This window comes from Sarcophilus harrisii, chromosome 4 (genome assembly GCF_902635505.1).
Source record: "Sarcophilus harrisii chromosome 4, mSarHar1.11, whole genome shotgun sequence".
In the NCBI taxonomy this organism is placed as follows: domain Eukaryota; kingdom Metazoa; phylum Chordata; class Mammalia; order Dasyuromorphia; family Dasyuridae; genus Sarcophilus; species Sarcophilus harrisii.
This window is the reverse complement of record NC_045429.1, coordinates 205286745-205358833: the sequence shown is the minus strand read 5'-3', so window position 1 is coordinate 205358833 and position 72089 is coordinate 205286745. Positions and strand designations below refer to the sequence as shown.

At 33.6% G+C, this 72089-nt stretch overlaps 2 long non-coding RNA genes across 2 annotated transcripts in view; both read right to left on the bottom strand.

Moving 5' to 3' along the window:
* Positions 1-25700: 25700 nt before the first annotated feature.
* Positions 25701-35413, bottom strand: LOC116423163. Its single transcript, XR_004233643.1, has 2 exons — positions 34463-35413; positions 25701-25800 (listed from the first exon to the last, which is right to left on the bottom strand). It is a non-coding gene; the product is annotated as an uncharacterized LOC116423163 (long non-coding RNA).
* Positions 35414-63592: 28179 nt separating this feature from the next.
* Positions 63593-72089, bottom strand: part of LOC116423162 — a 154572-nt gene continuing 146075 nt past the window's right edge. The window contains exon 3 of the long non-coding RNA XR_004233642.1: positions 63593-68566. This is a non-coding gene — a long non-coding RNA (uncharacterized LOC116423162). The remainder of the gene's footprint in view (positions 68567-72089) is intronic.

Sequence of the window (72089 nt, the reverse complement as noted above, 5' to 3'; positions counted from 1 at the left end):
TAAACTAAAAAAAAAAGATATCTAAGCACTATACTTGTTTCTTCTTAATAATACTCACTTGGTTGGCTGTATTCTCTAATTTTTGGTTTAGCTAAAGTCCTTGTGTTATAGGACACTGCTGATCTCTCCAGTCTTTTTCATGGAGAACCATAATCTTTCTTCTAGAACAAGTTAGAAGTATCTCCAGGTTTAGCCTCTCAGAGATTCCATAGTATCACCACCATTTATAATCTCTCTAAAGGTTATGTAGCCAAGAATAAATTCATTGTTTCTGTCAATCTTTAGTCTTATTCTTTCACCTTTTAATATGAAAATGACATGTACATATGATATTTAAAGTCTTAGATTCCTATAGACAGACAGATATATAGAGCAATTTGTGCTAATTGCTGAGGATTCAAATACAAGTGAGACAGTTCATGACCTCAAAGAGCTTAAATTGTAATAGGAGAATTAGAGCTGGAAGGGGAGATGGCCAGGACATTTATGGAAAAATGCTGTAAAAATGTCTAGAAAGACTATTTTCTTTTTTAAAATTTTTAATAGCTTTTTATTTACAAGTTATATGCATGGGTAATTTTACAGCTTTGACAATTGCTAAACCTTTTATTCCAATTTTTCCCCTCCTTCCCCTCATCCCCTCCCCTAGATGGCAGGATGGCCAATACATGTTAAATATATTAAAGTATAAATTAAATACAAAATAAGTATACATGTTCAAACCATTATTTTGCGGTACAAAAAGAATCGGACTCTAAAATATTGTACAATTAGCCTGTGAAGGAAATCAAAAATGCAGACAGGAAAAAATATAGGGATTGAGAATTCAATGTAATGGTTCTTGTCATCTTCCAGAGTTCTTTTGCTGGGTGTAGCTGGTTCAGTTCATTACTGCTCTATTGGAACTGATTTGGTTCATCTCGTTGCTGAAGATGGCCAGGTCCATCAGAATTGATCATTATATAGTATTGTTGTTGAAGTATATAATGATCTCCTGGTGCTGCTCATTTCACTCAGCATCAGTTCATGTAAGTCTCTCCAGGCCTCAGAAAGACTATTTTCGATGTAGATTTTTAAAATTATTTATTTAACTGAGCCCAGCATCTCTGGGTCAGAATCCACAAGTCCAGTGGGTATGAGGAAGAAAATGGACAGAATGCAGGTGGCAAAGTATAGAAAGAGTAGGAACCACACATATAGGCATGCCTACGGTGTTATACAGTATATAAAACATGTCAAGCTTTCAAAATAGGTCAGAAGAAACTTAAAATAGAGATAGTGGTATTTCAACTAGGATTTGAAAGTTAGATGGAATTTTATTAGTTAGACATGTAGGAGAGAAGATATTACAGAGAAAGTAGAAAAGAGACACAGAAGTAAAAAATTCAAGATATTTAGAAATGATGAGGGAGTTGATTTTTAGTTAACTTACAGGTTACATGTAGATGAGTGGTATAATTTAAAAGAACTGGGATGGGGGAAGTTTTCCTAATTACCAGCAATTGTGAAAGATAGGCTGTACTGTTAGGCGCAAGAGACCCTCTAGCAAAGTCTAGATAACAAGTTGTCCAAAACATTCTTCAAATCAGAGTAACATTATATGAATTCTGGGTCCTGTACACATCTGGGATTTTCTATAGCTGCTTATAGAAGTTTCAGTAACTTTTTAGTCTCATTACTTTATGCTCACACTTAATATGTTCAGTTATTTCTTATCAAAGCTCTAGGAAATATTAAGGATATATTAAGATTCTGCTATGTAGCAGTAACTATGCTAATTACTGAAAAAATGAATAAAAATAAAACTATTTCTGCCTTCAAGGAGCTTATAACCTAATGGAAGAGATAACATGAACAAATCTTTACAAATAAGCTAGGTACAAATTAAACTGGAGATGATCTCATAAGGAAGGAACCGCCTTAAATAGGAGGCTTCCAAAAAGCTTTCTTCAGAAGAGCAAAATAAGGAAATATCTGTGCAAGTGAGCAGCTACAACAGCATTGAAAAGATTATGATGAATGCTCATACCCGTCTAACTGAGCAATCTGCTAGGACTTTGACAAGTTTTTCTAAATCAACAAATTTTAAAAAAGTATATAGTAAGCAACAGGCTTTGTGCTAGGCACTAAAGATATATAAAGACAATGAATCAAATAATATTTACTTGAATCTATGCTTTTAAAAATATTGCTGACAATATTGTTTAAGAATCTTTTTCTTGGTTTTCCCTTTAGAGGAAAGATGAATGTATAAAAAATAAAATATGGATTAATGAGAAAATCATTGATCAATCTACAATGTCGTATTCTTTTTTGTGGGGTTTGTGGACATTGATCAGCTCTTACAATTTCATTAAAAACATGTCCTCAATTTTTACCAAAAAAAGAAATAAATCATTAAGAGATTATTGCTTAATTAATCTTATAATAAAGTGAGATTGATATTAAACACTACTTTACAGAGTATAGAGAAGAAAAACACATAGAATAAAGACTGATTAACTCAAAGGTTGAAAGATATTTACCTTCAAATGAAACATTTCCTAGGTGTCTTCATGTTCTCTTTGAATAAAATTCACAAAATAGCCAAATATCTGAATTAGAAAAGACTTCAGAGATCAACTAGTGCTTATACAGGACTTTTCTTTATAACATCCCCATTAAGTGGTCATGTATCCTTTGAATGAAGACTCTAGTAAAGGAGAACCTAATATTTTCTATGGCAAACTATTTGACTATTATATAACTGATTATTTGAATGTGCATATAGTTGGCACTGTGGACAGAGAACTTGAAGTCTGGAAGACTTATTTTTCCTGGTTCAAATTTGACTGCAGACTCTTACTACTTATGTGACCAGGCAAGTCACTTAAAACTGTTTGTCTCAGTTTCCTCAGCTGTAAAATGAACTACAGAAGAAAATGGCAAACCATTACAGCACCTTTACCAATACAACTTCCAATGGAATCATGGAGAGTTAAATGCATTTGGAACAACGGCAGATATTATTTGGAATGTTTCTTTGTTTCTTCACTTGCTTGTTTATACATTTATTTGCCTACTAATGAACTGAAATCTGTCTCTCCTTAGCTTTCATCTATTCTGTGATCCAGTAGAACAAGTCCAATGTTGACAGATTCCTTATGACAATCCTTCAGACACATGAAGATATCTAATCTGGTACCCTTACTACCTTTCTTTTGATAGCTCTTATCTCCTGCATCTTCAACTGGTCCTCATATAGTTTTACTGTGAAGTCCTTTAGCTTTCTGGTTTTCCTCTTTTGCATGCTTTCCCGTCTAGATAAAGCACTATTTTACTACAGGCAGTTTAAACTGTTTCCAATTACATCACTCATTCATTAAGGTCAACACTTGGCAAATCCTCTCAGTTCTTAGCTTTTGACTCATTCTATTTCTGGATGAAAATATACTTTTAAATTTGCATACTGCCCAAAATTGTCAGTTTCCTCTCTGAAGTTCGTACTATTATATTGTAGTATACAATACTAGTATTGTCCCATTAATATATATGAGAAATTGAGACATATATATTTTAAACAACTTTCTTAAAATGCTATGGCTGGTCTATAGTACTTCAGGAAATATCATTCAAATTTAAAATACTAGCTGTAGTGGGGCAGCTACCTGATGTAATAGATGATTGGAGTCAGAAAGATCACAGTTAAAATTGAGTCTCAGCCATGTGACCATTAGCAAGTCACATAACCATGTCTGCCTCAATTTCCTCAATTGTAAAATGAGCTGAAGAAGAAAATGGCAAAACACTCTAGTATGCCAAGAAAATCCCAAGTGGGGTTACAGAGAGTTGATCGACATTGAAATAACCACACAATTAGCTAAAGTCTCACTATACCTTCAAATCATTCTAATCCCACTCAGGTTGCTGTTACTAAGTGAGTAGGAAATGGCAACACATCAGAAACTATTTGGTTCCCATTGGAATTCACACAAAGGAGAGATTTAATGTTAATGTCTAAGAGACCACTATCCAAGGCATAAGATCAGAAATTTAGAGGTGGAAGGGACCTTTGAATTCAGCATGAACAGATCTCTCATTTTATTATTGAGGATATTTAGTCTCACAAAGATTAAGCTGCTTGCCGACATAGTTAATGCCCAAATTAGGATTTGATCTTATGTCCTCTAACTCCAAATGCAATGAAAACATTGTGTTTGTCATGCTATTTTTCATGTACAAGAAAACATAGATATGGGCTTTAACACTTTCCTCTATGAGGAAGCAAATGACTCAGGTTTCTTAGCCCTAATAGTGCCCCCCAAAATAAAAAGACATGTAGAATTATGTTAGTGTCATGTATTTTGGAATCTTAGTACATTTACTTGTATAAGACATGTTGGATCTGCTGTGAGAAAGTGTAAGATCCAGCACCACTGGTGCTACTGGAGGATCCAGACTTAAATATATGTGAAAAATTGAGAGAAGAAAGAGTTCCCTCAGTTATACAAGATTCCATAAACTAGTGTTGTCCCTATCTTGTAGAGCAGATCAAAGAAAAATGTTTTTGTTTTTGTTTTTTTTTTAATTGTGGACTGGGGTGAATTAAGAAACCATAATACTAAAGATAAGATTTTGTCATATTCAGATGATCAAGGAGAAGGTACCAAAAAAAATATCATAGTGATAGATCTGTGAACGACTCTAGCTTTCAATTTCTATTGAAATTATATGCAAATATTTACTAAATAGTGAATGCTATATAGTATTGCATATACTATATACTATATAGTATAGGCCAATTATACTTTGGGGTTTCTACTCCAAAGAAATTAAAGGAAAATGGCATTGGAGATAGATAAAGAGATTGATGATAATTAGAGATATATGAATATAGATTATAGATGTGTATATGTATTTACATCTATACAAAAAAAATATATATACATGTATATGGGTATGTACATCTATATACCTCCAAAGTTATTACATATACTTATATGTACACATACATATATGCATGTATAAGCATACAAATATATGCATGTATATATACTTATACATGCATATATATAAGTGTATATACAAATATAAACATTTATGTATATATGCACAATATAAACTAAGCTAAGGGCATTTCCATGGATTGAGGGAATGACTCAACATGTTTTGGTATATTAACATAATAGAATATTATTGTACTATAAGAAATGAGGGGGGGGGGAAAATTCTTTCAAAAAGACAAGGAAGAACTTGTATGAACTGATGCAGTATGAAATGAGTAGACCTATAAAAATAATTCAGAACTCAATTATATAATAATGCATTATTCTCAATGATTGATGCAGAATACTTCCAGCTCATGAAAGCTAGTTGATGGAAATGCAGAATATGTAGAATTAAAAAATTATATATTTTGGACATGAATAATGTGGGAATTTGATTTGCTTTATTGTAATTATGTGATAGAAGTTCTGTATTTGTTTCTACTTTTTTTTTTCCTTTTGTGGGTGGAGTTATGTGCGAAGGAGAAAATAACGAATTCTTGACAATAATTGATTAGTATTGCTCTGTTGCTTTTGTTATTTTTGAAAATATGGCAAAGCATGAGTAAAGGAGGAGAGATTTAAGTTAAAACCTGAAAATGGTATTAAAATGAAGTGTATCAATTAAAAGATAGTTTAAAAAATACTTGAATGAAGATAGAAACACATGCTTGCAGATTAGGAATCAAGAAAACTAAGTTTACCACCAAAATTTTGACAAAAATGATATATTCATGTTCTTGAAAATATGATTTGGTTATCCAGCAAAATGAATTCTCCATATGAAAAAAATTCTGTTTTATTAACTGAATTGGGAAAAAACAATTTTTCATATTTTTACATTAAGAATTCTATATAATATCCCTAGAATACATATTTTCGAGGAAGAGAAATTTACTGGTAACTGTTTTTGATGATTTAAATAGGCTTTTTATTCCTTTTTTTAAAGGGGAGGGGAAGAAGAATAGATTACAATAATACAACTGAATGTAGTTCTTTCTTCTTATATAATGCTTTTAACATGAAAATACGTAAAATCCTATTAGAAAACATCTTTTTTCTTCTGTATTTGGTTATAATACAGTCAAATAATGTTCCTTCACACATAACACTATAGAGTTTATATTTCCAACTATAATTCAAAGACCCTGTAACCTAGATGTTATCCTTGTCCCTTGACACTAGCATTATGAAAGATTTCTACTTTATTATCATATAATGAAATTAAATCCAATGATATACCACCAGTGAAGTCAAGGTTTGATCTTTAATAGCTCTGATCTTCTTCACGGCCAGTGAACACATTCCTGACCCTGACCAGCTGTTCACAAATATGCATTATTGGGAGTAAGAGGCATAGAGTGGGTGAATAGGCAGACACATATCACCACCACTGAGAAATAATTCACACGGTTTGTCTCATGGGGACTAGGTCAGTAGCACATTCATACATTTTACTTTCCTTACTCTGGTTTCTGTATGCCTCACAACCATTGGTTGGTTTTCCTCTCTCTGTCTCTCTGTCTCTTTGTTTCTCTCTCTTTCTCTATCAATGTCTCTGTCTCTCTCTTCCTCTGCCCCCCCCTTTCTTGTCTCCCTTTCTGCCCCCCTCCCTATGTCCTTTCCCCGCCTCTTCTCTCTCTCTCTCTGTCTCTCTCTCTCTCTCTCTTCCTCTCTCTCTCTCTCTCAAGCAAGAGAAACATTGTTTCATTCTCAGAGACCAAAATTAAAGGAAAAAAAAATAATTTGTACAAGCTCATGACACAGTGCTCTGTGGCAATTCATTGTTCTGTTTTCCTTCTGAAAACACTACTCATTAATTCATTTCCCAAGTCCTCAAAAATAATATATACTTTTTAAATATCATGTTCTTAATCACTTTGGAAATACACATAATTCTCCAGTTAGTGAAAGATTGACTGGTTTCCAGGTAGTAAAGGACTTGTTTTTGAATATAGAACTGAACTGTTCAGCTAAAATATTCGAGAACTACACAGCTTGAGCCAAGGTATTCCACATGAATAACTTCTTATAAGGAGTAAGTTCCTATATCTTTCAGGCTGAATACAAGATATGTCTGAGGTAATTGAGCATGCTTAGTTCCAACAGGTTTTCCAAACACCAGAAGAAGAAATTGAGTAAGGCAAAAACAACAAAAAAGCAAAGGTCTTTACAAAACAGATGGCTGAGTGTAGCCTGAGAGCAAATACATTCTGCTTTCCCACTTTTCATGGTAGTCTCTAAATATAACTCAATGAGATTTTTAGTAAATTTTAGTGTGATTAATTACATTCTCTGATTAGGAATCAGTCCTAAACCAACTTTGTATGAACTGTCTGACCACCAATTTGTTAAAATAGTAATAAAAATTAATCCCAAAAATAGAATAAGAAGAATTAAATAGTATCCAGTCAAAACAACTAAAACCTGACCTATTCAAAAAATAAAAAGGATATAGACACAGACTATAATAATTTGATAAAAATTTAAGTTATTGTTAATCAATGCCCTTAATTAACAAAAAATGACTAATTTTCCCAAAGAAGAAATATGGTAGCCAAAGGTAACACTGCTTAAAATATAAGCTCATTTGTAAAATATTATGGGAAAGGATGGTAAATTGTTATGAACAATATTGACTCATTAAACAGAAAAAAGTAATGAAGAATAAAATCAGTTTCAAAAAAATCTTGGCAAAACACCCAACTAAACACAATCATTTTTGGTATATTTGAAGATAAAATTTTGGAGGGCAACAACTGAAAAGCTTTATGTTTTTATTAATGAGATCTTCATCATCAAGGACAATAGAATCATTATACTTTCACTCTCACATCTCTACACATAGAGGCTTATAGAAAAGGCATCAGTGTCACTAAAGAGAATGAAGATTAGAAAAAAGTGCTAGTTTAGACTTAGTGTAATTTGAAGAAGATCCATGCTAGAGCTATCCTAGCATGAGGTTGTGAGGACATTGAGGGGAAAAATCACAAGATAATGAAAGAGATTATACCAACAACATCAATAATGAGGACAGAATTCTGGAGCATCTTTCCTAGATGCCCCACTCTTATTATTAACCATTCTTTGGTATAGTCATTTAATTAGCTCTGAATTCTCCTAATTATGCTATTACCTAGCTCATATATCTCCATCTTATCCATAAGGATAGCATTGGAGATTTTATCAAAAAACTTTGTGGAAATCTAGTGATATTGTCTCTAGAGAATCCCACTGTTAACTAGGCAAACAACCTTATTCAAAAAAGAAATTGTCATCCTAACAAGTTCTGTTCTTGATGAAATTGGGTTTTAGTTATAAATAGGTTATTTTTTGTAAATGCTCATAAATTATTATTTTATCAATATGTTCTAGACCTTTCCTAAGTACTATAGCCAAGTCAATAGTTTACAAACTCTGTTCTCCTGTTTTTTGAAAACCAGGATGATATTAGCATTCCTCTTCCTCCTCCAATACTATGTCGCTCTTATTTTATATCCAACTTAGTAGAAGTAAATTCTTTTTTATGAAAGTGCTGAAACTGAAGGGAAAACTAATGTCAGTGATGCAAATTTAAATTCAGGTTCTGTAGGCACTTTTACAAAATAGACTCAACAATTCCTCAAAAATATGTTTGTTCCACACCCATATTCTCATCGACTTCACCAAAAATAATTAATAATTAGCTGTAACTGTGCTTTTGAATGAATAAATTTGGTTTAATAGGTGTTTTCATTGTTTTATGTCTCTTAAAAAATCTATACTTTTCATTATCTTATAAGATGTAGTCCATCACTGTTATTAACAAACAGTTGGGCAAATATTGTCATTGTTGTCATTTGTCCTTTATTCTCAAAGAGAATCATGACATCAAAGAAGCAACGCCCTGATATACAAGTGATTTGGAGTTAAGTTGGGGAGGGCTGGGCAAGATCATCTGCCTCACTTTCCCCTCCAAAGCCACTAGGGTCCAGTGGCCAGATATAGATTTGGACAACTGGAGATGGTCCTGGAGGCAGTGGTAGAATGTGGCCCTATTAGACTAAAGTCTTCAACAGGTCTTATTTGGACTGAGGCCATGCCCATCCATTCAATGATGAAGGCTAGGTAGAAATTGAGGCAAAGAATGGCCTCTCTCACCTAGTCAAAAAAAAAAAAAAAAAAAGGAAAAACTAAAAATGGGAATTTCATCTATTTCTTATGAAAATACCAGAACTGAACAAAAAAATTGATCTCCAAACACAGAACTCAAGAGAAGCATAAAAAGGAAAGAACTCTTGAGATCTATATTTCATAAGATGGCAGGAAATACAGAACTAGTTATTTTAACTGTGAATGTGAATGGGATGAACTCTCACATAAAATGGAAGCAGATAGACTGGTTTAAGAGCCAGAATCCTATAATATATTGTTTACAGGAAACACATTTAAAGCCAAGTGATACATACAAAGTGAAGGTAAAAGGACAACTAGCGGTGCATTTATTATGCTTCAGATGAAGTAAAAGAAGCAGGGACAGCACTCCTGATCTTGGATAAAATTAAAACAAAGATATAGCCAATTAAAAGAGATAATAAAGGAAACTGTATTTTACTAAAGGATACCATAAATAAGAAGCAATATCAATGCTAAACATATATGCACTAAATGATATAGTATCCAAATTCTTAGAGGAGAAGTTAAAAGATATGCAAGAAATAGACAGCAAAACTATACTAGTGGAAGATCTCAACCTTGCTCTCTCAGAACTAAATAAATCGAACCACAAAATAAATAAGAAAGAAGTTAAGGAGGTAAACAAAATATAAGGAAAGTTAAGTATGATAGATTTTTAGAGAAAATTGAATAGAGGTACAAAGAAAAAAAAGACATAATCTAAATAAAATGAAGCAATATCTACAAAAATATAGATTGTTCAGAATAACAGAGGGGGAAATAAATTATTTAAATAGTCCCATTTTAGAAAAAGAAATAGAACAAGCTGTTAATCAATTCCCTAAGGAAAAATCTCTAGGGACAGATGGATTTACATGTGAATTCAACTAAAATTCAAAGAGCAATTAATTCTAATACTATATAAACTATTTGAAAAAATAGGAAAGGAGTTCTACCAAAATTGCTTTTATGACACAGATATGGTGTTGTTAGCTAAACTGGAGAGGGTGAAAACAGGAAGAGAAAATTATAGACCAATTTCCCTAATAAATATCGATGCAAAAATCTTAAATAAAATATTAGCAATAAGCCTAAAGAAAGTCATCCCCAGAATAATACATTATGACAAAGTAGGATTTATACCAGGAATGCAGGGCTGGTTCAATAGTAGGAAAACATCATTATAGATTATATCAATAACCAAAGTAACAAAAATCATATGATTATCTCAATATCTTCAGAAAAAGCATATGATAAAATCCAACACCCATTCCTATTAAAAACACTAGAGAATATAGGAATAAATGGTCTTTTCCTTAAAATGATCAGTAGCATCTATTTAAAACCATCAGCAAGCATCATATGTAATGGGGACAAACTAGAACCATTCCCAATAAGATCAGGAATGAAACAAGGCTGCCCACTATCATCATTACTATTCAATATCATCATTACTAACCAATATTAGCTTTGGTAATAAGAGAAGAAAAAGAAATTAAAGGAATTAGAGTAGGTCATGAGGAAATCAAATTAGCACTCTTTGCAGATGATATGATGATATACTTAGAGAACTATAGAGAATCAACTAAAAAACTACTAGAAAAATCCACAACTTTAGCAAAGTTGCAGGATACAAAACAAATCCACATAAATCATCAGCATTTTTATATATTACCAACAAAGTACAGCAGCAAGAGATACAAAAAGAAATTCTATTCAAAATAACTGTCAATAGTATAAAATATTTGAGAATCTATCTGCCAAGGGGAAGCTCAGGAGGGAGCTATATGAACACAGCTAAAAACACTTTTCACACAAATAAAGTCTGATCTAATCAGTTGGAAAAATATCAAGTGCTTATGGGTAGGCCGAGCAAATATAATAAAAATGACAATACTACTTAAATGAATCTACTTGTTTAATGCCATACCAATCAAACTCCCAAGAAATTATTTTACAGACCTAGAAAAAAAATAAAACAACAAAGTTCATTTGAAAGTACAGTCAAGAATTTCAAGGGAATTAATGAAAAAAAAATGGCAATGAAGGTGGCCTAGCTGTGCCAGACCTAAAACTATATTATAAAGCAGTGGTCATCAAAACCATTTGGTACTGGCTTAAAAATAGAGTAGTCAATTTAGTGGAATGCGTAAGGATCACAGCATAAATAGTCAATAACTATAGCAATGTAGTGTTTGACAAACCCAAAGACAACAGCTTTTGGGATGAGAACTCACTATTTGGCAAAAACTGCTGGGAAAATTGGAAACTAGTATGGAAGAAATTAGGTCTTAACCCACACCTAACACCACATACCAAGATAAGGTTGAAATGGATTCATGATTTAGACATAGTCATATTATAAGCTGATATAAGCAAATTAGAAATGCATAGGATAGTTTAACTCTCAGGTCTGTGAAGGAAGGAATTTGTGTCCAAAGAAGAACTGGAATCTATAACTGTTCATGAAAAAGAAAATTTTGATTATATTGAGTTAAAATTTTTGTACAAACAAAACTAATGCAGACAAGATCAGAAGGAAATTAGTAAACTGGGAAATCATTTTTATATTCAAGGTTTCTGATAAAGGCCTCATTGCTAAAATATAGAAAATTGACTCAAATTTATAAGAATTCAAGTAATTCTCCAGTTGATAAATGGTCAAAAGATATGAACAGACAATTTTCAGATGAAGAAATTAAAAACATTTCTAATCATATGAAAAGGTACTCTACATCACTATTGATCAGAGAAATGCAAATTAAGACTACTCTGAGATACCACTACACACCTGTCAGATTGGCTAAGATGACAGGAAAAGATAATGATAAATCTTGGAGAGATGTGGGAAAACTGGGACACTAATACATTGTTGGTGGAACTGTGGAGAGATCTAGCCATTGTAAAGAGAAATTTGGAACTATTCCCAAAGAGTTATCAAACTGTGCACACACTTTGATCCATCAGATCCAGATCTCTATTGGGTCTATATCCCAAAGAGATCTTAAAAGAAGGAAAGGAACCCACATGTGCAAAAATGTTTGTAGTAGACCTTTTCGTAGTGACAAGAACCTGGAAACTGAGTGAAGCCCATCAGTTGGAGAATGGCTGAATAAGTTATGGTATATGAATGTTATGGAATATTTATTGCTCTATAAGAAACAATCAGGAGGATGATTTTAGAGAAGCCTGGAGAGACTTATATGAACTGATGCTAAGAGAAATGAGCAGAACCGAGATCATTATCAATCAATCTTATTTTCAATCAATATTATGTGTCAATCAATTGTGATGAATATGATTCTTTCTAAGAATAAGATAATTGATACCAATTCCAATGATCTTGGGATGAAGAGAGCCATTTACACCCAGAAAGAGACTGTGGGCATTGAATATTGATCACAATATGACATTCTCACTCTTTTGTTGTTGTTGTTGTTTGCTTGCATTCTGTTTTCTTACTCATTTGCTTTCCTTTTTGATATGATTTTTCTTGTGCAGCAAAACAATTGTATAAATATGTTTACACATATTGTATTTAACATATATTTTAACATGTTTAACATATATTGGATTGCTTGACATCTAGGGGAGGGGGTAGAGTGAAGGAGGAGAAAATCTGAACCACAAGTTATGCAAGGATCAATGTTGACAAATTATCCATGCATATGTTTTGAAAATAATAATCTTTAAAAATTAAAAAAAGAAGAGAAGGAGGTTCATGCTTTTCAGGCCCAAGCTTTGTCATTATAAAGCACAGCTTTCAATGTCAATTGTTGCTCTTCTTAATTATTTATAGATATAGATATGGTACTCTTGGTTCTGATTACTTAAAGATTAATTTATGTAAGCTATCCCACATGTCTTTGTATTTATCAGTCATTTCAAAAATCAAAGTAATATCTCACTATATTCACGCACTATGATGCTTAAAAACTCATCAAATGACTGTATGCTCCTTTCTTTCTAAGTCTTTGATACTACAAATAAGACTATTTTAAATATTTTTGTACATATGTGACTTTTCAATTCCATTCAACAAGTACTTGTTAAGAGCATGCTGAACACCAAATACATTGCTACTCACTGGAGATAGAAAGAGAAAAGATGGGAACAATTGGGGAATGTAATGTAAATGATAAGCTCTGTCCTTAATGAGTTTACATTCTATGGAAGCAGGAAAGATTATGCACAAACAAGGGAGTTGGGAGAAAAAATAAAAAGAAACAATTTCAATGGGCAACACTAAGACATAGGAAAAACTAGAATAGCATCCCATAGGAAGTAGCACTTGAACAGAAAGATGAAAGTAGTTAGATATGATAAGGGATAAAAAACAGAAAGAGAAAGCAATCCAGATGTAAGAGATACTTTGCAAAAGAAGAGGAATTAATTGTGGACAGAGAGTCAGAGTAGGTCAATTTTGCTGGAATGTTGGATATTTCAATAGGACTAAGATGAAATTAGCCTGAAAAAATATGAGAACAGTGTTTGGAAGCATGAGGCCAAGCATGGGAAACATGAGAAATTCACTGCAGAGTGTTCTGAACCTGGAGTTAGGAAGACCTGAGTTCAAATCCCACCCCACACCTTGGGATCATAACAGTACCTAACCCCCAACCCCAATGTTGTTAAGAGAATCAAATGAGATAAAAATTTTAATACAATGCCTGACATAGAATAGGCTCTTGATCAGTCCTAGCTATCACCACCACCACCACCATCATCATCATCACCATCATCATCACATGGCAAACTAGAGATTGCATTTTAGAGGCAATAGGGAGACTCTGAAACTTCTTGAGAAGGGAAGTGATGTAAATTAGGAAACTAATTCCAATAACCTTTAAGAGCCCATAGAGCTCTCAGCTGACAAACCTTTCGAAACACCTTTATACTATAAGTCCTAGATTAGGTTTATCTATAAGAAGTACTGTAAAGTTCTGTGATTTTTGTCAGAATAGCTCAGATTCTTTCTACTTACAGAATGTAATTCTTCAAGTTAGTAAGTGGTTTTACCTGAGTCTCATAGAGATTAAATGACTTGCCCATAGTCACAACAGCTATCAGGAATGAGATCCAGTATTCTATCCATTTTGCTGGTTAATTACTCAAAAAGCTCTTAAGTGTCTACTAAGTGCCAGGCACTGTACTAGCTGCTATGCCATTCTACTATATTAGCATTCAACTATGTTTCAATTTTTATAGAATACTATATGACACACTATATTATATGCTAATATTGTCTGCAAACAAATTTGATACTGTTCTCAGAGCTTATGCCTCAAAACTGTTGTGTGTTTTCCCAAATGAGCTTATATCACCATTCCAAAAAAGGAGGCCTCCTTTATAGACACTAAGAAGACCCCTTCATAATATAAGTTCCTACATTAAAGCAAATCACAAGATGTAGCAAAGGCAGCAGTGCACTCTTTTCATATGGGGCAGGAGTGGGCGGAAGCTTAGTGTTTCAATTTGTTTTATGGAAAGACAAAGAATCATAGCTTTTTTTTTTTTTTTCCTTTAAGGCTCAGACACTGGTTGACTATGTAATCTTAGTAAAGGCAGTTAGCTTCTTGTGTCTAAGTTTCTTTATCCAGAGTTAATAACACTGACTTCATTATTTATACCAACCTTTGAATTTATGATTCAAACACAGTACCTTGTATGGCATAGGTGCTGATTTTTTTATTTTAATAGCTTTTTATTTACAAATTATATGCATGGGTAATTTTACAGCATTGACAATTGCCAAATCTTTTGTTCGAATTTTTCCCCTCCTTCCCCCCACCCCCTCCCCAATATGGCAGCATGATCAATACATGTTAAATATGTTAAAGTATAAATTAAATACAAAATAATTATACATATCCAAACCGCTATTTTGCTGTACAAAAAGAATTGGACTCTGAAATATTGTACAATTAGCCTGTGAAGGAAATCCAAAGTGCAGGCACACAAAAATATAGGGATTGGGAATTCAATGTAATGGTTCTTAGTTATCTCCCAGAGTTCTTTCACTGGGTGTAGCTGGTTCCATTCATTACTGCTACATTGGAACTGATCTGGTTCATCTCATTGCTGAAGATGACCAGGTCCATCAGAATTGATCATCATATAATATTGTTGTTGAAATATATAATGATCTCCTGGTGCTGCTCATTTCACTCAGCATCAGTTCATGTAAGTCTCTCCAGGCCTTTCTGAAATCATCCTGTTGGTCATTTCTTACCAAACAATAATATTCCATAATATTTATATACCACAATTTATTCAGCCATTCCCCAACTGATGGGCATCCGCTCAGTTTCCAGTTTCTGGCCACTACAAAGAGGGCTGCCACAAACATTCTTGAGGTGCTTATTTTTTAAAGAAATGTTTCTTTTAAAATTTGAATTGAATTAATTTTGAGTTAATAGTTACTAGACATTTCAAAAGTATAAGATATAGAGTATAAATGTGTCTTTACACATATGCTATGTTCTGGCACATAGAATGTTTCCTCCTTTGTGATAATTTTTTTTTCATGAGAAAAGGTATTCTTAGCTGTTGCTATTCTGGAAGAAAAAAAGATGTTCTCAATATAATAACTGAATATTAGAAGAAACTTTAATGATGCTTTAACCTCAGAACATTCAACAGATTTAAAGATTGTTTTGTAGTTGAAATAATAAATGCACCGATGCATTGATACTGTAAATTAGATAAAGGGTATGGATGGCATTATTTTGGCACTGAAATCCATATTACTTTCTCCATAAACTTGCTTGTGAAACATGAAAAATAAGGAGAGAATGCTCAAAGGGCAAGACTGTTGCTCAGGTCCAGACTGGTTAGAAATTATTTCTGGGCTTTGGAACTTTTAAGTCACTGACATAATGGGTAGTTTTGAACTCTTCCCTTTTCTTTTTTTCTTTTCTCTTTTTTAATTTTTAGTGATAGCTGCCAAATTTATCAAAGTCCTATAATGTTCTGCTCCCTAATTAGTTTGGAAGTTTCTAATTGTTTAGGTTTAAGCCAGACTATAAAGGCTGCCAAACCACTTGGGCAGAAAAGTTGAGCCAATGTTGGGTTGTGTTTTTAATGACTGTGAGCTGATTTATTTCATCTCCTTTGATCAAATCATGGATCTTACTCTCAAAAAGAAAAAAAAAGGAAGGGAAAATTCTTCAGCACAGAAGGGACTTGCTTTCAAATAAGAGCATGTCTGAAAAGTGCTTAACAAAGTTTTAATGCTTAGTATCATATTAATATTGCTATGATTATTAACATCAATATTTATTTCAAAAAGTAATTTGAGTTCTTAGGAAGCAAAGCTTCATGATTGACTATTCTCATGAATATTTAGAAGTCAAGTACATGCTTCCTAAAATGACCCAGAGGGGTCAGACCTGCTTAAGATAAAATCTGGAAGGTCAAAGCTGAAAACCACATTATAAGAAAGCTACATTACTAATGGCATTTGGCAGCTATAGATGTTATATACATTGTTTGAGGGCATTTGGGAGGTGTGTTTAACGCAAATCTGGAAAGGAATGAAACGTGTGTTTTCCAGGACCCTTAGGTGTGCATTTTGTATTTGTCAGCAAGCTCAAGTTTATTAGGTAATAAGATCCTACGCACGTTTTTATTTGCAATATGAAAAATGTCTAGACAGATCACGTTTCATTAATTGTCTCACTGCATTGTCCATATAATGTGGCTGTTGGAATGTTGTTTCCTCTACCTTAATCAGTTGATTTTACTATAAGTACAAAGAAGCATTGATGTATTTAAGACAGCTAAGGAATGCTATAGGAAGTAGTTTGCATTGACTAGAGAGGACTACTGCTTCCCAAAGGAATTGTGATGGGGTTTATTTCAAAACCTTTCCCTTTTTCACATAATATGCCTGAATACATTTATTAAGAGACTTTAAATTATATTTAGAGTAAAAGTGCTAGAATTTTCATAATCGAACCCCAGTTTATTACTATTCTTGTACAACTTGTCCTTCATAGGAATGAGGCAGGGCCTGTTTGCTAAGGCATAGTTTTATCTTGGAGGGGAATGATAATAGAATTTTTTGACAGTTGTATTTATTTTATGAAAAAACATTAGTTATAAATCCAAGGACTATTTTTTTAACTATAAGAATTGTATAGAATTTCACCTTTACAAGTTATTATTGTATATGCATATGCAATCAGAGCTTTAAAATGTGTTTTTGTAACCAAAAAAGCAAGGAAGATTTTATGACATAATCGATAGAGTTTTTTAGGTACAAAGCTATAAAAGACTTTAGGAATCACCTAAGAGAGTCCAGTCATTTTATAGATGTGGAAACTCAGGCCCCAAAGGTGAAATCACTTGCTTATAAGATTATAGGATCTTCAATTAAGTGCCAAGAGGGACTTTAGAAAACATCTAATCTTAACTCTTCTATCTTCATAGATGAGAAAACTAAGACTAGGGAGGTTAAGTGACTGGCCAAAAGTCATACCATATATAAATAGCAGAGGTAAGAAATGAACCACATTTCTCCTGACTTCAAATTCAGCACTACAATTTTCACACAAAAAGAGCTAAACAACTAGCCACACACACACACACACACACACACACACACACAAAATCAACAAAACAAACATAATGAAAATATAGGTCTTTTTTTTAACCTAAATACAAAATAGGCAAACATATTTAGATCATTCTGGGTTATCCATGCTTCCTATAGACATTATTTAATCTACATTTATATAATTATTAATTTGTTCTTCCAAGCAGTGTCAAATGAACTCTTTGTCCCATTGGGGGATCAAATAATTATAAACATTGACAATGGGAGGGGTCCACTACTAGGTCACCAAATATTGCTCTTTGCCAAATTGGCCTGTTCTTCACTGAATATACTCTCTGCTCCCTTGTCCCCCCTATTTTTAAATGTTTCAAGTCTTTCCTTTACCATTACCCTGGGGACTGTGTTCCACTTTCTAATAGATTTGTCTGTCAAAAAGTATTTTTTTGGTATTTAACTTAAATTTTCATTTTCTCAATTTTATCCCATTACTCCTAGTTTTATACTGGTCCTATTCTAAATCATTTTTCCTCTTCAGAGTTTACACCCTTCAGATATTTGTAGACAGTTATCATGCCCCTCTCTCCCTTCACTTAGTCAAGCTATACATAATTAATTCTTTTAATCTTTCCTCACAAGTCAGTCCCTCCAGCCTCTTAATCATTCTCCTTACTCTTCCCTGAACTCCCTCCAGCTTATCTCTATCTTCCTGGTAATGAGATGCTCAAAAAATGTAACACCACATTTCAGGTGTGATCTCAACCAGAGTTGTGTAAACTGTCTCCCCTACTCTCTTTCCTATCTTTTACTTCCCTTGTTTAGGAGTAAATTCTCAGAGATTGCAATACCAACACAAAATTAAATTATTATTATTATGTATGGGCAGAAGCCTAGATTGAGGACCAAATTGGGTTAATCTTAGTTTTCATATTTTCTTTCACTTGCTAAGTGATTATCATTAGCCACTTAACCACTCTGGGCTTCAGAGTGTTAAAGTATCTGGCCTTTTCCTTCCATATCCCTGGCCTTTCATGGGAAAAGATTATTGTGAATAACTACAATGACAGTCATCCTAGTACAATTTCAAGATGACAATGCAATGTGAAGAATTGCTGGGCCCTCATCTTCTTGTAAAGTGTTCTTCCCTTGACATTGTCTTTGGCTGCATCCCCTGCTGCTACCATTGGGGCCAATCTAAACAAAAAGTGACTTCATTCGATATATTCACAACAAGTGCTTTGAAATCACTTAAGACAGTTGTTTCACAAATACCAGGCATCATTATTATGCTCCCAACAATATATCTCTCTCTCTGCCTTTCTCTTTCTGTCTCTGTCTTTCTCTCTCTGTCTCTGTCTCTGTTTGTCTCTCTTTTTTTCTCTGTTTCTGAATCTAACTCTGTCTTTCTCTCTCTTTCTCTTTGTCTCTCTCTGCCTTTGTTTCTCTCTGTCTGCCTCTGTCTGTCTCTCTCTCAACATTGTTGACTTTTCAGGTTGAACATCTGCAGTTTCAATTCATGCTCACAAATATATTTTTATTTTTCAAGCTGTTGCCCACTTAACTACTTGCTAATATTTCTTATTTTACCAGATATCTTTATTTAAACACTCAGTTATTATTGGCACTTGCCATTCTTCTGTCATTGCAGATGTCACTTAGCATGTTTTGCAAATGAGCAAATAACCTAATTAAGCAAATAATCCTGCAAGTTTTTGCTCTCCTTTGTGCCATCTCAAATGCCATTCCAAGATATTTGTCCCTTAAAAATAAATTCATAGGCTCCAAGGATTAAGATCTCAAAGGAACCTTAAAGATAATTTAACTTAACTCTCTCATTCCAGGGATGAGGAAAAGAAAGCCCAAAGATCAGAAATGACCTCATAGGTTATAATTTGCAGAATTACAATTTGAACAATGTTTTGCAAAGCCAAATTCACTAGTGTTTCTACTTTCCTTTTCCTTAATCCTTTTAACAGAGTCGCACCCAGATCCTAGGACATTTTGATTGGTTTTTAAAGTAAATGTAAATGCTTAATATTTGTTAAAATCAAGATTTGGAGAACCTGTATTTATGACCTGTGATTTCATCAGTGCAAGGAACTTCTGGAATGTAAAGTGCTTTCACAATTGTAAATCAGTAACTTTCCTATACTTCATAGTGTTCAGTATTGCCTGCAGTGCTGAGAAATAAACTTGTTCATGGTCACCCGGCTAATATGTATGTCCTAGGCAAAACTTGAACTCGTCTTCCTGACTTCGATTTAACTAGCCCTTTATCCACTATGCAATACTGTCTCAATGAATATAGTAATTGTACTCCTATTAAAAATGATACCAATAGCTTACATTTAAATAGGATTGAAATGTTTTCTGAACATTTTACATACATTGTCTAATTTGGCTCTCCTGATAATCATTTTGGATATCAAATATTATCCCCTCCCTTCATGTCCCCATCACAATGTTATACATCAAAGGATATTTTGAAAGGTGAAATAATTTACACCTAATCACATAGCTAATGAGTGATAGACCTGGAAGTGAAATCCAGGTTTATGATCCCTGAATTCTATTGCTAAACCTGTATTTTTGCTTCCCCTATTATGAATTTTTAGATAATTTAATTTCAGATTGCCTTTGAACTTATTGTGTTTATTATTAGTGATTTTTTTCACATTGGTGAGATTTGGAGATGATTCCATATTAAATTTATCCTCTTCTTGCAAGATAATTGGTTAGATTTTAAGATAAGGGCCTGATTACCATAGAATAAATCTGACTCATTAAAACAGTAAGCTTTTAGATTGTTCAGACTCTTGTTTTGGGGATGTTAAATGTAAGCTTAAGATCATTCAAATTAAGCCTTTTTTTTTAACAGAAGGTTAGAGACAATGACAAGAATTCTTTTTTTGTTTATTTTAGTTCTGTTTTGAATTCTGAATTTAATATACAGTTCTGAGAACTGTAATCACCTTACTTGGTGATTTTAATCTCTCTTTTCCATTGTGATCCTTCAAGTATCACAGAGTTAAAATTCTTGAGCCATCAGCATCATTGTCACACTAATTACAACATCAAAACTTTCCCTTTTTTTCTCTCCTAATAATCATTAAGATTATAAAAGCTGTTCTATTCCATTATTCTGATGCTTCCCAATAGTTAAATGCCTTAAGATTCCACTGGCTCCAATATTTTGGTCATCGGCAATAGAAATCTGTGTTTCCCATATGTTACAGAACCAGATGGTTCAGGTTGGTCTTTTATTTGTCAGACTCACTATAAAACACTGCTCTCTCTGGGTTTTAACAAAGGCTGCCCCCTCCGCCCCCTCCCCCCACTGGGGGGGTTTGACAACAGGCTGAACCAAAAGATGAGCAACTTCTCAGCTGCTCAACTCCAAAGGCAGTCTCAGCATGGCCAGCCCCCACTTCTCCTCCTGCTGGCTTTTTATGCAGCCCTTGATTGAGAGCTGGCTCCAGCTGGACAGCCATGCTCACTCCTTTAACCCATTCTTGACTAGCATTCTTGTTCACAAATCAAGCGAAAAGGAAGAAAGAAAGAAAGAAAGAAAGAAAGAAAGAAAGAAAGAAAGAAAGAAAGAAAGAAAGAAAGAAAAGAAAGAAAGAAAGAAAGAAAGAAAGAAAGGAAGAAAGAAAGAAAGAAAGGAAGGAAGGAAGGAAGGAAGGAAGGAAGGAAGGAAGGAAGGAAGGAAGAAAGGAAGGAAGAAAGGAAGAAAGGAAGAAAGGAAAGAAAGAAAGAAAGAAAGAAAGAAAGAAAGAAAGAAAGAAAGAAAGAAAGAAAGAAAGAAAGAAAGAAAGAAAGAAAGAAAGGAGGGAGGGAAGGAAGGAAGGGAGGAGGGAAGGAGGGAAGGAGAGAAAGAAAGAAAAAGAAAGAAAGAAAGAAAGAAAGAAAGAAAGAAAGAAAGAAAGAAAGAAAGAAAGAAAGAAAGAAAGAAAGAAAGAAAGAAAGAAAGAAAGAAAGAAAGGAAGAAAGGGAGGGAGGGAAGGAGGGAAGGAGAGAAAGAAAGAAAGAAAGAAAGAAAAAAGGAAGGAAGGAAGGAAAAAGGAAAGAAAGAGAAAAAAGAAGGAAGGAACAAAGAAAGGAAGGAAGGAAGAAAGGAAGGAAAGAAGGAAGGAAGGATGGGGGAAAGGGAAAAGAAAAAAGGAAAGGGAAGAGAGAAAGGAAGGGGAAAAAGAAGTAAGGATGGAGGGTAAGAATGAAAGAAGGGAAGGAAGAAAGGAAAAGAAAGAGAAAACAATTCATTGTCTTCTCTCCCACTCTCATTTAAACTTTCCTATTGCTTGTTAAAAACACCATCATTTTTTTTGGCTCCTAGTTTCCTCTCCTCATTCTTGTGCATCCCATATAGTCAATTAGTTTTAAATATCATTTCTATCTCAATAGAATCTTCCAGTTTCACTCAATTTTCTGTTCCCAGGGCCACCATTCTAGGTCAGGGTCATAGTCTCTCCTACTGCAATCATTTCCTAATTAATCTTTTGCCTCATCCCATGTCTCTGTTATACCTCCATTTTGTATCTTTTAAAGTGATTTTCCTAAATCACTGGTCTGACAATGGCATTGCCACACTCAATAAACTTCTTGATATGAGGAATATACAAGTTGACTTCATTGTTATTTAGAGATATTTCCCAGTGCCAAGTTTTATTTTTAAGTATCATCTTTTCATTTGTTCATTAGAAACATTAAATGAATTAGTGAACATGTGCAAACAAGATTATTCCATTTGTAATTATGTCTGTGTGAGAATTAGTCATTTTAGTTGAACAATTAAAGCATCTCCATATGATACTCTTCCTAGCATTGATTTTTAGGCACATTCTGGGCTAAGTAATTTGGCAAACAAATTATAGTTAAAGATTTATAAGGAATCTGTCCCTTCCTTTCCATTTTTTATTCCGATAACTCTAAAATATCAGGCCCTTATCGCCCATCAATCAACTGGATTATTACAATAGCACTGTTTCATCTTCTGGCCCCAACCCACCTTCAACCTAACTTATACATCATTAACATGATGAACAAGATGAAAGAGCATTACATTTAGATTCGAAGATCTAGATCTGAATCTCAATTCTATTACCTGTGTGACATTGGGTTTTATTTTGGGGCCTCAGTTTGCTTATGTTTAAGATGAAAAAGGTAGACCTCTAAAGGCCCTACTTATTTTAAGTCTATAACCCTATTATTTGCTTTTGCTTTAACTGCTTAAAAGCCTTCACTGAGTCAGAACTGAATATTGAATAAAATTCCTTAAGCTATTATTCAAAGTTGTCCCTAAAGTATTTTTACATCCCTAGTTCCTGCTACTTACCTACATAAACTCCATGAACCAAGTAATTCAAAACGAGAATTGGCAAACTATGCCTGACTGAACAAATATATCTTGCCATCTCACTTTGTATGATTCTTAAGCCAAGGATGCTTCAGTTTGCAAGTCATACAAAAATAGGGAACAAGTCAGATTTGACCAATTAGTTTTTTTTTTTCTGCCTTTGCTCACTATTTGCTCTACTTGAATGTTTTCCCCTCCATTTCTTAGCTTTTCGAATTCTATCCATTTTTTGAGACTCCAGTTCATGAGTCATATCATCAATACAGTTTTTTCTTATCTCATCCTCTCAACTAGAAACATATTCTTATAGTGCTTGACTTGTATCACTCCTAGGAAAATTACCAATTGCCTTGCATTATAGATATTCACATGTGACTAATCTTTCCTAGTAGATTGTGAGGTATTAGTAGCCAACAGCACATCTTAAAAAACTTTTTACTTCTCCACAGTACTTTATACATATAGCAGGTATTTATTTACCTATGAACACATGTTATACTTTGAGTGGAATGAATGCTTTCTTAAGACAGGGACCATCTTACTCTTTGCCTTTATGTCTCTACCACCTAGCAAAGTTACTGATATACTACAGGTACTTAGTAAATGCTTGTTGAATTCTTGACTGAAGATAAATCAATTCTCAATAAAATCCCCCAAAACTATATTTTCTTGGTCAATATAGGAAGATTTATGTCAAGTTAAAAGAACAAACAAAATAAGCAATTAGAAATTACACACTACAAACATAATCTGAGGGAAAATTGAATGATAACAATGAGATCATAGCTATTCAAATACTAATTCTCCTAAATACTCTTAGGTTTTAAATTTCTACCTCACTGGTGTTAGGATCTCTGTGAGTTATAATTAAGACAGCCAAAAAAAAATTAATCCTCTGAAAATATTGTAAAATAATATAACATATATACATACATCTGTATGTATATATAAATACATATGTAGAGAAAGTTTAAATCATTATTTTATACCATATATAATGATAAATTTAAAATAGTTACATTAAAAATAAAAGTTTATATCAGAAAAAATAGAAGGAAGTGGATAATGATATAGACAAGTATATATGTTCATATATATGCACATATATAAACATAAACCACAGGCTTCTATGTGTGTGTGTATATATACATAAATATATATATTTGTGGATACATATGTGTGTATATTTTTATCAGGAGAAACTAGATAATCATGACTATATGAAGATGTTTGCAAAAACTAATCAATGTAGCTATAATATGGAACAAAACCATCAATTGGGGGAAAATAATGATATCAAGTAACTCTGATAATAGTGTTATCATATGACCAAATAAGCATTTCTCAAAGAACAAAAATGCCTATTTTTTCACACCCAAAGTTATTCATGTTAGTCATATAGTTAACTAGGCCAAACAAATGATTTCCTTGGCCAAGATCAAGTCATGAAAAATATGGACACATCCCTAAGTAAAAAAAAAGTCAAGTGCTTAATATGACAAATTTGTTAATAGAAATACAAAATGATCTTTCATCAATATTAAACCTCCAGTAGTAATCCAGTAGTATTAAAAACAACTTCAGAATAATATGATAGACACTAGTAATAAATATGAATTTAGGACTTTTCAAGTGTTGCTTGAAATGAAACCCTGAAAATAGAATAGGAAGAGTGATTTTAGAGTTCCTTTTTTCAAGACTTCTTTGGGTCTCATCAGATATTGTCATTTGTTTTTAACAATACAACAAAGATTTAACACGTCATTGAGTCAAAAAGACCCAAATTAATATTTTAAAAAATAACACTTAAACACCTCATTTTTCCTAAATTCCTAAAGAAATAGACTGAGTCAAAGTTTTTACTTTTGCTTGAATAACAGAAGTTCTTTCACCATTTTCTAAGAAAAGAGCCTGACAAAGAAAGAATGTAACGTCTTGAGATGTCTAATCAATACTAACCTTGATGTTTGATCATTTGTTTGAAACCAGAAGAAAGGGACCATTTTAAAAACATATAAATCATCCTCTGAATGAGGAAGATTGTTGTTTGGAAGCCTCAGTAATTCTGAGATGGATCATGGACCTAAGTTAGTCCCTAATAACTTTCACTAATTTTCCATTTGCAAGCACATTGACCTATGTTTTGTTTCCCTTCAAATGGAAAATAACTCATAAAAATAAGAAGGTGAAAGGCTTTTTGTTTGTATAAGTGGAATTTTCATTGCTGTCTTTGTGGAGGGGAAAACTATATCTGTGCACATATTATTACCCTGATAGGATCTAATAATGAAAAGCATTGCCATTTAGTCCTTGTTAGCTCAGAGCTTGAGATGTCTTGGTATATATAGAGAAATTTATCTATAGAATAACAACTGAACAGTCATGGACTGACTTTAGATCTTTAATTCCTCCTCTCTTTTGGAAATTGAACATGTTATAAAACAGCAGTGTAACAGATTTATAGCCCAGTGTAATAATAGATGATTCACCAATACTTTTGCTCATACCGGGCCAAGACACTAGACCTTAAATCAGTAGATCAGTGTCAGGTTTTGGATATTGTATAATTTAACTAAAAAAAATAAAAATTTAACTCTCACCACTTTACCTTATGAGGCATTCACAGGAAAGCTTTGATATGTAACACTGGCTGGAGCTCAGCATGCAAGACATTAATCTCCACATTCATGTAAAATGCCACTGGTGCTCTAGGAAAATAAAGAGATAAGGCTTCCATATTATCTCAGCCTGATTTGAAATGAACCAAAAGTAAATATACTTTCAAATCTCCAAGTTCATTTTGATAGAGAGAAAGCAGAGAAAGGAAAGGGGGAAAGAGAGGTGCTGAACAAACCCTTAGTTGTAAAAATGACAAAGAAAATTATTTTAGTGCACAAATTTTAAAAAATCAAAATTGTGCTTAGGTTGTGCCTGTAACATGTTTAGAATTCTTTCGGATTATGTTGAGAGACACATGGTGCATGTATGTATGTGTGTGCATGCACATTGTCATAACCTATCTGCCCAAGCGTGGACTGTCTCTCAAGATTAAGTGCACCTATTTTGAACTGGAGGCTGCATGCCATAATTTTTAGCTAACCCGTTTCCTTCTTAGTGAAAACAGAAATAAAAATATATTGTGCACACTTCATTGCTAGAGCCTTTGACCTCAGCTGCCTGTCTAGCTAAGACTGTGATGAATGCTTTGTGTCCCTTCATTTTTAATTGCTCATAAATTGTTATCCCACAAAACACAAAACTAGCCTTGTCCTCATTTTCGTTGGGGTTGGAGGTCAGCCTAACAGTAATACAATTAAGGAGTTTCTTTGTGTGGGGGTGTGGGAGTAAGGAGGGCAATAGGGTTACAGAAGAGTGTGGCAAATGCAGTACTCTTTTCTAGAGAAAAATACAAAGGAATCCCAACTTGTGAACAAAAATGTCATATGCATTATAAATCTCATGTATTTGACATGTGGGGATAAAGAGCATTTCTGTGGAGGAAAAAAAAGTTCTATTTATACCTGGTTGGGGCAAACATATATAGTTGTGTGTTTATGAATGTTTGATGCAAATGAATACAGGACACCAAAATACCCTTATTTTCAGGTATGCCTGCATATACACAAGTCAATGGCCATCAAAAGAATTTGTGTATCCAATGACAGAAATTGGTCTCAAGTTTTTGACTTAACTCCCACATTCCCTTGATAGGAGCTAATCGTTATTTCAGCAATCTATGTATGGTTCTTCATATGAATTCTGCAGATTCAGTGATTGTTTTCCATTATCTTTCCTCTATTGCTCACCTACCAACAGAGATATGACCTTGTACAGTCAATCCCAAATATCAAAGAACTGAAGGTTTGAATTTCTTTTCTCATTTATGAAGATCTGTCAAAAGTACAGAGAAAGACTATAACACAGAGATGGTTTTATATACCTTCTTAACTCTGCTTTAAAAAGTGTTTAAGGCCTTGCTAGTGGTTTATTGATTGATTTCAGTTTTTTTGATTAAACTAACCCAGAAGCTGCATGTTTTAATAGAATATGAACTGGACATGCGGATAGGAGACGGAGCCTGTTCTATTCTCAGTCCTTACTCAGAAAGTCTAGAATACATTGAGCTGTAGCTATTCTCATCAGTGTTGTCTTGTTTATTTATTTCCTTCTTTTCTTCATATTTCATTGCATCATTTTGTTTTTTGACTATACTGAGATAAACTTGTTTCACAACAGTGCTATGCTTCTTCAAATGGCATTTCTGACTTCTAATGATGCTTCTACTTCTACTTTTAATTCTTCTTCAAATGTTTCTTCTTTTCTAATACTTCTTTCTTCTTTTTCTTCTTCTTTCTTCTTCTCCTCCTTCTCTTCCTCCTCCTCCTCCTTTTCTCTCTCCCTTCCTTACTACCTTTCTCTCTCTCTGTCTCTCTCTCTCTCTCTGTGTCTCTCTCTGTCTGTCTCTCTGTCTCTGTGTGTCTCTCTGTCTTTCTGTTTCTGTCTGTCTGTCTGTCTCTTTCTCACACACACACACACAAACATGCATACACACACTTCAATAGATGCATTTTTCCCCACAAGTAAATACCTTGAATAATACCCTATTTTCAAAACAGCTTAGCTGTAATAGTATTCATTATCATATGTTTCAGGATGGGGTGACTACATGAAAATCTGTGTAATTTCTTTAGTTTGCAGACCTTCCAATAAGGGAAATTTCCCCACAATTGTAGATTTTATCATTTCTTTGACACGTAGAGGTAAATGATCTGCCCAAAGTCATATAGTTAATGAGGCACAGAACTTGAACCCAAGTTATTTTTACTTTAAGTACAACATTCTATCAGTTATTCCAGGCTGTCCTCTGATATCTGATCTATGATGTGTCAAGTAATATCTCCCAAAGCATTACTATACATAAATTGAAAGTGTGATATAACCCTATCACATTTTAAAGTCAGTGTTCATTCTGTATTTCATTGATAGCTCTGTCAGAAAGGAAAATTCCTTTGTACTTCAAGGCAAATGGAAACACTACTCCTGCAATTAAGGCCTAGACTGCAAAAACCCCAAGTGAGAATTATTCTTTTGTGACATATTGCATAGATTATCTTACTTCATTATAAAATTTTTTTCTTACCAATCAGTTTTTAGGAAGAACTTCACACACACACACACACACACACACACACACACACACACACACACACACCCCTGTAATTTAAAAGTAAGAAAATAGATAGCTACAAATGTATTTGGTGCTCAGTTCGCTGAATCTTGACAGTGCTGGCACTTAGTCATAAGAAGGAGGGCAGAACTAACTGGTTCATAAGGTTCCCAGTGGTCTGAATAGCAGAAAAATCTGTTAGAGTCATGATGAGTGAGCTGTTGGCTGGATTCAGCAGCGCAGAAGTCTGAAGCTGATCATCTGTGTCCTCACCAGTGACTGTTACCTGACTGAACTCAGAATCACTGTGGCTTTGCCATCTATGATAAACAATCAGAAGAGAAGCCAGTATTTTCTGAAGTATTTGATAGATTTCAAGGACAATTTATGAATTAAAAAATAATGAAATTGGAAGTTATAAAAATAATGATAAAATGTTGCTGAATATTTGGCCCACAGAAAGAAAAATCCAAATATCATTAAATATTCTAGAAATACTAAATATTAATTAGACAATATACTTTTTGTGACACTTGGTTTACAAACATATAGCTCAAAGTAACGTATCAAATCACCTTAAAATAACAGGGGGTGGGATTTCTATAAATATATTTTACTATGTTTCCTATTTTGGAGTGTCAGGAATTCTGAGATTGCTGATGATGTAACTTTTCTTTTCAACACAAAGACCAAAGAACTTGGATCTTTAAATCAGGACCTCTGGTATTTTAAAATGTGTATAAAAGTCGTTACTAAGAAATGCATGTTCTTATAGGCCCACAAACATATATATTGCTCCTAGGATTTTTTTCTCTGTTTTGATGTGTCTCATATCAACTCCTCATGCTAACCAAGGGAGAAAATCACCTTTGGAAGGTTCATTAAAACTCTTTCTTGACTTTTTTAGTATTATTTAGTAAGTGAATCTTTCAGTATTTTATCTTGTAAACATATCTCTATTACCTAAAAAAAAAATGTGTTTTATGGAAGAATCTCAACTATTTTAGATCATGTTTTCATGTATTTTGAAAGTAATATTTATATTACATATATAATGTGTAATATATATTGTGTGTATGTGTGAGTGCATGTGTGTATGTGTGTATGTGTATAATGTGCATATTATATAAGTATTAAAAAAAAAAAAACTCCTAATTTTCACTTGTCTGAAAAAATTCCCCATGGAACTTTTTCACATTTGTTAATATCTTCCTTATCTTCAATATAATTGTCCACCACTCTAATTATCCCAATTTTACTATAATTTTGAAAATTTCTTATACAAACACTACCAGAACCCTAGCCTATGCTGGCATATATATATATGTAAAGTCATATACATCTAAAGTTTATAAACACAAATCTAATAGATATATGTTTTAGTAAATATTTAACTACAGACCAAAGAAATTCTTCATCATTCAAATGAAGATAGTGATACTAATATAACAGGTAGAGTACCATAATGTCCAGGTGCCCTGTCTTTAAGTAAAAAGACCTAATTTGAATTCTGTCTCTGCTTCACACTGACTTTGTAATTGGTCAAGTCATTGTCTTCTTAGTACCTTAGGTCATTCCTGAAGATCATAAATTATCAAAATATATATCATTTTGCATAGATAGAATTTCTTCAAGTGGAATTCCATATACTAGCAAAATAATCAGAGGTCTATATCAATATATAAAAATAATATGGATGTTTATATGTGTGTACATATATATACATTCATCTACATGTAGTGTTTATGTGTGTATATATATATATATATATATATATATATATATATAGTATGGGTATATGTATTATAGATATTTATATATAGATACAAATACACACATATTATATAGGTTTGTGTATATATATATATATGTAAATTAATCAATAAACATTTATTAAATTCCTAATATGTGCAAGACATTGTGCTAAGCGCTAGGAATACAGAGGCAAAAGATAGTTCTTGTCCTCAAGGATCTTGCAATATAATAAGAGAGACAACTTGCCAACAAATATACACAAAGTAAACTATATATAGGATAAACAGGAAATGCTTAATAGAGGAAAGACATTAGATTTAAGAGAAGTTGGGAAATTTAGCTTGGAATTTAAAGGAAACTAGGGAGGTCAGTAAGCAGAACAGAGAAGAGAAAGTATCCCTTGTGTTGTTATGTATATGACTATATGTATATATAGTTATATATATAAAATGTCATAATTCAATGAATTATTACTTTCATTCAAGATATTATTCAAAAAGGACTCCATCAAATTGCCTAAGGGATGTGTGACGTAAAACTAGAACAGATGTCCCAAAAATCATTAACCCAAAATCACACCCTGATAATGTGTGTTGAATCAGAAAAAGCTTTCTAAACTTTACATCAGGGACTTTTGGTCCTATGATGTGAATATCTCACATAAGTTCAAAACATTTATAATAAGACTAGCAGAACACATATTGACTGACAACTTTGGGATGACATAGACATGTTAAAGTTTTATTGACAACTCTGAGATGATGTAGATATGTTAATGAACTAATTCCAACATGACATAGACAAAATATAGTATATTCCCTGAAAAAAAAACTATTAAAATTCTATTTCGGATTTCTACCCCAAGCCCTCTTCCAGTTTTGTGGGTTCCATGTTGCCAAGTATTCCTCAATCTAATCCATGGTTGTGTAAGTGATTCCCTATGTCTTCTCCCCTTCCCATCATCTTCCCCACTACTTCCCCTTCCCATACTGTTTGATCTCTGTCCCCATGCTCTGTCCCAGTGACTATTGTACAGAATCACTCCCACCTATTCAGTCCCAGCATAATCCAGAAACATAAGGTGGGCTTACACCTCTAAGGTAAGACTCAGGAAAGACTGACGGGTTTGTAGGAGTGTGAATGTAGGGAGACCTAAGGATGATGATAGTAATAAACCTACCTAAGCATTTACAGAGACAAAATTATCAAAGAAATCAATAATTTGAGTATGAGATTGAAGCAATGGATAGGAGAGATCTATGCTTCCCATATACCCACAGGTCAGACCTCTACTTTTCTTCTCTATAGATGAAGACTTTTCAGTTATCTTCTTTATATCATCTGCATTTTAATTTCTAGAGTTATGCTTTATTCTAATCAATCTTAATATGCAAGAAACAGTGTATCCCAAACAAAAACAAGTTCCCTTTATAGTTCTAGCTACAGAGGGAATTCTTTGTTTCCAGCCTCTCCTATCTTCCTTGCTCCTGTACAACTGGTATCATCAGTGTCACTTTTCAGCAAGATGGCCATGACCAGCCGTAGACCTAGAAATGCCAATTGTAATTAACTTTCTCTTCAAATATGTTTGACAGTTTCATGCTGAGAAGTGCTTCTTACCTTTTGAACTTTCAGATTGCTTGGCTGAGCAAAATGTGTATCATTTTCTTTTAAAAATCACCTTACAAAGAGCTATGTACTATGATATTCTTGCACACGTCAGCCATTTACAAGAGATTTAGATTTTTAAGTAGATAACCCTTGTTCCAAATAAGAGGGACCTTGCTTTTGTCTGAGTATGTGTCCGAGTGCACAGAGTTACTGGTAGGGCAAGGGCCATAGTTATTCAGGGAAAGAGATATATGGAATGCCAAACTTTTCATCCAAATGGAAATTTTCATCCAGACATCTTTCTATTGTAATATTGACAAAACTAGTGATAGCCAAAACTGTGTTCTTTGGCAGTAGCAAAAGACAAGAAAGAAATACTTCTTTGGTCCAGTTTCTTATACTGTGGTTATTCATCACTTTTTAAAATGACATTGAAAATCAATAAAAATGGAAGAACTTTATAAATGCATCCTTTCCTAATTGAGAGGCTTAACATGACTTTTCCAGTAAGAATAATATACCGTAGTGTGACCTACTTAAAAATTGTAAGAAGTCACTTTATGGCTGCTTGTTTTAGTCTTTCATTTGGCCTTCCTATTTTTTCTTCTTATTTGTGTATGTATATATGTATATGTACATGCAATATGTGCATTTATGTATGAATATGTTTATCTATACATGCAAATGTTTATGTATGCATTGTGTATATATGCATAATATATGTGTGTATACATACATATATGTGTTTATAGTATACATGTGTATATATAAATAAATATATGTATATATCCTTAGCAGCATTTTGATCAAGTAGAAAGGTTTCATACTTCAATAGTGCACGTAATGGAATTGGTCAGATTTGAAGGCTGAGAGCACATTTTTATCTTAGATCTTTAATATTTTACAGTTCAGCCAGCAGAATTTAACTAAAAAGTTTGTTATATGACCACTAAGCTTACTATCCAAATAACATCATTGCCTTCATTTTGTATCTTGGCTACCATGAAAGATAATAAATAAGTAGACTCAAACCCATGATTTTATGGGTTCTTTGGCTAATTAAACCTAATGTTGATTCAGAAAGCTCAAGTTACAATATTACATTTCCCTAAGACTGTAACAGCATTTGTTTCCTGTGATCTACCTGACTTGTATATTTGGTTTTAGGATACAGGGTATTACTAAGCAAATATATGCTATTCTTTACTATAAAGTCACTTTTCTCTAAAAAGAAAAAGACCAGTGTAGGTCATGGTGCTTTTTATGGATGATGGCTGTTAATCATTTGAACTTTTTCTCAGACTAACATGGCCAATATACATGACCAACTTATAGCATAACTTGGAATCCTGTGATACTAGAGATATGTAATCAGGTTGTCCTGCATCCAATTCCAAGTGAAATTACAGTATAGTCTCCTATAAAATACAGTATGAGTCAATGTACTGATTTCTGATACTTCTAGCATATTAGTTCTGACATTTGATAAAGAAAGTTACTCATAATGAATTCAATTAATTTTTAAAAACTATGCTGTAATGATCACCTCTCTTTAAAACAAATAAACAAATAAATAACTACAACAAAAGCCTGGCCTACTGAATTTCTCAGATCTTTAGGAAAGCATTCTAGTCATCATGATTTTTTTGTTACATGCTCAGGAAAGGTACTGTGTTACCTGCGTCATCCTTGTGTACTTTTTCTTATTAGGAACAGTGACCCTCTGAACCAAATTTTCAGAGACCACACTGACTAATTAATACAATCAACTATTGTACTCTATCCTGTGACTGAGACTTGTAGATTGGTGGGTGAGTGGATGAAAACTCCCTAACCTACTGTATCTATTATACTTCATGTCCCATGCAGGGCGGGAGGGTCTAATCAGCACAAATAATTTGCATCATACTTTACTGCATGTAGTAGTCTTTCCTAGTCTTGCTCTGTGAGCAATATACAAATAAATTCTATTACCTTTACTGAAAAGGTTGTTGATGATCTCTATTGTTTTATCCACTCACAATCCTTGTGCCTGCAGAGATAAAAGTGCCTTTCTCTTTTCTTAGCCACCAGTCCTGTATTTGTTTAATCTTCCAATTAGAAGGTAAGCCCATTGTGGGCAGAAAAATGTTTTATTTTTGTCTTTTTATCTCAGGATTTAACACTGTCAAAAAGAGATTTTAAAATTTTTATGAGTCCAAATTTTATTTATCAGGTTTAAAAAATGAAGTTAACATTTATGTATTGTACTTTATAAATATCTCATTTTTTTCTTCACAACAATTGAAAGACTAGTGTCACTATACCAATTTTACAGATGAAAAACCAAGATAAGTGACTTATCCAGGGTCACACAGCTAGTAAGTGTCTGAGATCAGATTTGAACTCACATCTTCATGATTCTGGGTTTATTGCTCTATCTACTGCATCATCTAACTGCCTAAATAAAATCTAAATCACTGTCTTTAGGGAGCCTGAATCTTCTGACAGGAGAAGTTCAACAAATCTATGACATTCATGAATGAAATAATGTCATACATATCCTTCAATAGTAATATTACCTCTGTCCTCTTTCCCAAGTTTCCTTTCTGTCTCTATTGCTAATTTCTTTTGTCTACATCTCGAAATATAAGGAGTATGTGCCCTTCTTAAGGACCTCAAAATAGTACGCAGATTGTTTATTGTCTCTCAGTCTTGCTATATGACTGACCTCATCCTTTTCTGTGCACAGATATCTTCAGTATTTTATTATATGCCATTTATTTTTCAGAAGTTAAAATCAGTAACTATATGTATCCCCCTTCTCCATCCACTTTTTTCTTTGCTCTTTTGATTACCTGTAATTTAGATTCTTTGAAGATTGTGGGTGTTCCATGACTTGGAATCATGTAGCATCAAAAGGTGACTACTTTTTAACAGAAAGACCATCTTTCATAGCCCCTACAAAAATCCAAGAAAATTTCACCACTTTATTTGATCACTGCAGATTTCAGACACATATATCTCTTTCAAATTTTTACATTTCTGAAAGTCACATAGCTTAAATCTAGTTACCTAAAACAACTACCTCCTTTCTCTAATACCCAGAGTGTGGAAACACCCACAGATCCAGACTATGTCCATTTATTTCTTAGTTTACTTCTCCAAATATTTATCCTACATAGATACTTCACATATCTCCCAATTCAGTATAAAGCAACCTGAGCAGTCTGTCTGCTAAAGGTAACCAGTGACTTTAGGTGCTCATGTAAGGTGATTGCCTATGTCTGATGTCTTTAATTCTAGAGGGGAGAGAAACCATAGAAGCTACAAGTTTTCTAATATATCTTCTTTTAGAAAGTGCTTTAAATATAAAAGACTACAATGAAGAAGTGGCCAAAGAATCTGAATGAAGAGTTCTCGATGTAATCATATATTGTTAACAATCACATGAAAGAAAGCTCTTACTACTATTATGGAAAATACAAGTCTAAGCAATTCTGATGTTTCACCTCACACAGCAAATTGGTAAAAATGACAAAATATGGAAATACTGCAGGAGAGGCTATGGTAAGATATACATACTAATACACTGTTGGTTGAGTTGTGAGTTTGGATCAACAATTCTATAATATAATTTGGAATTATATTGAAAATGTGATGATCAAAACATTCATACTCTTTGATCCATGAATGGCACAACTAATAATATACTCCAAATAAATCAAAGACAGGGATAGCTAAAATGGCACAATAGAAAGAGCACCAGTCCTGGAGTCAGGAGGACCTGAATTCAAATTCAGCTTCAGATAATTAACACTTACTAGCTATGTGATCCTGGACAACTCACTTAACTCAAATTGCCTCTCAGAAAAGCAACAATGACAATACACACACTCACAGAGAAAAATAAAAGAAGTCAAAGACAGAAAAAATTAATTCCATGATATTCATAGCAGTATTTTTTGTGGTAGTAAAAACTAGAAATAAAATTTGTACCCATCATTTAGCAATGGCTAAATACATTATAGTTCACACATTTAATGGTATTTGGCCTTAAGAAATAGCACATATGAACAATTGAGGCTAGCATGAGAAATCATATAGAAAAATACAATACAAATTAGAAAAAGCAAAAAAGCCAGAATATTATAAACCAGTGACTGCAGCATTGTAAATGGAAAGAAACAACCAAGTAATCAACCAACAAATTGAATTCTGCTTAATTACAAATACCTAGCTTTGTCTTGGAAACAAGTTGAGAAAATGAACCTCCTTACCTTCATTGCAGACCTGAGGGACTGTGACTCCAGAATACTACATATTTTGTCAGACTTAATTGATGTTTTGGTCATTTTTGCTAAAACTACTTTTTTTCTTTTTTTAAAATTTGTGTGAAAGGGAAGATTCAATAAGTAGGAAAGGGAAGAGGGATATATATTTGGTAATGACCATGATGTCACAATATTCAATGCCTTTCCCACCCCTTCCCCCCAAAGAATTAGGGAATATATGTCAACAAAATCATCCTCATATGTTGGATGAGCAATGGATTTGGAGTTAGAAGATTTGCATTTGAATCCTAAGTCTGCTACTACCTATTTATCCAATGTACTCCCAAAAGCCTATTAGAGCTTAAGACTGCACTAACTTCACTCAACTATTAAACCTTAAAACTTCCCTAAATTTTTGGGACATCACATATAACTTTAGGCAAATACATTGACTTTCTGAGAGTCAGTTTCTACAAAATGTGAGGACTGATGGTTGTAGTAACTATTACCTAGATTGGTTGTGAGAAAAGCATTTTATAAACTTTAATGCATTATGTAAATGTGAGTTGTTATATAACCTGATGAATTCAAATTCACCAAAGCCTTTGGGATCACTGTAAGCAATGGAGAAGGGAATCTGAATGTTGAGAAGTAATTTGTCTTTGACATATAGCCCTTTCTTTTCCTCCAAATCTTTGGTCAGATTGTACCCAATGCCATAAAAAGATTTTGTGCTGAGCATTATACACACACACACACACACACACACACAGAGGAGAGAGAGAGAGAGAGAGAGAGAGAGAGAGAGAGAGAGAGAGAGAGAGAGAGTCTCTGTATACTTTAGGTCTTCCTCAGCTCCTGTTTGCTTTATCATAATGAATGAAGACATGAGCTTGCCTGACAGATATATTTCCCAGTATTATGGGAAAAAACAAACAAACCCTGAACCTATCTTCTACTCAACTTTTCAAAGCAACCTTAGAGTACAGGCCCCTAGGAAATCTTTCTTTGTTTCTATTTTATCTGGGAAGAACCACTTCCAATAAGGCTTCAGACACATATAAGGTCAGAATAAGTCCTAGACAAATGATAATTTTTAAAAATAGTATCTTTTTTATATCACCTACATTTTCTAATGTATTCTTCTCTCCTCTTCAGCCTACTCCAAATCCCTTGCAACAAAAGAATTTTTTTTAAAAAAGGGAAAAACAGTTCAAACTAACCAATATAACAAGGTTATAGGCAATATGTACACTTATAGTGATTATCTTCTGCAATGAAATAGGAGAGGAGACTTCTCATATCTCTTCTTTGGGACCATCATTAGTCATCATAGTTCCTCAGGATTCAGTTTTGATTGCTTTGGGTTTGTTATTCTTACCATTCCCATTCTTATAGTTACTTTGTACATTGCTTTCCATATTCTGTTTACTTTGCTTTTCTTGAACTCAAATACCTTTCCCTGTTTCTCAATATTCTTCACACTCATCACTTCATACAGCACAGGAATATACCATTATATTCATTTGCTAAAATTTTTAGTCACTTCCTTAATGATGGGCATCTCATAATTTCCATATTTTTGCTACAACAAAAAGTAATATAGTCATTATATTGCTATACATGAGACCTTATTGTTTGCCCTTCTTGTGCCACATGCCTAGCAATTAAATTGGGTCAAAGGATATGTACATTTAATTCCTTTCTTTGAATAATGTAAATTGTTTGCCAGAATTGTTGGCCCAATTCACAACTCCACCAACAAGGCATTAATAAAATTATCTTATCTATAATTTATAATTTCCACTTTTGTCATCTTTGTCAATTTACTAGGTATGAAATTAAACCTAAAATTAATTTTTACTTTCATTTTTCTTATTGATTTGCATCACTTTCCTGTAGTTGTTAATACATTATATTATTCTTTGTAAACTATTTATTCATATCCAGTGACTATCTTTTCAAGGCTTATTTTTTACCATGTGCCTTTAATCAAATAGCAATCTCTCTTTCACATGCAAACTTTCCAAAGTTTATCCATTCTATAGTACTGGGTTTTCTCCCTCTAAAGTGTGCAACATGCTCTAAAATTGCTTTATTCAACATCAAAAACTTTATTCCAATAAAACTTCTAATTCTTTTAAGTGTTTAAAATAAAGCAAACTGATTGAAATAATCTTCACTAAGTTGTGAATGTCATATTTCCCTACATTATGAATGAGTATATATATTTAAAAAAAAAGTTTTTAGCTTCTCTGGTTTCTCCTTATGTAAATGTATCTGGTCAGCAAGACAGTGTACATTCACTTAAATGTTTTATTTTTTTTTCCAAAAATCCACCAAGCGAGTCCTAACAGATCTGTAGCCTGAAGTGTCTACTTCCCAAAATCATGATGAGTTAGCAATACTGACTCCTACTTATCTTTTGTGAACCAAGAAAGGATCAGAGAGATGGGCTACAGCATAGCTGCCCAGTCTCCAAACCACTTACTGAGTTGCTGTGCTTTATGCATTTGAGTCTTAATTATTTCAATGTAATAACACAAGTATTTGCTTATGCTGCATGACTAAATATGCATGTATGTAAGTATGTATGTATGAACAGGAAAGGTCACTGTTTGTTTTTCCCCAAGGTCATTAATTCTGCCCTCACACCACAGTTCCATTCAGAGTTTTTTTTTTAAGATCCCTTTACTAGGTGACAAGTAATTCTGGAGAAGAGATAGAACAAGGAATATGGAGAGAGACCCTATAGAGGCAGACAGCTTTCTCTTAGTCCTGAACCCCAGGGACATTGAGGAACATCATAAGTAGAAAATTGTATCTTGTACAAGGCCATAACTATGGCTTCCCTTGTACTGATTATCCCTATGTCCCCAAGTGTGAATCACAGTCTATGTCCTACATGGGATGTTTATTATTAATGTAGGAGCATTTATCACCCAACTAAGTCCTGAAAACCTTATTTTGTTTTATGTACATATGTATGTATTTATTCACATATTCATCCTTTTTTTTATTTGATTTCTAGCACAGAAATAACTGTGTTGTACAGAATTTATCCTATAGACAGTGGAAGATCTCTGGAGGTTTCTGAGTAAGGAATAATGTGTCAAAACATCAGGTTTTAGGAGGATTTAACTGGCAATCGTGTACAGCACAGATGTAGGAGAAAGAGAAAGCCTAAAGCTAGAGATCTTAGCTAGGTGAATACAACAATGATTTAGGCAGTAGACTCAGACTATTATCTCTGTTTCCTCACTAGCCACTGATTCCACAGCCCAATGAAATCTGGCTTTCCTCCCTGGTACTCTCCTGAAAATGCTATTCTTAAAGTCACTGATAACCTTCCAGTTTCTAAACCCAATGATCCTTATTCAATATTCATTCTTTCTGACCTATCAATAAGATCACATACTATTGACTCACCCCCACCTTCTTGATATTCACTAATTTCATCAAATTCCACATTGCTGCTCTCTTCTGGTTCTCTGACTATTCTCTGAGAACCCCTCTTCCTCTCCTTCACCCCTGTCACCACATGACCTATAAAAGCAAAGATACAGAGGAAGGAACGCTCATATTTAAGAAGATGCAAATCTCTCTCCTTAGTCCTCTTGCCTTCTCTCAAAACTGTCTTCTCATAAAAAGATGCTATGCCCTTGAAATGAAGTCAGTTATCTTATATAGATAGTATTTAGAATGCAAAAAGTAGAATTCTGCTTCCACTGTGTTCAGGAGATTCTCCTCCTCAATCTATTTTGCACAAAACCAAATTAATCTTATTCACATACTGCTTTTCTTACACTTTCTCTTGCTTGAGGAAAAAAATCCAAAAACCTTTTGATGGTTCCTCAGTGCTTATGACAAAAAGTGCAGAATCCTTAACTGGGCACTTAATGCCTACCAAAATCTAGTACCAGTTTTTTTTTTCAGGTTTAGGTCCCAGTATTCCCCTGATCAAAATATACATATATGTATAATTTCTAAAATTTATATTTAATATATAATTAAATTTCTCTGTATAATAAAACTACAAAGACTGTGACATGAATATTTTTAATACTTCACAGAATCTAGCATAAAATATTGGACACAGTCGTTCTTAGTAAGTGCTTTCTTGAATGAATAGTAATGGCACTCCTGACAACTACAGGGAAATTGGGAGGGTAATCTATTGAGATAAAGTGACAGGAAATATCTAAATAGGAAAGGTCTACAGGTAATCCAAGCCAACAAGCTTCAACCAAGGATATTGTATTTAAAATACTGCCCTAGGTTCTGGGGATTCAAAGACATAATTAAAGGTCCTGGTCTTAATAAACTTACAGTCTATCAGTGATATGGAAAATGTTTACAAGATAGTTTGAGGAGGGAAAGAATGCTAACAAATAGAGGATAAGTAATGTTTTCTTATAAGGGATGGCTCTTAAACTCAGTCTTAATGGAAGAAAAAAATTCTGAAAAACATAGACAAGGAAGAAATGCATTCCTATATGGAAAATAGTGTGGGCAAAGTCAAGGAGGTGGAGATGGAATATTGTGTTCAGGGAATAAAGGGGGGTAAAATGAATACAGTCTAGAAAAGAAAACTAGAGTAAGACTTTCAAGAATTTTTACTTGGCATACTGAGCATATGTTTTATCCTTGAGGCTATAGAGCCACTTAAGTTATATAAGAAGGAGCTGAAACAAGTATTGTTGGTTGGGAAGTTTATTTATAAGCTATAGAATGGATAGAATGCAGAGAAGACAGATTAGAAGACAAGATTCTATTTTAGAAGGCTATTTCAATTGTTAAAGTAGAAGGTAAAGAAGGGCAAAATTAGGATATTGACCATCTGAGTAAAGAAAAGGAAATGCTATGAAAAGAATATTAGGGTAGATTTTATTAGACAACTGATTTGTTATGTGTCCAAATAAACTTAAGACTTAAACATAAGGCTGCGTCTGTGAATAGAGGATAGAAAATGATGTTACTCTCAAAAGAAATGGCAAATTTTAGATTTAAGGCATTTGATATAAGTTTAAAGGGGAAATGATTATTTCTACTTAGGATATGTTTCAAAAGTCTATGGGACAACAGGCAGTTAGTGATATAGGGAAACTAGAACTCAAAAGAGTGAACAGGACCATATAGTTTGCCATATGATCTGCAAAATTGAAATTAAATGAAAATCATTTATTAAATTACTACTATCAATCAATATTATTCTCCTATTGTGTGCAAAGCACTGTGTTAAGTGCTAGAGACACAACTACAAGACAGGATAAAACTTATCTTATACTTGCATTCTTAATAGGAAGAACTGTGTCCAGGATTGGAGATTTGGCTCTGACAAAATATGAGTGATGATGACTGATAAATATGTTAATTGAGTTCATGAGTGCCAGTGAGATCACTAAGAAAGAATTTATGTTGAGAGAAGAAAAGAAAGCTCAGAAGGTCACTGGGAAACATGGGTGGTTAGGTGGAGGACACATTGATGATCCAAGAGAGAAGAGTAGTCAGATATGCAGACAGAGAACTAAGAGAGAACATTGCCAGGAAAATCCAAGAAGAGATTATCTCAGAGGAGAGGATAGTTAACAGTGTCAGGTGCATTTGAGAGATCAAAAAGGTTGAAGACTGTGAAAAACCAATTGGATTTAGCAATTAAGCAATTGTTGTTACCCTTGGAGAGAGCAGTTTCACTTGAGCGGTAAAGCCAGATTACAATGGGGTTAACAAGTGAATGAGAGGAGGAAACAAAGGCAGTGAAACTAGATGGCTTCTTTCTACCAGTTTGACTAAGAAATTACATCTCTGAGTTCTTTTAATACTTGAACTATTATTAACCTGGGCCAGATGACTTGAACACACCAAGCATAAGTTACAGCTCACTTATATTCTAGGGAAACAACTCCAATTTATTATGGTGAAGGGGAAAAAAAGGACAAATAATATTTAGAAACTTTACCCTCTCTTTACTATCAGTTATTATCCTTTCTACCCTGGCAGGAGACATATCATTTTTTTGATCTGCCCATTATTCTCAGTATAGTTTAAAAAGATCAATACCCGACTTGTGATTTTACTGATATCTAGTACTCTTTAACTCTCTCTACCAATACAAGTCAATACTTCTCTGAAACTTAAAGTCTTAGAAAGTTGTGTAGAGCACTGAGAAATTAAATAACTTGATGTGACTTGAGTCACATATTTTGATAAACAACAACACACCCTGCAGTTGCCCTTAACTATTCTTAACAACCTTTGTTCATTCAGACTTTTACCTTTCTTCTCAGTATTCTTAAAGAATCTCTTTTACCTTCCTTTGCTTTCATCTTCTGTAGTTTTCTGAGTCATTAGATGAGGTCCCTATGGATCCATATTATGTTCTTTAGATAATTCCATTTTTGCTCTTCAGCAAAACTGTTCCTCTTTGTGCTTCAAAATTTCCTTCTCAAGAGTAGTCAATTTCTCCAAGGCTGACATCTTCATGAAATATTGCTTATCTTTTCCAAATTTTTAAAAATCTATTCACCCCAAATCTAAGTGCTTATGAGACTATGCCCTGACTCTCCTTCATTGTCACAAATTCTAGTATAAACTGGTCACTTCTTTAAAAGGTTCACTTCATTTTTACTTTAACAAATAATTTAAACCTATTGGTGAGAATCAAAGCCAAAATAAAATTCTTCCTTATTAGTTTTCTTTCTAAGTGTTGTTATTGTTAATGAAATTGAAAAAAAAAAAACAATAGTTGCCCTATCTTTGGCAGAGACTGAATAACAGCAGATGTCTGGATAACTTAAGCTCTACATCATTAATATATATATATATATATATATATATATATATATATATATATATATATATATATATATATATATATACTATGTCTCTCTGTCAGGCTTATGATCTGTTTCTTAAACTCTTTATTTTCTTTCTTTTTTTTTCTGTATGGGTCACCTGTCTTGTACTACAATGAAAAAACACTTATTTGTCCCTTGATCCATCTTTACCCAAAAGCAATCTATCCTTATTACTCCTTTTTATTTCTGGATTTCTTCCCATAAATATATATTTTTTAATATATAAAGTTGTTCCACTTTATATAATCCATATTTTTTGAATAAAATAGACTCTTTCCATAGCACATTCTAATCATAAATCTCATCATATTAAGTTTCAGTGATACCTATGAGGTTAAATTTACCCTTTCCCCATGCATCTAACCTCTAGTTCATCTTGCCTGGTCTATATACCTTGTTCATGTCTTAATACATATGTGAAGCCACAGATTTTACTCTTTTTTGGATTTTGTCACTTGAGAACATCTGATTATCTGGACAACTATTCTTTCTGCACTGTACATTCGCGATATCACAGGAGTCCTGTGTATGTCTGTGTATGTCTAAATGAGTATGTGAGGGATCCCTTTGACAATCTAATGCATCCTGTAGGCCCCTTCTATGGATTATTTTTTCTGCTTTTCTTTTCCTTTTTTTTTTTTTTGGGGGGGGGGAGGTGGACAATATTGTATCATTCCTGAACACCTGTAGGATAGAAAAGCATTTCTTAAACCTCTTCACCTCCTTAAAGTGATCAATAACTTTGGACTTTCTTTCTCAGTAAAACATAGACTTATTTCAGAAGCCACCCCCTATGTACTATTGCCATGGTATCTTTTTTCCAGGTCCTATCTTTACTTGCAACTGCCCTGAATGCAAGGATCAGAGTCTCTCTCAGAGAATAGCTATTTCTTCCCAATAATTGCATATATTATTTGATTGTCTCCCATTCATATAACTTCACAATTAAATTTTTCTGAAGAAAAAGTTATGATTATCTGTGGTTCTGGGCAAAGGAGATACCCCCAATCATAAAGTCACAGAAGCACCAAAGTAAATCAAATTTTAAAGATCATTGTATGCTTTAATTTTCAATTTTATAGAATTGATTTTAAATACTTCCACTTTTATCTCTATTCAAAATGTATTATGTTTAAAGACACTTAATAATACATACATAAATGCATACATGTATATATGTATTGCATGATGCACTGGGAGAAAATATGTTCCTAGAAATGCCTATGTTTGCAAAATATGGAGGACAACAAATTCTGAAAAATTAGACTTGTAGGCAATGGAGAGAAATTCAGTGGATGCAGTAAGGTCACACCATATGTCTCAATCAATTTTGTTTTTAAAAAAAATGCTAATTACAATAGACTTATGATGGAAAAAGCCATCCACATCCAGAGAGAGAACTATGGAGAATGAAAGTGGATCAAAGCATAATATTTTCATTTTTCATTTTGTTGTTGTTTGTGTTTTTTTCTTTCACCTTTTGATCCAATTTTTTTCTTGTACAGCATGACAAATATGGAAATATGTTTAGAAGAGTTGTATATGTTTAGCCTATGTTGGATTGCTTGTGTCTATGGGAGGAGGTGGGTGGGAGAAGATGGGTGAGAGGAAGAAAGAAAAATTTGAAACACAGGATTTTTCAGGGGTTAATGATGAAAACTCTCTTTGCATGTATTTGGAAAAATTAAAAGCTATTTTAAAAAAAGAAAAAAATGCTAGATCATCAAGAAAATAAGTGTCCAGAGAAATCAGTGAGCCAATTACATAGTGTGAAGGAGAAATGACCCATAGCTCACTCAAGAGCTTCACTGATATCCATGAACAATAAAAAGATTTAAAAAAACTTAGAGGAAGGCCTCATCATTATGTTGATTATATCTTCTTTGAAGTTTTGATAGGAGAATTTCCATAAATCTTTTGTACCATAGATAGAGAAATCTTAAATGACCTCAGCCTCTTTCTCTACTCCTATCTTCCACATGATCCTTAATATCAGATGTTACTATGTCATTTCCCTATTCAATAAACTCTAATGATTCCCTGTTGCCTCTAGGACCAAATGCAAATTTGCATAAATTTTAAAGACCTTTATAATCTGGTTCCAGCCCATCTTTCTTAAAGCTTCATATGCATTTATCCTCTTTTTGTACTGTATGATTCCAATATACAGAGCTTCTCTCTGTTCTTTATACATCTCCATTTTTCTATACTGATCATTTCCTGTAATACTTCTTCCTTATTTCTACTTCATAGAATACATCCCTTCCTTCAACACAGAACTCAGGCACTAACTTTGACCTGAAACTTTTCTTGTTCTTCCCTCCAACTGCTAGTACCATCTTTCTCAAACTACCTTCTTTGTTTGTGTGTTTATATGTATTCCTATTTATTCTGTATATAATTGTATATATATTTATTATCTACTCATCCTATAAATTATAATGTCTTTTTCATGGGGATTTTTTTTTTGGTCTTTGAATCTCCAGGACCTACCATAGATTCATACTTATAGGGCTTGAGGTATGGTTAAGGATAGGAATAGAAACTGGGCCTGGGATAGAGATTAGAATCAGTATTAAAATCAGGATACATATAAAGATAGGAAATATGAACTGGATTTGTGATTTCAATGGTTTCAAAAACTCCTATGTGAAGAAACTTTTAATAATATAGGTCAATTCATTTTCTAAAATTTATAGTTTTAGAAAGTCAACTTGAGGACTAAGAAGTGAAGTGACTCACTTAGAGTCATAATGCTAGAATGTGTCAGAAGTGAGAATTAACCTCAGATCTTTCTGGTTTCAAGGCCTGCTCTATAACTACTATATCACTCTACTCCCTTGCTAGTTCAATAACCCTGTCAAAAAGGAGAAGCTTACAGACATTTGCTTTCTAAATGTATTTTGTTTAATGTATAAAATACAGTTTGAAAATCTACTATGAATAAAAATAGCTTACATTTATATAATATTTAATCATTAATGTCACTTTATGTGATGATCAGTTGTGTTGGACTTCTTTTCAACCATGCAGTCATTCAAGGCAATTCCAAAAGACTTGGGACAGAAAATTCCATCCACATCCAGAAAGAGAATTATGGAGACTGAATGCGGATGGAAATATAGTATTTTCACTTTTTTGTTGTGCTCCTTGTTTGTTTTTCTTCCTAATGTTTTTCCCCCCAAGATCTGATTTTTCTTGTACAACATGACAAATATGGAAATATGTTTAAAAGAATTGCACATATTTAACCTATAGCAAACTGTTTGCTGTCTTGGGAAAGGAAAAGGAGAAGATAATCAAGGGAGGGAGAAAAATTTGGAATGCAAAATTTTACAAAAATGAATGTTGAAAACTATATACATGTATTTAGAAAAAATAAAATACTATCAAAATGTAAAATAAAATAACATTATATTTTATTCTCACAATAGTCCTAGGAGGTAGATAGTATGATTATCCTCATTTTACAGATAAGGAAACTTAATGAGAGGTTAAATGACTTGCCTGGTATCACACAGCTGGTAAATGTCTAAAGTCAGATTTGAACTCACTTCATCCTAAGTGACTATCTACTGCACTATTTACTAGTTTTAAAATATAACCTATTATCAAGAAAAGTGTGATGGCTTTTCAAGGTAATTGGAAATCCTAATATTTCATGATGAACAAAGTTTATAAACACCACAGCCAATATTAATTCAGAGTTAAGGAAAAGAAAATTACAAGATCAGCTCAGAAAGTTAAGAAGGTAGGGGAGATAGCAGGGAATTAAGCTGAGGAGGCATTTTTTAAATACCCCTATTTACAATAAGTATCTAGAAAAAGAAGATTAAATTCTCTTCAGAAATCTACAAAAAGTCCCTGTTGTTTCTGAACAGGTAGAAGCACTTTAAGAAAAGAGGCAGAAGAAGTGTTGTTGGAAAAGCATCACTATAGCATGTTTGGAGAGGGCTCTGAATGGCCCTTTATGGTAACCCAGGCTTCAGGCAAGAGCACACAGAAATTATCCACCTGTGAGAATTCATCCCATTTTCAAAGGTCTCCAGAGAAGGGGATTCTATGATCTCTCTTTCAAATGTGCAACAAGCCTCATTGTCTAAAAATTCTTCCAGAAGACATCAGAATGGATTTATTGACTGGTAGAAATGGCAGATTTTTTCAGCAATATTTTTTCTTCATTTTCTCCATATTAGGTTCAGTCTGTGAGTCTCAGATTCTATGTCTCTTTCTCTAGAGAGGAGCCAGGAAAGGTGAGTGGCTGGCAGAACAAGGTGTTTTGGTCCTGATACCATTAGCAAAGCTCAATCCGTATTTAGAGTCAGTGTCATTAAAATGAAGGTATATTTCCTTCTCAAAGAGAAATTCTCATTCTTTCTACCCTAATTTGTATAATTAATCTCCTAAGGCTTTTCAGAAGTTGGACTGTTGTTGTTGTTGTTGGTAATACAATGTCACCGTGCCATCAATCCATCTTTCGTACTGGGAGGAGGGATAAACAGGCACAAAAATGAAATTTACTCATAACTCTGTGAATAGAATGACTAATGAATGGTGGATAAAACTGCCACCTTTTGGTCATAGACAGCAATGAAATGAGGTTTAGGAAGTAGAATTTATGTTATTTTTCCATTTTTAAAACAAATCAGACATGTAATTTCACTTTATTAAAACAACTGGGATAGATGGTTATTAGAATCTTCAGGTTCTTCTTCCCTCTTCTCTCTAAGTTTAAACTGTTCCATGTTGCTTCTTAGCATTGTCTAATACAGGAGTTTTCCACAGTATCTTCAAGGACTTAACTGTGAGGTCCAGTGAAGAAACTGGGGAGCATAACATAAAGGGCTTGTTCACTCAGGAACAGAATAAAGAGAACCAGGTGAATATAAATAGTCAGTCACTTCACATTGACAATGTTGTGCTGCTCTCACCTCAGAAATACTTGAGATTACCTTTCCTTGTATGGCATTGAAATCATGTTTTCCAGGGTAATGAATTATGGAGCATTTGTCCTCCAGCCTCTTTTGAGCACTTAGCTGTAAATGTTTGTATCCGTGCCAGTGCGTGTGAGGTGATCTCATTAGGGCAGGAGAGACAGAATAGATATTAGCCAACACAGTATAATTCCCCAATAGTTTAATGTCAATCTACGATTAAAATGTGACTACACACGCCATTCCTGGTGAGGACTATAGAGCTACAAGTTCATCAGGGAATCCAAAGGGAAAACACATCCTGCTGAGTTGTGTGGACCTGGTCCTTGGCTTGTACCAAGGGCAACATTACTCCTATATAATCTTCTTCAGCTGTATTAACCATGTAAAAGCCTCTTCATTTTTCCTAAAGGGCCATTCAAAGCCCCTTCCAAACATGCTTTGGTGATGCTATTTTCAGCCATAAAAAGCCTTCTCTCTGTTTCCACAAATGTGGGCTGTTGCTGAAGCATCCTTCTTAGCAGTTAGGTAGTATTGAGTACAACCTGGGGTCAGAAAGACCTGAATTCAGTTCTAGCCTCAAGACACTTACTAAATGTGTAATCCTGGACAGGTCACTTAAGCTCTTTTCCCCCACAGTTTCCTCAGTTATAAAATAGGGATAATAACAGCACTCATCTCAGAGAATAATTGTCAAGATCAAATGAAATTATATCTACAAAGTGCTTAAGCATGGTTTCCCCTCATTCTGACAATCTCCAGTTCATATTTTGTAGTGCTTTAAAGTGTCATTGGAGAAATTTCTCAGGTGAATGATCTGTATGTTTGCATCATTTGATATTTTTACTTCTGATCAGTTCTGTTAAAATAGTTTAGAGATGAACTACTTTCTCTATCAATTAATTGTTTCATCAATGAGAAATTGTGGTCTAATGGAAAAGGTCTTTGGACTACCAATCCAAGGTATAATTAAATTCTACAAATGAATCCTCTGAACTATCAAGACTAAGGGAGTGGAAGGAAGGTTTAAAATCAACAAATTATTTTGAACCTTATTTATCAAGATATTTTGTGAATTTAAAACTTTTGAAAATACACCATTTGAACTTTTTTGAGCAGACAAAAAAGGCCCTTTCCTAGTTTTCTTAGGAAAGTTAAAGTTAATTATTCACAGTAAAATATCAAAAAATTTACATAAAAAGAAGATAATGATTACAAGGAGATAAACAGAATTTTAAAATACTAGAGATTTTCTTTTGACATTAGAAAACAAGGGGCATTTTGAAATGAGTCTTTGCTTTATTAAAAATCACTGCATGAAAAATACCCTTTCTGAATTTTTTGTTGTTTTGGGGTGAAAATATGTCACTCCATATCTCAGTCCAAACTATTCCTTAGTATCTTATTATTACTAAGAAAACATAGAATATGCATTTTCTAACTATTTCGTATCTTCATTTTGTAGGGTTGTTGTTGGTTTTTTTTTTTTTTAGCCAAATATTGATGTAAACAGAGAGCAAAAGGTTCAACATTTTAAAAGATGCAATGTTTAAGATAGTATTACACAACTGTTAGCAAAGCCAAGCTGCAAAGTAATGAGACAAGGTGAGCCTAGTTACTAAAAGCCTTTTCCCTCACCTACGTCTATCTAATCCTCATGCATCTGTTCATTCATTTGCCCCCCATCCTTTACTATGATATGGTCCCTTTAGGTTGCTTGGCAACCATTATAATGCTGCTGCACATGCGTGCTGGATAATAAATCCTATCTTTCTTTCTTTTCCTCCTTCTTTAAAACAAGAAATTCCAAAATAGAATGTTTTCTTTTCTAATGGGCAAATCATATCTATGGGAATTTCAAAAGCAACACAATGTGCCTGCAAGGATGCAGATAAGTAATTACAATTCTTGAACAGACAGAGTGTAACTGATCATCCCATCATGTGTCTACATGCAGTTATTACTGCAAGAGCTCCCTCTCTTAAATATATGCACACATATGTACATAGACTCTAATTTTATTATTGTTGTTGTTGTTATTATAAGTTTTGGTGGACTAAATTAAAGACAAAAAAAGGAAAGACTATTTTCCTGAACTGAAAAAAGGAAGGGGATTTTTAAGGCAGATCCTTTTATTATACATATATATTATTATTTTATATTTTTATGTATATTAATATTTATATTTTTATGTATATTAATATATCACTATATATTTTGTGTGTGTGTATATATATGTATATGTGTAAATGGTGGATCTAGTAGACATAGGGAAAGGCCTGGACTAAATCCATTCACTTTTTTTTTTATAAGAAATCAGACAAAGCCCTTTTCCTTCCTCATCCCCTCCTTGGCAAATCCTAGCATCCCGTTGCTTTCATTTGTTTCTGATCTGCCTCATTAAAAGACTATTGATGGCTTTAACTATTGTCCTTGTTTAGGTACTGATTTACAAGCACTAATATCTGACTGTGCTGAGATTAATGGGAGCCCATGCAGTTTACAATTATTCTTAGGTCCCTTGACCACACATGTAGGGGTTTTGGTTGGGGTCATGCACTCGTATGAAAAACTCCAAAGCAGGCTTAAACCTGGGAACGTTTTAATAGGATTGAATTTGTAATAGGATTTGGCAGCTTGGCCTAAACTATATGGTATGAGTTGGTGTTTTGTGTGTATATGTGTGTGTGTTGTGTATATTAATGTGAAGTCCTTATTATCTTGGAATAAAAGAGTAATATTTTATGCCGAAATACAAATATTGTTACTGTAGTTTAAAGGAGCCCTTAAGAAAAATGCTGTACAATATAGGATGTTAAAAGACAAGAGAGAATGTTAAGGGACTGGAACACTGTTCCTATTATCTAGTAAATTAGAAGGTGAAAAAATAGAAGATGGGGAAAGAATAAAATTCCTGTTGTGAATGGCTATGTATTTTTAGCTAAAATTGCTTTTAAAAATCTAAAAGGCAATGGTAATGTATTGCTATTTATAAAAGGGATTTTTTTTCTTCTAGGCAACATCATGCTCACTTCCCTTCGCACTTGAGTTCTGCTGAATAACACTGCACCCTGAAGCTGAGTCCTTCACTATTCAGACAACAAGGGCATTTGGAGTGACAGTGGTGATGTGGTTCATGTGTTTTTGTGTAATACTGCAAACACAGATACAATTCTAAGAGACAACATTATAAAATAGCCCAAACTAGTCATTCTCCCTAGGCCAGTTCTCATGTGCTGTATCATGTCACTATTTTCGAGTAGCAAGACTTGGGAATAGTGCTGGTAAATTACTTAAACTCTCTCACACCAGACCTTTGAGCATTTAAAGCAGCCCGTCATTTAAAGATGCCCTCATTAATTTTAGTCTCCAGAAATTGAGAGGCAGAATATACAATACTTGTCTATAGGTCATCCAAGTACCCTTTTACAGGGTCCAACCTGTAAATCTTAAAATACAAAAGAGGTTACGGGGGCTGTAAGATCTCATAAAAAGTAATAGGAAAATAAATTACAGATTTTGTTTTGGATAGCTTTAAAAAGCCCAACTGTAGCAGAACTTTTTAGGAGATCTAAACTTTAACTAAAGCCCAAGAGTATATTTATAACTTCAAAGAAATTCACTTTCACACCCAAATATGTGGCACAACCCAATCATTCCACTGTATTATTTGCTGTCACTCTCTCCAGAAACTCACACATTTTTCAAATGGAACCATAGAGTTGAAGTGAGCACATTATTTCAAACCATGTTCTCCTAAAATCATTTTACTTTTTTTAAATTTATTTTCAAAGATTATTTTTCAAAATCCAGTTTTTTGTATTATAATAATGAGCCTTCAGCCCAAAGATTTACAAGCTGTTTTTTTTTTCTTTTTTATTGCTATAAGTACTTAGTACAATAGTACATTCCACTCTTTCTATAATACCCACACTTTGAAAAGTACTCTAAATAATCAAGTATTTATCATGTTTGTGAAAATTTTATTGTATATTAGAAAGGGATACCTGAAAATAGAACACCTGTCATGACTGAAGTTTTTAAGAAAACATCATTAGAGCAATTATCACATGAGGCAAGTTATTTAAAATCTCCAGATCTCAGTTTCCTAATCTATAAAGTGAGGTTTCAAATGCCTTAAAAAGGGCTGAAATTTGGAAGACCAAAAGATCATAGATTTATAGCTATTTTAAAGGCCATCTAATTCAAACTTCTTATTTTATAATTAAGAAAACAGTCCCATAATAGAGAAAGTAAGATTCTTGCTCAAAGCCACTAAAGTAATAAATAAGGGAGCTAGGATTTGAACTTAGATCATGTGACTTCAAAATTTAATGTTCTTCTAAAATCATTTCTTGTAGTACAGTACCATTACATCATAATCCTATATGATAAATTGTTCAGCCATTCCCCAGTTGAGGATAGTCCCTCAATTTCCAATTTTTATCACTACTAATTTCTTAATTGATAAATGGTATAAACAGAATTTAGAAATTTTAAAGGAAATTATAGAAACTAAAATACATTATAGTCAAATGAAAAAAAATGCTCTAAATCATTATTAATTAGAGAAATGCATATTAAAACATCTTTGAGATATCATCTACACCAACCAATTTTGGCTAAAATGATTGAAGGGTAAAGCAACAAACTATTAGAGGGGATGTGGAAAAACTGGGACACCAATTCATTGCTTATGGAATTGTGAATTCATCCGACAATGTTGTTTGATCCAGCAATATCACTAACAAGTCTAATTCCAAAGATGATTAGAGGAGAAAAGAAAAGAACCTATATGTTCTAAAATATTTATAGTAACTTTCTCTAGGGTAGAGGGGAGGGAAGAAAAAAAAGAGGAAAAAGAAATTAACATAATAATTTTATTATATATTTAAAAGGAATAGCAAGTTGTACATAATAGGTTTGCAGTTTCATGTACAAACATCTCTTTATTACAGAAATGTGTGTTTTATTTCATAAATTAAAAATAAAAGAAATTAAAAAAGAAATTTAATGTTCTTTCTCTAATGCTGGAGAGCATTACACAGTGATAGACTGGTTCTATTTATCCTAAATATACATGACCAAAAGCAATGGATAGGAGTAGAAAAAGAAAAAAAATTATTCAAAGTAAGTAGTATCTTTCTACCAGTTATAACTATCCAATTTTCGAATTTATTTCCTTGAAAGTCAGTCAACCATTAGTACTTATTAAGCACTTACTACGTGTTAAGCACTATGATAAGCAAAGAGGATACAAAAAAAGGTTGTAAACAACTTACACAGTTCCTGCTGTCAAGGAGCTCACAGTCTAATGGAGAAGACAATGTAAAATTAAATATATACAAGCAAGTTCTAAACAGGAAAAATTTAGGATTAAACTAAGATTAAAGAGGATTGGAAAAAAATATTTCAGAAAGTGGGATTTTAGCTAAAATTTGAAGGAAAACATGAGACAGAAATTTTAAAAAAGATATAGTTACAGGCATTGGGAATAACTTTTGAAATAGCCTGATATCAGAAAATGGATCTTCAAAGAGGAGTAAGGAAGGAGACCAGTGTCAGTGGATTATAGAATATGTGGAGGTGAGTAAGATATAATAAGATTGGAAAGGTAGGAAAGGTACCAGATTATGAAGAGCTTTAAAAACAAAATAAGGGACTTTATGTTTGATCCTAGAGGCTAATAGGTAATAGAGGTAAAATACGGAGTCACTGGAATTTATAAATAGAGGGCTGGCATGGTTAGGTCTGTACTAAAAGAAAATCACTTTGAGAGCAGATTGGAGGATGAACTGGAAAGGGCAAAGACTTGAGATGGGGAGATCAACCAGTAGGTTATTTTGATAAATCAATCATGAGATGATAAAAGCCAACAAAACCTGTGTCAAAAGAGAGAAAGGGAAAATATACAAGAGACGCTAGGGAGATAGAAATTACAGGACAGAACAAGTGATTGGATATGGTGGTGAAAGTATAAGAAAGCAAGGAATCAAAGATGACTCCAAAGTTATGAGTCTGGGTGGCTGAAAGGATGATAACACCTTCATCATTAATATAGAAGCTGGGAAAATGGAAAGATGTAGGGGAAAAGGGAAGATAAGTATAGTCTGGGATATATTGGGTTTAAGATATCTATGGGATATGCATTTTGTGATGTCCAGTAGGCAACTGGATGTGGGAAGAGAGAATTGAGAATCCTCTTCACATATATGATAATTAAACTAATGAGATAATTGATAGAAATTGTACAGAGGGAGAAGAAAAGAGGGCACAAGTCAGATCATTGTAGGATAATTACTGTTAATGGGCATGACCTGGATAAAAATCCAATAAAAAAGAAGAGAAAGAAAGAAAAAAAGAAAGAGAGAGAGAGAGAGAGAGAGAGAGAGAGGAGGGGAGGAAGGGAGGAAGGGAAGAAGGGAGGAAGGAAGGAAGGAAAGAAGGAAGGAAGGAAGGAAGGAAGGAAGGAAGGAAGGAAGGAAGGAAGGAAGGAAGAAGGAAATAAGGAAAGAAAAAAGAAAGAAGGGAAGAAAGAAAGAAGGGAAGAAAAAAGAAGAGAAGAAAAAAGAAGGGAAGAAAGAAAGGAAAAGGGAAGAAGGGGCGGAAGGAAGGAAGAAAACAAAAGAAAAAGTAAAGAAAAACAAAACAGAAAAAAAACAAAGAAGATGTTATAACAGTTCATTAATTATCCTAATCCTCGGATGCAAATACTATGTATTCAAAAATATTAAATCCCTATTTTCTAGACAGAGACCATCATATAGATAAAATGAAGTGGAATTCATGTGAATTCAAGATCACATGAATCCATCTTCTAGGAAAACCTGATAGAATCTTATTATAAATTAACTTGTTCAACTTGTGTTGAATCGAAAATTCCCCTCTACCCTATAAAGGATATATGAAAACCACACTCCATATGCCCAGGGAGCTAACATTCCAAAAAGACACTTCTTCAAAATTCTGTAAACCTTTTAAAAGCAATTTAGCAAAAGTTATCCTCAAGTCTGTAGACTAATCAGTTAGCATTGCTGGCAAGAAAACATATAGAAACTGTTTTATAATCAATAAAGATTAAAACTTTGATTTGACTAAAATGACTAATTCTGGTTGCCAAAAAGAACCAATTAAAAACAAAAAGAAATACATTGGATTTCTAGTGATGGGAATCTTTCCTAATTCTTTTCCGATGCAGAAGAAAGATATGATGCAAAGATGATACATAACACATGTGTGTGCAAATGGAAAGATAAGGAAAGAAAAGAGAGATTACAGTTGTCCAATTATAATATTTCACTAAGCTAAAATTACAACGTTATGGATAATCATCTTATTTGTAAAGCTTCCGAAGAGCAAGACTAAATATCCATGAAGTAGACTAATTTGCTATGTTTCTTACATAATATCCTTTTCATGACAGTGAGCTAACTGGGACCAAGTGCCAATCATTGATCTAGAGAAAGATGGTAATTTTCACTTGATAAGGATTAGTTTCTTTACAAAAAGGAAGCCCAACATCTACTTGGGGGGATTATATTTTGTCATAGGTAGAAATATACCATTGCATCTGACTTTCTAATTTTTGAATGCAAATTGTAGTTGGAACTATGATCAGAATTATTGCTAGTTCTATTTAATTACAGCACTTGTGAATACATGTAACAAATGTAAACATTCATCAGCACTTATGGAGCACTTCTTATGGCCTAAAGTGTTTGTTGTGTCCTTTGCACCTGTTCTGTTAAGATGCAATTGAGCTCTCTTAGTGGATTATGACTGGTTGTAAATCTGGGGGAGGGAGAGAGCATAACTACACATAGTCACATATGGTAGCTCAATTTTCCAAATCAAAAGAGGTGTTTATTTGGTATAATAGGTACAAACAGGTTCACTAGCAGAATCAGCAATTAAATGACAGAGTCCTGCTTATAAGTTCTTTTCACTCCAATTTCAAGTCTTTATCTTACTAAGGGATAAATTCCGGCAGTGCCAGTAAAATCCACCTTTCATTTGGAGCAGGGTTTTTCAAAGTGGGGGGAGCATACCACCTCCTACAGAATCACAGGGAAATTCCAAAACAGTTAAAGAGCTTCCAATTACTTTTGTGCTCCACACATATGCTTAGGAGTGCAATTGTTACCATAGCATCCCTAGCACATTTCATAAGCCTTTCCGACTACCATGATTGTAGCACTAAATAGGATGCCCTTTAGCTTAAGAATTAGAACGGTCCTTGCCAACTGGTATCCAAGGAGGTAAGACATTTAAAATATGCTTACCAGATTTCTTTGATACTTTCTAGCCTGTTATATTCCATCCTATGCATGGTTTTTGTCCCTGTCTACATAAAATATATGAAGCAAACTATAGGGATGCTAGCAGACAAAGTTTAGGATGAGGTTCATTTCATCTTAGCTAATTGTCCCAGCTTGCCAGTGTCTAAAATAGTTCAGGGTAGGGTTAGGAGAAGTTCTAAAAGTAGCTAATGATGGCAATACCGATATTTGTTCTAAATAGCCATCTTCATATTCTATACCTGATCCCAGATCTAGGTTGTAGCAGAAATAGACTGTATCATCAATGATTTCAGCTTCTTAGATTTTAAGAAAAATCCCTCTGAAAAACAGATAAAATGATAGATTTTCAGATTATCTTATCTTGGAAACTTCTGACGCATTATGGAAGTGATATATGCAAAAATCTTTGCTATGACTTTGGCTATGATAGCAAAAGATGAAACAGCTAGCAAGTCTATGAGTTAGAAGGATTCACAGTATACAGTATAACCTGTATTTAATTAGGAGGAGAAAGCTATATTGAAGTATCTTTTCTTTTCAATAAATTGTAGTCTGCTGTTTTTGGTGTATCATGGAGGGAGAATAAGCTGCAGGCATACAAAATGCAGTGCTGCTGACAATTTGAATATGAATATTAATTAATAAATGGATGTTGTGGAAAATAATTTAAAATGCAATTGGTTTCTAAATTATTTTTTTATTGTTATTTAGAATGCAATGTTAAATGAAATTGATGGTATTACTGTAGTGTAACGTTCCTCTACCTGAAATAGCCCAAACACCTTATACCATCTCAGAAGTCTTTTGCTTCTTGCTTGGGCAGATCTGTGTGAAACATCTAGCATTCTTCCCTTTTCCACTTACATTGTATAATGGACTGTAAGACTGCCCAAATTCTATGCAATGACCTGCACCAATCCACAGAATGATTGGCCAATATTGCACAGATCATTATGGATGTGTTGCATGTCATCAATCAGACAGCTCCATGTTTCCTATGAATTCTTAAGTCTATCATTCAGAAGAAGAACAGCTGCACAAAAAAAGTATGGTCATATGTCTTTCTCTGTGCTGCTACCAATGTAACCAAACACAAAATCCGCATGATTTGAAACATAAGAATCAAAAAGAGAATCTTTCCTTCTATATAAATTAAGATTTTTTTCAATAGCACCCACTAGGGATGGTATCAATAAATGATTTGGGATATTAGGTTGTATCATTTTGACTGTAATGTTTATTTAAATCAGGAGAAATTTCTTGCCAAACATAACCTCTTAGTTATTTGCCATTCATATTGTTATTAATAATGCTATTAAAACATTAATATGTTATTAACATTCATTGCATAGTATTTATGATGAGAGTCAAGATGATTTGGGGTACTTGAGGCACATTTGGAAATATAACACTTTTAAAAATTTAAACTGGATTTCCAGGAGAAGAAGGTTGAGAAAAGTTTATTCCTCATTCTTAGTTATTATTTATAGTGCCAAATTTAGAGTCAATAAGACATGCATTCAAGTTTTGCCTCTGATTCTTTCTGAGGGTATGACCATGGATTATTTTCTTAAATTCTCTGAGACTCGGGTAACTATCTAAAATTCAAGATCATAAGTAATGGCACCATGGGATGACACAAAGAGCACTACACCTTATGACAGATGACTTAGGTTTTCTTTCCTTTGTGATCTTGACAAGCTGTTTCTGGGTCTCAGTTTTGGCATCTGGGCCCCAGTTACTGGGTCTCAGTAAGGAGGTTGAATTGGATCAAATAACTTTTCACTTTTCAATTTTCAACTTATGACCCTATGGATCCTGTAGACACCATTTAGTACAAATCTTTCATTTTGCAGATTAAAAAATTGAGGGGTAGGGTAGTTATGTGACATAACCACAGTCATGAAGGTGAAAGGAAAGACTTGAATTCAGTTTCTCTGACTCTAGGTTCAGTATTCTTTCTGTTGTACTTTACTGCCACATAAAAAATAAATCTCTAGGGAAAACTGAACCTTACCATCTGTCCTGTGTAATTAGGAAAAATGTGAGTATCCCATATTAACAGGCATTTTTGCCTTAGGAAATGCCCCTGTGTCTTTTCATTACATCTCCAGGATCCATCAGAGACCATTTACCATCTAAATCCAAAACACCGCTATGATAAATTAAGAGGAGGGGAAGCATTTTCAATGTGGATTCTGAATTATTCTAGGAGTCTTGAAGAATTTAGACCAAATTCTCCCACAGTACCCCTAGAAGATTCCAGCTCACTTACATCAATGTCGCATCAATTGGAGGGGAATAAGCATTTATATAGCTCCTACTATGTGCCACTGTTCTATCTTTATAAATATTTTGTTTGATTCTCACAACAATCCTGTGAAGTATGTTCTATTATCATCCCCATTTTAAACCTGAGGAAACTGAGGCAAGTGACTTGAGCAGAATCACACAGCTAGCATATATCTGAGGCCAAATTTGAAGTTTGGTTTTCCTGGTTCCAGACCTAGTCTTCTATTCTTAGTTGCTTTGTGTCCTACTAAATCTCTTGCTATCAGAGTTTAGGGTTTATATAGCATAGCAAACATGATTCTCAAGGATTTGTGTTGATCATTTGACTTAAAAATATGTTCATTCTCAATATGTCAATGTCACAATAGTCAGCTAGAAGATTTATTTACCCCCAAAAAAAGGAAGTTGGAAAGTTACTTATCTTATAAATGTGTATTTCTTCATTCCCATTCTCCATTTTTTTCAGTGTTTGGTAAATGGAAATTTGCTGAATCTAATTATAGCAAAGCAAGGAGTCCTATTGATATAGTAATCCAACCTCCTAATGCCATGGTATAAAGACTGGTTTCTGAAGAAGGAGACATAACTTAGTGGTCACACTAAGAATGTGGTAGAAGTAAACTTTAAATTCAATTCAAATGACTCTAAACACAGAATTCTTTCAGAAAAAAGAGATGACACACGGCCCCCTCTTTTAATTGCATCATAACTGAATTGTTCCATAACTTTTTTTTTCCTTTATATTATATATCAATGTCACACATGTTCCACGTGCAATCTGGGAATGACTTGAATATTAAAGTCTGTTCATACTAAGGTAGATTGAGTAAGACATTCCCAAATATTCAATTGGCAGCATGTGATATAATAAGATTGCATTCAATTATTAAGATAAGGCAAGTTAGTTCTCTAGTTAGATGCTAAATAGTAAGTATGAATTAGAAACAAAATCTCTCAGATTTTCAAACTAGTATATCAAGTGCAAATTAATAGGTGGCACAGTAGATAGAGTGCTAGGCCTGGACTCAAAAAGAAATGAGTTCAAATCTAGGCACAGACACTTCGTAATTGTTCAACAGTAGACAAGTTACTTAGCCCTATTTGCTTCAGTTTCCTCATCAATGGAAAAGGAAATAAAATGCATTCCAGTATCTTTGCCAAGAAAGCTTCAAATTGATTCATAAAGATTAGGACACTATGGCAACTGAGCAAAAGCTACATTATCAAATAGATTCAAAGATGTGACTTGTCCACAGCCACAGAATCAGAATTGGAACTCAGTTTTGTTTGTTTTCTTTCTCATGCTTTTTTTTTTTAAACCTTTTGGTGTGATTTTCCTTGCACAATATGACAAACAAGGAAATATGTTTAAAATAATTGTACATATTTAACCCATATCAGATTGCTTAATAAATGCTTGTTGAGTGACTCTTCCAAAAATATTCCCTGATTACTGATATGGAAGATAAACTGGGAGGTATCAACAAAAGCCATACTGCAACCTTGTTTCTTTAACCCCTAGTCAATGACTTCTCCAGCAAAATTCTCAAACTCTTGCTAGATACTTGTCTGACGTTGAGTTCTCCCTTGCTGTCTTTGGCGATGACTTTCAGCTCCTTCAGTAATTTTAAAAGTTTAGCAGTGGTGATTCAGTAACCTATAAAAATAAATTCTACTGACAAGGATTATTTACAGAAAAGAGAAAGAGATTTATATATGTGAACTGTGAAAAACAACTGAGAAGGTTGTCAAAAAGCTGAAATAGGCCCCATTCTCACAAGCAAATTTAGGGTAATATGAGCCATGAAACAGCAGTCATCCTAGTCTGTTTCCCAGTCTGGGTGTATAAGGAGGGGTAAATATATATCTTATAAAGCTCATTTTAAGTACACTTTTCTGTTGCTTATGCCTCTAACTCAAAATTTACCAATTACATATCTGACATGTTTTGTATATATGCTTATATAAATGAATGCATTTTCTCCATTCTAACTGCAAGCTTCTTGAGAGCAGGTTTTTTTGTCTTTGGATTCCCAGAACCTAGTACAATGACTGGCTCAAAGTAAAAATTTAGTAACTGTTTATTGATTAATTTATAAACACATCTGAATTCTAAGCAAAAATAAATACAAGAGACCCTCAATGGATTATACATGTCTAGGAGAACCATGATATGTGGAGAGAGATTGATCTTGGAATCAGGAGAATCCTGTTCAAGTCCTGCATCTGAAATATAGTAATTGTGTAAAAATGAAGAAGCCACTTAATATCTTTATTCCAGATAACTCCAGAGCATAGCAATTATCTATCATTTATGAAGTGTTTTAAGATTTACAAAGCATTTTACAATTATTATTTTATATGTTTTGCATGACTACTCACATACAACCATTATCAAATTGCTTGCTTTCTCAATGAGGGAGAAAAAGGAAAATTGTAAAAATTTTCTAAAAAATGTTTTAAAAAATTTAAAATTGTAAAAGAAAAGTATTGAAATTGTTTTTATGTGCAATTGGAAAAGATAAACATTGAATTTTAAAATCAGAAAATATTATTTAATTTTATTCTTACAATATTCTTGGATTATCTTATTACGCCCATTTTATAGATGAGGAAATCAAGGCAGAGACTGACTTGCCTAGGGTTATGTAGATACAAATATCAGAGATCATATTTAAATTAGGTCTTTCTGACTTGAGACCCAGTTCTTTATTTACTGACTCATCTAGCTGACTAATAGTGACATAAAAAAATGCCAATCTACAAGAATTTCTATGTTATAAATATTCTAAAATGGAATCAAAAGTCCAAACTAAAATCACAACAACAAAAAAAGTAACAGTAGATCAATGGAATATAACTTCTAGCCACTGTGGTATCAGCAAATATGGATCCATACAATCTTGAACTTGGTGACTTGAGAATCTGGTTAAGTACAACTATTTGTATAGCCTTTATGGCCTTTAGGGATTTTTCTCTGTAAAACTGAAGTATAAAGTCACCCCATTAACCAGCTTAAATTGGGGGTTACCATTGTGAAAAATGCTCTTGTTTTATGGCTTAACATTCTAGGTAAATGAAATATCTAAAACTGGACAGTGAAAAATGATGATCAAGATCTGAGATGATCCATCAATAATATTCTTCATAATGATTATAGCTATATGGTTATAACATGATTGTTAATCATTTGTGCAACTTGGTTATCTCTAAGTAATAATGATGTCTCTGTTTAGAGTCATTTATGAGCATCAGATTCCTTACAACTAAGGGTGTCCCATAAACACATCTCTGATGTAGATAAATGTATTTACCATTAAATGTAGATAATGTAGGTGATGTAGATAAATTATTTAATAGTAAACTTTCTTCTTTGAGTAAGAATATGACACTATCACTAATTTTCTATATAAGTTGGGAGAATAGATGGGGGAAAAAAAAACTATAGAGGCTCACTCATGAACATCCTTCTCTTAAACTCTGTAAAATTAGTAAAATATCTCTTTACCCCATAAACTTAGGTCTGCCTGAGACATACCTAAAGAGAAGAACAAAATGGTCAGTGATAAGCGGTCATTGCCCCTGTATCCAAATTCAAGCTTCCAAAGTCATATACATAGAACTTAAGGTTGAACTTTTCTGAAGCCATACTAAAGGAGATGTCTTTGGATAATTTATAGATGCTCGTCAGGCTCTAGATAAGCATTCATCCAAGTAATGGGGAAATCTAAAAATCAGATCTCTTTTTCCCTTCCATGAACCAGAAGGGGAAAAAATGTTCACACAATCATAGATTTAGAGCTAGAAAGGATTTTTAGAGGTCATCTAGTATAAACATTTCATTTTACAAATGGCCTGGAGAGGCCATTGAATAATTGTCCAAGGTGTCACATAAGTGACCTACTTGACTATTCCTTTGACAACACAGTCAACACTTTCCCTATTATACCTGCTGTCCTATACTCACACCATTTTATACTGCCCTCCTGAGTTCAAAAGAGAGAATAAAATAGAATGCTTATCTTTTCACCCCAGGGATTCTTCTTAATTAAATTAAAAGAAGTTAGCAAACTTCTTTTATGAATTTCTTATAGATTCACAACATTCTTCATTGTGATATCCAATAAATGCTCTCTAGAATAACTAGATTTTCTTCATTATGAATTTGAAAATGAAAAAAAAATTAACAGGTTAGCCTGGAAAGGAGTTCATTATTGCAATGCATGTGGTATAATTGTAAATGTAAAACATAAATAAAATGCAATGAGAAATGACCTTAATGTTCAGTAAAATTCCCCATCCTCCTAGCTTCTTCATCACTCATCTAAGTTCCCTGCCAAAGGTCTTCTCATTACCCCAAATGCAGAAATTCCTAACTTGGGGTCCAAGGATATATTTCAGGAGATTTATGAATTTAAATGGGAAAATTTCATCTTTATTTCAATATAATTGGTTTCTTTGTATTCCTGCTTATTTGATTTTAATGCATTTGAAAAACATTATTCTAAGAAGTCCATAAGCTTCACCACATTTCCAAAGGGATTCATGAAACAGAAAAAAAGAGATTAAGAACTCTTGCCCTAATGGAAAGGGTGTTATTATTCTTAAATGCTGAGATCAGCAGGCTGAGAAATCTGGTAAGCATCAAGAGGATGCAGGGCGAGGGCATAACATTGCTATACTGGCATAAAAATGGAAATGATAAGAATTCAGATGGTTGACAAAGGACAGAACAGATAAACAGGTGACCATAGGTCAGGAAGCAAGAGACAAATGGGACTTGGAACTCTGGAGAAACTCTCTGTCGGTCTTTTATACTAGCTTTTATATTGTGCTCATATAAAAAGCAAAATTGACACTATTTCCAGAATGAAATGGCTATCCTGATAGGCAATAATCAACAATGAAGTGAAAGTAGTCAGTGACAGTCAGAAAAGACAGTCTTGTCACACTGAGTAGCTCAAGGAGAGAGGAAAAATTATTAACTGTTGTGGCTCATGAGTTGTGAAAGTATGAGCTAGCAAAGACCACATCACTACTCTATTTGGCATGAGATGTAGGAATACAGGATTGTTCCTGTTATAAAACAAAATAACTCAACCTCTCTAATTCTAATGGCTTTCTTCTATTGTATTCCCTGGTTATATATAAATACACATACACACACACACACACACACACACACACACACACACACATATATATATATATATATATATATATATATATATATACATATATATATATACATGCACACACAAGTATGTATGCATATGTGTATATGTATTGGAGAGAGACAGAGACAGAAACAGAGAGACAGAGGAGAGAGAGAGAAAGAAAGAGCACTTTGGGGGGGTATATAGTTGTTTACATATTGCCTCCCTCATAAGATTATAAGATTGTGAGTTCCTTGAGGACAGGGACTAATTCCTTAATACAATTCCTGTTATATAGCAGGCATTTAAGAAATGTTTATTGACTGACAAATGGGAGAAAAATAGGCAAAGAGGAAATTGTGATTAGGCGAGCTGAATCACGGCATCAAAAAAATATTAGAGTTGGAAGGTACTTTAGAAGGGACCTAATTTAGTTAAATTAGGTACTAGTTAGTACCTGAATCAGAAGGAATCCTCTCTATGAAAGTATAAATATGACACAGTGGAAAGAGAACTGGTTCTAGAGTCTAAAGGTGCAAATATTGCTTCTAAGGCTTATTGCCTAAGTAAACAATGATTCAACATCCTTGAGTCTTGATTTCCTCATCTGTACAATGAGGGGGACTAATCTGACTTCTTAAATAACTACCAGATACTATGATATGATTGCTCTCAAGTAGTTTATTTAAGCCCTGCTTAAAGATGTCCAGGGAAAAAAAATATATTACCTCCAGAAGCGAGCCACTTTATTTTTGTTACTACTGTAATCATTGTGAAGAACTATTTATTGAAAAGTTTATGATAAGAACTGAGTTGAATTAAAGAAGAGCATCTATAAAGCAGTATGTCTGTTGAATAAAAGCACCTTGAAGACAATATTTGTTTCATTTTTAACTTTCTCTCTCCAGTACCTAGCAAAGTACCTTTCAGGTTTTTAGAGCATAATAAATGTTCCTTGGAGTGAATAGGTAGTCACAGCTGCAAATTTGGTGTCATCCTAGTATAGTGAAGAGAACATTGTATTTTACAAGTATGACTTCTAGTTCCCTCTCTGCCACCAGCTAACTAAGCAAACTGTAGCAAGTACCTCCCTGAGCCTCACCTTCACCATCAATAAAATGAGGATGATACATTTTAGCATGAAATGAGAAACCAGCCATGAAACTACATTGCAATGGATAATAGGTTCTACGACACCAAAGAGACTTTTGAGAAACTCTGAGAGTTTGTTACATTGCCTGCATTTGCAAGACAAACACAGGAAAATCCTGATAGAAATGGTCTAAGATACAGTTATACTACATTAAAGAGATCTCAGGGCAGGGATGATGCACTGGCCCATGAAAGTAATCTCATCCATTCACAATGAGCTACTGCTCACAAGGAGAATACTACTGAAAGCACTTGTGTCTATGAATTAGATGAAATTCTATATAGGTATGATCTGGAACATCAAGGAAGTAGGAAGGGGCTAAAAGACTATCTTTTGAAGTTATTTACTGGTCATCTATGAATAAAGACTGAGCAGGTGATTAACAAAAATTGCAGTGCATGTCTGCTGTATTGCTATTTCTTCCAAGGACATTAGCAGTTTTTTTTTTTAAAAGAAGTCTCTGTAATTCATATTTTAAAGATTCTTCATAGTCTTTACTATCACTATTGCTATGATGTCTCATTTGCATGAATGTACAATAACTCTGCTCTGTAGGAGCCAAAGGTATTTACAAGTTACAAGATGTCATTGCTAATTTTCTATGAATTTTCAGGCTGTCAGGCAAAGCATCCAAAATGTTCTGGAATGAGGATGGTTCATTCTTATCTCAATTAGAAGATGAAAATGGACATCCAAAATCAAGATTTGGGATTATACAGAGAAGCAATAATGGGGAACAATTCACAGCATTCTAGTCAAACATGTGTATTGATCTAAAGCACAAATTAATAATTTATATTAGTTTGTGCAAAAGTTAAGGGAATCTGTCATCAAGAAAACTAAGTTAACTTGTCATGGTCCTTACTGGACCAAGATAAAAGTTCTAACCTGGTCTGTTCCACCCTGACAAAATAGAGGGTTCAAGAAATATGATGATTGATTTAACTAGACTTAGTAAGGCAGAATCCAATAAGTTTAGTCAAACTCAAATTAATATAGGAAATGATTGAGGGACAAATAATGAAAAATCATAAGGTAATAGATCAATTTAGACCTGAAATGGACCTTTGAGATCATTTAATATATTCTATAATTTTACAGATGAGGAAACTGAGGACTAGGAAATCACAATGATTCCCTAATGTTACATAGTTAACAGACGGGAAAGGTGGAATTTTAATCTAGGTCTTATGCCTCCAGAAGAGATTACGCCTTTCCATTTTGCTATGGTGAATCCACTATGTCAATATTTAAAACTGATGTGGCTATAGGGACAAAAGTCAAAGGATGAAGGAAAAAAAAGAAAAAAGGTAATTTTTGTGCATCCTGTAAAATGAATACTGTGTCATTATATAATACTTCATATAAATCAGTACTTAATTGTTTTTTGAAATATTAGATATGTGTATTATGTACAGATCAAAGATTGGTAAAATAATCCCAAAATGAAAGGCAACAGGCAGTAACTTCAATAAATGTTTGACATTGAATAGCACTGTTGGAAAACAGACATTCTCCTAATGGGACATACATTTTATATATAACTTTCTTACATTATCTTGGAGCAGATAAACATTAGATCTATGTTCAAATAGCTAAAAATGCTACTGATAAAAATTGTTGACAAACCAATCTAACGGAGGGCTATCAGGGCTGAGAGGCAGAAGTACAAGGTAGAGGAGAGGAATGCTATCATGAAACCAAAAGTTCTTGCATTTCTAAAATAGCTAAGGCAACCAGGCCAGACATTTTGTAGGGAAATCAAATTAAGAGGAATAGAATAAATAGGAATTTGTCATTTGAGCGATGTGAAAATTAACTATCCTTAACTGAAAAGAATAATAATTAGCAAAAATAAATTTGAAAAAACAGGATGAATTTGATTCTTCACCGAATAGGGATTTCTTTGGACTTTTATGAAACATTCTACAAAGGCTGAAAGGATGTATCTCCTCCCTTTTTATAAATAGAGGTAATTCACAATGACTTCATATTTTAGTACAGGTCTGGCTCCATATCTTTCAAAGGGATGAATAAAGTACTATAGTATAATAGTGAAAAACCAGCTGAGATTCCATGGCACAAATTTGCTGTGGGCCTTTCTGGTCTCTTCATGATTTCCTTCACTACCAATGCGCTCCTCAGGAGAATGACTGAAGAAGACATACAGGAGGAATAGAATTAGGTAACTAGCAAGGTGAAGTTAGGAGAAATTAAGGAAAGTTTCAGGGAGTTAACTTTTGGCTCATCATAAGGAAAACTATCCTAAAAATAGAAACTTTAAAAAAAAAAACACAGATTGGGCTACCTTGCAGGATGCTTCATTCCTTCATTGTAGAGGTTTTTAATAAACAGCTAGATTACCGTTTTCAAGGAAATTTGAAAAAAAAATCCCTATTCAAATATAGGTTCATTTAGAACAAGGATTCCTACATTTTATTTTTGTGACATCAACCCTTTGACAACTTTATGAATTCTGTGGACCCTTTCTCAGAATAATTTTTTTATATGTGTAAAATACATAGTATCCCAAAGGAATCTAATTATACTGAAAGAGAGTTAACAAAATATTTTAAAAGAAAGGTTCTTGGACCCTAGTTAAGACCCTCAGAAGATCTCAGAAGTCCTATCAATGTCTCTAGCACTTCATTGGCTTGCTTTCAGTTAGGTAAGGCAATAGAGCCAATGAACAGTGATTCTGAGAATAGGGTTTCTTGTTCTTGGAATGCTAGAGGAAGGCCCTCTAGTTATCAGTAATGTTCTGTGTTCTGCAAGTTATTTCCACAACTAAAAGAACAAGGCAATCTGTCCATACAGAAAGTAGGAAACAGCTGTTGTCAGTAATCCTGACAAGAACATAGACTTTCTCCTTCTCTGAGAGGCTGCTTGTAGTCTCTTACTTCTTGGAAACCATTTCTATACTAGCATGCATAATACAAAGTTCAACATGTTTGTAGGGGTGAGAGCAAGAAAGCTAAATAAGTCCACTCTAAGGCAGAGCAGAAAAGCTCAGGATAGGTATCATGCCTTTCAAATACATTTACCTTGGTAATAGCCCGCACACACACACAAAAAAAGATTTTGTCAAGTCTTTGAAAAGTTTCTTGAAGACATGAAGTACTGTGTTTCTTAATACAATTTCAAAAGAAGGGAATATAGCACAGAAGAAAACTCTTAGAATTTTTAATCAGAGGAACATGGGTTATATGTTAGCTGTGATCAGTTTTTATCATCTGTAAAATAAGAGTTTGAATTAAGCCACCATTGAGGACCTTTCAATTTCTGAATTTATGATTTTACTGATATGAGTAAAAGACAATCCATTTGAGATTTACAAAGCAAAATAACTTTCCCCCAAAAAAGCGAAGACAGAAGCAGTACTTGGATACTTTGAAAATCTGGCCCTAAAGTCATTTAGGACTAAGATGTGATACTGACTTTCTTCTCCAGTGGACATATGTTACTATTTTGGCCAGTATAACTATTGGCAAAAGAGAAGTTTCTGCCTTGGAGAAATCTGTAGGAAGAAAAAAAAGTTGAATGACAAAAACTTTTCACATGCAAATATTACAGCTGCAGAGTAAATTCTGGTGCTTTTCCACAGCTTGAGGGAAAAAAACAAACTTATTTTAAGATTTACTGTAGATTACATGAGAACCTTCTTATTCTTCATATTCCATGCCTCCAGAAGTCACGGCTTCCTAAAATATATAACCATGTTACTATTTTAATATCTGATTTAGAAACAAATGGCTCTCTTCCATGCTAACCTGAATAATGAGGACACCGTACATTCTAGTCATATTTTGCCCAATTGAAGACAATGGGGTAGAAATGAGAAACTTGTGCAGAGACCTACTTACATGTTGTATTTACTTTTTGGTCTTTTGAGATAGTTCCATGCAGAATAGCAAGAGAACTTATTTTTGAGTTCCATGCAGAATAGCAAGAGAACTTATTTTTGCATCTTCCAATAACTGACATTTTAATGAATACCTACAAGGAAACAAGAAGAAATGATGAAACATCCATGTCAAGGATACTACAGAGTCCCATTCCTTCCAGTATTCTTCTCCCTCAGCCCATTGATGTTTGCCTTCACCCCATCTTCACTTTTTTTCTTTTAGTTTTTGGTTAAAGTTAATAAGCTTATATTAAGGATTATACATGGTAACTTTACAGCATTGAATTTACATAAGCAAACTTTGTTCAAATTTTACATCTTACTCCATCTCCCTTTTAAATGGCAGGAATGACTATGATGTTAAATATATTAAAATATAACTTAGATATATAATAAGTGACATGACAAATATTTTGCTGCTACAAGAATTTCAGACTCTAGAATTATTGTACAATTAGCTTGGAGAATCTAAATGCGTGGTCATAAATATAATTAGAATAAGTAATGGATTTAGAGTACCAGAGTTTATCTAGTATACAGAACTAGTTCATTACTGCTCCATTAGAAATGATTTGGTTGATCTTGTTGCTGAGGATGGTCTGATCCATCAGAACTGGCTCATCATCTAGATTCTGTTGAAGTATAGTAATGATCTCCTAGGTCCTGCTCATTTCACTCCCAGCATTCGTTCCGTAGAGCTCTCACAGGCTTCTTTCTGAAATCATCCTGTTGCATTCTTCTACAGAACAGTAATATTCCAATAATTTTTATATACCACAAATTTATTCACTATTCTCTAATGTATGGACAATCCATTTCAAGTTTCAGATGTAGCCAACTGTAAAAGGGCTGCCACAAACATTCGTGCACTACAGGTCCTTTCCCTTCGTTTAACTCTTTGGGATATAATCCAGTAGTAAAACTACTGAGATCAAGGTATGCAAGTTTGATAAAACTTTGACATAGTTCCAAACTACTTCCCAAAATGGTTGGATTCTACAACTCACACAATGAATCAATGTCCCAGTTTTCCCACATCCCCTCAACAATCATCATTATTTTTTCCTGTCATTTTAGCCAATCTGACAGGTGTGTAGTGTATCTTAGAGTTGTCTTAATTTGCATTTCTCTGATTAATAATGACTTGGAGCATCTTTTCATATGACTAGAAATAGTTTCAATTTCTTCATCTGAGAATTGTCTGTTCATATCCTTTGACCATTTTCAATTGGAGAATGGCTTTGATTTTTTATAAATTAGAGTTAATTCTCTATATATTTTGGAAATGAGGCCTTTATCAGAACCTTTGACTGTAAAAAATATTTTCCCAGTTTATTGCTTCCTTCTAATCTTGTCTGCATTAGATTTGTTTGTACAAAAACTTTTCAGTTTGGTATAATCAAAATTTTCTATTTTGTGGTCAGTAATGATCTCTAGTTCTGCTTTGGTCATAAAGACCTTCCCTTCCACAGGTCTGAGATGTAAACTATCCTATGTTCCTCTAATTTATTAATCCCCAGCTTGTTCTATCCACCCATCTTCACCTTCTTTATTCCCTGTATAAGTTTTGGGGATGAAGAAGGCAAGAAGGTTAATTAAAAGGGATTTTTTTTACCTAATTGCCATAATAGTAGATGATGAGTTTACATAAAAATACTTATATTTTTGACATAATCACATTTTACATTCTATTATTCTTTTTGGAATTGCATATGTATGCATGTACAAATATGTGGGGTGTGTGTGTGTGTGTGTGTGTGTGTGTGTGGTCCTGAATAGCTCTAAAGTTCAAGGGCTTTGTTTTATCGATGTTAGTTGTGCTCCCCTATCTCGTCTGGATCCTTTTATAGCTTCTGGCCTCTGATAAAAACTTTCAGAGAAGCAAACTGGGCATGCAGAGGTGAGACTATTTAATGACTAGAAAATCTACAGAACTGCTCTCAGGGCACTGGAGGGTTTTTTTTTGTTTTTTTTTTGACTATGTGTAGATTTATTAGAGGATCCGAAATTGGGCCCTAATAGCCTCCCCTGGGTGTAACTTTAATGCAGAAGTTTAGCTCATCCCAGCTTCTCCTCAGAGCCTCCACACAATTCTGATTTTCACTTGGCTGGTTCTTGCATTCTTAAGGCTCATTATTATTTTCTTAAATGCTCAATTTTTATGGGTAAAAACCATTCACTTTAGTATAATAGTAAAAAAAAATTATAAATATTCTGGTTGAGGGATGGCCACATGGTTCAAAGGATAAGTCCCAGGCATTTCACCTCAAGGCCATCAGTTGGAAGGCCCTGTGGATCCTTTTAATGATGTTCAGTCAGCTATGTGAAAAGAGTTACTGATTTCAGTACAGAGCAAAGCAAAAGAAAAAAAAATTTCCCACTCACAAATATACCCTCACAATTAACACAAATTGACATCCTTTCTTGTCGATTCAGGAAGGAGGTAATGCATTAAATGAGCATTTATCCTCTCAGTGCCTGAGGTGGGCCTTTGGAGGCAGAATTGAGGGGAAGGCACTTGGAAGGGCCCGTGTGGGAGAATTGTCACTCCTGCTACCCATGATTTTGTGATGAAAAGATCCTGACAGTCTCTGGAGCCAGCAGTACAAAATCTTTCCAAGACATTGACTGCTCTTTTAAAAGGTTTTTAAGGATTTTTTTTTAAAGGGAAGCAATTTATAATTGTTCTGAATTTTAAATTTTCTAGTGGGTCACACATCTCCATTTAGCCTCGTTGTTTCATGATTCCTAAAGGATATGATTATCATTCTTTGTTCTTAAACAAATAAATTGTATTCTTTATCCTCAGCAGAGCTGATAATATGATAGGTGCAGCTCTAAGGAATAATTATACTAAATGGCCGGGCATACCTCAAAAGACAGCCTCCATCTATTATGCAGAATTCCCTACAGAAATATTAGAAATCTTATATGCATTGATTGCTAGTTAGCATTAGAAAGACGATTTTTTGCAAGTTGACTTTACCAAAGCAGCAACTGTTTGCATTAGCGAGTAAGCAACCCCAGCCAGCTGATAAGAATGCAGGGGTATAATGCAATTAATACAGTTATGTCTGTTAATTAGTGTTTGCCAACTGTCAAAGGAAGATACCTTTTAGGAGATGAACTTATTTTAATGATTAAAAAGTAGAGCCCATCTTGTAAAATGGAGATGGACCCACTTTTGATCTAATTAAAGTGACAGAGTACGGCTTGCTCAAAACTTGTGCTACCCTGACATGAATTACCATATTCATAAGTGAGATAGATGGATATTTTGCAATTAACATGGGACGAAGAGAATAAAGCCTAATTAGTAAACATGCTTTCTTTATTAACTTGCAGGTCAAGCTTTGTTTTATTACAAACCAATAGTAATACAGCAGGGTATTTTTTTTTTTCCCAAAGAGAAATCAATGGCTCTGAAATTCAACAGTGGGATTCTAGCCTAGAAATGCTGCTGGCTTCTTTATTTCCTGACACCTGTTAGTTCATGACTAGGAGTGTACCCAAAGAGTGATGTTTTTATGCCCAACTGGAGAATTTCTGCCTCAAGCATGTTTGTGGTTTTCCTGAAAGAGTCCAATTTTACACTTATAACCCTAAAGGCATTTT